At 27.9% G+C, this 62,172-nt stretch overlaps 1 protein-coding gene and 1 long non-coding RNA gene across 4 annotated transcripts; one reads left to right on the forward strand and one right to left on the reverse strand.

Moving 5' to 3' along the window:
- Positions 1 to 28,920: 28,920 nt before the first annotated feature.
- Positions 28,921 to 30,081, forward strand: LOC136079973 (uncharacterized). Of its 2 annotated transcripts, none has more exons than XR_010638347.1 (3): positions 28,921 to 29,068; positions 29,352 to 29,507; positions 29,869 to 30,081. It is a non-coding gene; the product is annotated as an uncharacterized LOC136079973 (long non-coding RNA). The 2 variants fall into 2 exon arrangements; XR_010638346.1 differs by having other exon boundaries at positions 28,921 to 29,059.
- A 16,595-nt stretch (positions 30,082 to 46,676) lies between these two features.
- Positions 46,677 to 60,616, reverse strand: LOC136071875 (uncharacterized). Of its 2 annotated transcripts, XM_065797430.1 has the most exons (10): positions 60,388 to 60,615; positions 60,047 to 60,305; positions 59,903 to 59,962; positions 59,406 to 59,512; positions 57,913 to 57,998; positions 48,285 to 48,392; positions 47,959 to 48,166; positions 47,412 to 47,443; positions 47,157 to 47,339; positions 46,677 to 46,986 (listed from the first exon to the last, which is right to left on the reverse strand). In XM_065797430.1, the coding sequence occupies exons 1-10, from the start codon at positions 60,533 to 60,535 to the stop codon at positions 46,933 to 46,935; spliced, it is 1,245 nt and encodes a 414-aa protein (XP_065653502.1). In that variant the 5' UTR covers positions 60,536 to 60,615; the 3' UTR covers positions 46,677 to 46,932. The 2 variants fall into 2 exon arrangements, with proteins under 2 accessions (XP_065653502.1, XP_065653503.1); XM_065797431.1 differs by lacking the exon at positions 46,677 to 46,986 and having other exon boundaries at positions 47,157 to 47,335; positions 60,388 to 60,616.
- Between the last annotated feature and the right edge of the window lie 1,556 nt (positions 60,617 to 62,172).

A 62,172-nucleotide genomic window follows, 5' to 3' on the forward strand; every position in this document is an offset into this window, starting at 1 on the left:
ATTTGTCTAGTTGAAAAGCTGTTGATGTTGGATAGCCTTTTCTTACTGCATCTGAAAAATAAAATGTGCAATAATAATAATTCTTAAAAAGATTATAACACAAATATTTATAATAAAATATTTACGATGATTATAACAATGATGATGATGATGATGATGATGATGATGATGATGATGATGATGATGATGATGATGATGATGATGATGATGATGATGATGATGATGATGATGATGATGATGATGATGATGATGATGACTACGATAATGATGATGATGAGAATATAAGTTTTATACATAACTTTTTTTGTAAAAAAATTTTATTTATAAGTTTGTTTACCATATATCACACTTTTCACCCCATCTAGACAACCAAACTCTAATTTTCCTTGTGTTCCTGTAAAGTTATAAAGCATTGATAGTTTAGCAGTTAAGATTTTCTTAGCAACTTTTCTCAAATAGTCATTAAGACCATTTCCTCCAATTTGAAACAAAAAAGTAACCTATAAGGAAGTAAACATTTATCATTAACTATTGTTTATGAAAATGACTTTACTAAAATATAAATGTTATTATATATGAAGTCAATTCGAAATGGAAAAAATATATAAATTTAAGTTCTTAACTTAAAAAAAAATGTACATTTTTATATTCTTTATATTATATAATAACGATATAAGACTTGATGCATTTGATCGGCATTCAGTATCTTCCAGAAAAATCCAATTCAAATCTAAGAGTTCATCTACTTCTTTTAATGGAAATATAAGGTTTTCTGAAAAATTTCCATTTGCATTATGATCAAGAGACACTTGTTTTAGGCGCTGCACACATAACTTTGACTTAATTTCCTCCAACTGTTTAATCACACTGTGAAAATATGGTCTAACAACATCAGTTAAACTTGTTTTGCTAAATAAGGAACTATCCAAAAAGAATAAGTTATATTTATAGGTTATACTACATAAGAATAAAATTTCAGGTGCTTTGTAGTTATAAAACCTATTATATATCATCTTAAAGTCGGTGAAGCCAGACAATGGGAATTCGGGTTCAAAATTTTCAATATACAATTTCTTGTTTACAACTTTACTGTTCTCAATTACATCTTAAGTTTCTTAATTACAATTTTACTGCTCTCGATTAAATCTTATGTTTTCTTAATTACATATTATGTTTCGTAAATACAACTTTACTGCCCTCAACTATATCTCATGTTTTCTTAATTTCAACTTTACTGTTCTCAATTACATATAGCGTTTCTAAATTACAAGTCATACAATCTTGTAACCATAAACGTTAAGCTGCAAAGTACAAAATAAAAAAAGCCCCTCCAACTTATTAGAGCACCAGGAACCATAAAAAAATTAGTATTTTGTAACTTTCAAAAAGGGTGAATTTTCAAACTCCACATTTGGTGTTAAAAAGAAAATCATTTTGCAAATATATTAGAACAACATATGTATGCCAAAACATTATTCTAAACGCAAAACTTACGAATTGCAGATGTGATGCTTGTGCTAGAACTAGCTGGCGAAGGTTTATCAATTTGATCTGTGGAAGTGGTGGATGCAGACTGTCGACTTGGGTTGGTTGAAGAAGTGGTACCAAATGTTCACTATGTGAAGATTCAGAACTAAAATTTTCTGATTGATTTATTGATGATTTTGTATTATTTTTGATTTTTGACCTTTCTTTTTCTTTTTTTTAATTGCTATGTCAGGACTCCTAAAATTGCAAACAAAATATTAATAAAATTGATTTCAAATGTAAAGACAGTAATAAAAAATACAAAATCTCAACTTAAGAACTCTAATATTGCGTTTAGAATTTAAACATTCTAAAAATATACAATAAATATGACATACGTTACCATTGTGATTGCTGTTTTTTCCTCTTTTTTAAATCTTGTTTTATTTCTGAACAACTTAAAAAAAAAAAAATTTAGCCTCTGCCTTTTTCATCTTTTCATAGTCTGGAAAATTATAATTTGCAGAAAAGCAATCTTATAATCAAAATTAGGGGCCATCCATAAAGTACGTACGCAGTAAAACCACTGATTTAGGACACCCCTATCCCCTCGTACGCACTTCAATGCTTTTAACAACCCCCCCTCTCTGCATACGTACACATTATTTATTACAAAATCAAGATTTCCTCCCCTCTTTCACCAACGCATGAATATTTTAAAACATTATCAACAAAAAAAAACTTTTTCTTTCTAATTATTTATAAAGAAATATAAAAAAGTTGTGAAATTCAAAGTTTTTATTAGAAATAAAAAATCAAGTTTAGGAGAACACCCCCTCCCTCCCTCGTATGTATTCATACATTTTTGGGTAACCCCTATCCCCCCATACCTCCGAACGTACTTTATGGATGGCCCCCTATACAAAAGCATATAGAAATTAAATATCTCCAATTTTCAATATTTGTATATAAGGGTAGAGAGGCCAGTCTTTGTGATTGAGAATTAGTAACTTTTTGTTTTTGCCCATTGTGTAGCACCAATTCCCTGAGGCCAGTAACATGTAGCTGATTCTTGTATTAACCAGCAATCAGGAACCACTGCCACTCCATCCTTAAATTCGAGTACATAATACATTACTATCTGAAATTAAAAGATCAACATAAAAATCAGTTTAAATAATAAATTAATTCATCATTACATAAATGTAATGATAATTAAATCAATTATAGGTTTTAACAGCATAGAGTACTTATATGAAAAAGTCGTAATAAAAGTACAAAAAAATGCATTTAAGTGTATTTAGTATATTATTAAATGCGCAGTTTTTTTAAATAATTTATCTAATTTTTTTATGTTTAACTTCAAAAAATTAAATAAAAAAAATTTATTTATAAGTTTCATTCTAGTAATAATAATAACAACAGTTACTATATTGTATAAAAACCACATCTCATCAAATACTAATATCAATATGCAAATAAGGACATAATACAAAAAGTCAGCAAAACAAAAAATACAGTTTATGATTTATGATTTACGTATTTATTGAGGCTTAATAGATAGAGGAATACAAACAAATTTGGACTTGTATGGTAGTATCACAAATTTTTTCTGAATTTCATCTGTTGTGGCAGATTTAAACTGACATGATAAATTAGACACCTTTACTATATCAAAACATTCAAAAGAATTTGCAGGATATCTAAAGAAAGGCTCAATAGTTAGAAATTTTTCTAAATAATAAAATGTCTATTATCGTCATGGAATTTTAGTATGTTACGAATCAAGCAATAGTTACTTTTTAATCTTATGCAATTGTTTCCTTTTGAGGTAGAGTAAAAAATTCCATTTAAAGTAATTTCTTTATACTGAGACACTCTGCTTGCGTTCTAAAAACAATAGGACCATATTCATGCAGCTTCCTGGGTATGCCTTCCTTCATAAATTTATCAGAGATTCTTATAATTGATCCATTTCTTTCAGATATACGCCAAATAACCTGTTAAAGTGATAAATGAGATTTACGTATTAAACGCTTTAAATGCCCCGGAATATTTTCAAATGGAAATGCAGAACAATTATAAACAGATCCAAATCTTTTAACATTGCTTGCAAGGTGTATTAGGCTGTGTACATTGTAGCTAATAAAACCTCTCCCATATATTTCTATAACATTTTCTACAAAGGCTCTTAAGATTCCGCATAATCAGCATGACTTTGAAATAGATCTAAACTAGCTAAACAGTGAATTCCAACAAAAAAAAAAATAAAGTTTATATATACCGACTTTGAAAGATGTCCTTTTAGTGCAACTATGCAACTGTATAATAAAAATTGACTGAATTCGACTGCTTTCCAACGCTTGATGTCACTTAAAGGCCGACATTATCTAGAAAACTCATCAGGAATAAATTGTTTAAATTCTATTAATCTCTCTGAAATGCCATTAATAGATGCCTTTCTCAATTTTAATCCATTGCTAGCAGGGCTTTTTATTAAAAATATCAAAATCCTTCTCGTTACTCTAAGACACACTAAGTACATAAAATCAAGAGGAAACTGAGTTACCATTCCAATAGACAATTTTTTAACAGGAGTATCTCCAATGTGGTGATTACCATCTGCCATATCGTTCAAAGATCGATCAGATCTAAGCGGAGCATCAGTATTAAGAAATGTAGCTTTATTGTGCCATCCCCCTTTTTGGATACATTTATCACAACCGTAATACCCCGTATGACCTTTACTTTGTTTTATATATACTCTCGCAGGAGTATCACATACAAAGCAGGATACACCAATGTTTACAGAGTATCTTTTACCATCTGCATAGATTTTAACAGGACCTTTTACTAATTCTAACATTTCTTCAATGAAGTCTTTTAAATATTCATTCAAGTTAACTGGTTTACTTTAGTCTATCAAAAATGGATTACTTGAGAATGGGATCGATACTCTTGCTAGAATTGGACAAAATTGTTGAGTACTTGACTTCTGTAAGGGCAATCCATCAATATTAATTTGTAAAGAAATCGATGGAGTTTCAGACCGAAGACTTGTGAAAAAGTGTGGCAAAAGATATATGTGTTGCAACAAATTAACAATGCCAAAGTGAAAACAGGAGCCACTTTCAATTTTTATGACAGTGCTTGCTTTAGGTGTTTTTAGTAAAATTTGTGGATCTTTTGGAAGTGATGGGTCCAACACTCTAAGTATATCTAAAAGTGAAGATACTGCAACCATGGGAATAGAAAATGATGCTGCTTACATTCCCGAATCAAATAATAGCTCTTTTCCTCTGTTTTCAATTTGGTATCATTCGACAATGAATCTACATCAATGGATTCAATTGTATCCTGCTTCATAAACATTTCCCAATTATTTGTTATAAATTCATCATAATAGTTTTTTTCATTCAACTTTTTTCTATCTATTGAATTTAAATCCAGCATATTTAACTCAGAATAGTTATCAGATTTGGAATTATCATAACTTGGAGAGAAATGATCCAATAAATGTTGATTACAAACACTATAATATCTTTTCGCTCCACAATGTCATTAAAAGGATAGCAGCCATGAGATATAACACTATTTATTTTTAAAGCTGTGTAATTTTTAGAGAAAGAAGATTCTGTATCAATATCGCACATCATTTTGTTGACAGATTTAATTATTTTTCTTCTCTTTGACCCATAAGATGGCACATCATTATCCATGATCTGTTAAAACTTTATGTAAGCTAAAATGCTAATTAACAAAAACTATGAAGAAAAAAAATGAATATATGTATATTTGAAATTGAATATGATATGAAATTGAATATTGATTTACAAAATACAGTTCTATAATAATTTTAACTTATTGGTGCAAAATGTTTGTGTTACCCGGAAATGTGTGCGATATTAGAAAATCCTGCATTTTTGAAGCTATTGGTTTAAAAATAATAATAATATTAGCCAATCTTGGCCCAATACATTCCCAATCAAGCCGGCCAGTATTTAAGGCTGTTCGATATCGGCTGCAAATACAAGCTAACAAACGCAAAGCCTCAGCAAATAAGGCAAAATGATGACATACAATGGCCTGTTATATTTGTTAAAATAAGTTATTGGAACAATAAAGGGCCATTATACGGTGTTTACAGGGTACACTTCAAGTTTTTTTAGAAGAATGTCGTGATTTAAGGTGTCAAAAGCTTTAGAAAGATTAATAAAAACTCCTAACGTAAAGCAATCATTTCTAAAAGCATTAGATATATGAGTAACTAGCTCAATTATAGCATGGTCGGTTGAGTGGTTTTTTTTTAAATTCAAACTGTTTACCGTATAAAAAATTGTTTTTCGTCAAATAATTGTCAAGTCTATTATACATGACGCGTTCTAGTAATTTTGAAAAATATGGTAAAATTGATATAGGTCTATAACTATTAGTATCGAAATCATTTTGGGTAACTCGGGCAATTTCTAGTTTACCTGGGACAATGCCTGATTTTAGTGAAAGATCGAAGATGTGATGCAATGATAGTTTAATGATATCAAATACTGATTTTACGACAAAGCTACTGATATTGTCAAAGCCCGCACCTTTTTTTTTTTAGAGTATTTAAAGCGGATCGCTATTCATTAGAATCTAGATTTGTTTTTTTCATAATCTTTTCAGAGGTAAGGTTCTAAATCAAGTAAAAATGAAAGGTCTGTCTTATACCTGTGAAAACATGGGAACTATTGGTTATTATATTATCGACTGAGGTAGAAGAATTTTTAGTTATTATAGTTGGCTTAGTGATTGTTGGCATGAAACTGTGCTCAAGTAGAGTATCAATAAAATGTTTAACAATATTATTAGAAGTATGCTTCAACAAATTAATATTTGTATCACCAACTGTATAAACATGCTTTTGTGTGTTTTTAATTTTGTTTAAGAATGAGCTAAGATGATATTTGAATATTTTAAATTTCCACCTGGTTGTCAATAAAACTACCACCTGGTTGTCTATAAATAGTATTTATGATTATGTTTTTAGAGTTTTTGTTATCTAATTCTATGCATAATGACTCACAATCTATTTCATTCACACTAAGATCCCTACGCAAAATAAATCAATTGAATGGTGGATATAAACACTTACGCCTCCTTCTGCATGAATTTTACGCAGTTGATGAATAGATGTATAATTTCAAATTGTGATGTATAATTTCATTAAGATGTATAATTTCAAAATTCAAATTGTGCATTTTTTCACATTTACACCAAGTCTCCATAAAACAAATAATGCCGAAATCACGTTTTATTTCGTCAAGTAAAAATTTAAAATTTTCAAAGTTTTCGGATGTTAATATTTAAAATTGAGACTTAGTTATCGTGAAAATATTTTGCAGTTTGGTAAATCGAGTAGTAGTTACTTTTAAATGTTATCTGATCAAAGTATTTTGTATAGGTATCTTTATCATTAAGACTTAAATTTTCAGGAAAATATTTTAATCACAAATTGCCCTCCATTTAAAAATTAATAACGATAATAAAAAAAAAACTAAATATGAAGAAAAGAAATAAAGTTACTATTTAGTGTACCAATAAGTCCTTCACAATCAGTTTATCGTATGCTAAAACAGCATATTTTCCGGAATTTCTTGCAATCTTCATTTTCTCAATAAGATCCCATCGTATTTTATTTGTTTCTTCCGAAAAGTCCTCGTTTATAAAGATCCCTTTTCCTTTTAGCTTCTTAGCATTTTTCAAGATTAGTTCTTTATCCTTATAATTTAACAGTTCAAGTATAACAGTTCTTGGGGTATCCATATTATTATAAACTTTTCCAATTCTGTGTGCTCTTTTTATTACTATATTTTTTAGCAGAACACAGCGGGCACACGACGTTGGAATAACGTTGAAATAACGTTGATTGACGTTGATCGACGTTGATCAACGTTATTTCAACTATATTCCAACGTCGTGTGCCCGCTAGGAAGCTGTTCATTAAAAATTGTTTGAAGTTTTTGTTCAGTATTTACCCAAGTTTCTCGTTCGTTTTCTCGTAATCCGTAAATTCTTATGTTATTTCTTCTATTTCTGTCTTCAAACTTTCTCATCTTTTCTCCTAGCTCGTGGCATAAGTTTTTTGCTTCGTCCAAATTTTCTTGTACGTAAACGATTTTATTTGAAAAGTTTGCGATTTCGCTATTCTTTATTAGGAGATATAATTTTTTCATCAATCAAAGTATCTTGAGTAAACTCAATACTTTTTCGTAGGTCTTCAACAGTTTATTGTAAAGTTTTTTGTTTTTCTTCTACTAATGACCAACATTTAGTTATTGACTCGATTGATTTTAAGATTTTATCCATTTTTTCATTTTGAATTGTTGCATTTCCAGAAATAATCTTTAGAATTGAATTTTCTTGTACTTTGAATTTTTCTTCCAACATACTTTCAATGTCTTTTTTGCTTGCCATTTTTAATTTAATGGTGTTTTATAGTTTAAATATATAAATGTATAGATCCACAAATATTTAATGTATTAGTTTATAAATTTTTAAGTTCACTACTAAGAAATATTTACGTCCGTTCACAATGAAAACTATTCATTTAAAATTATACTCAACAAAGTTTGCATTTATAATTTGAATGGATTCGTTAACTATTTACCCAGCCGGCACTTGGTCTTTTGAACGTTCAAAAGGCATTCTGAACGTCTTTTATAAATTTTGAACTTATATAAATTAAATATGTCATGGAAGACAGGCATGAACTCTGCTTCTAATCTTTCATTGGTAATCTCCTCACTGACTTTTTCACTTTCACTTAAATCACTCTCCATTTCAATCTTTATCTTTTGTTTTTTGTGTGCTTTCTTGTGCCGTTTCATTGCAGCCTCGCTCGGCCAGTATTTGTTGCATTCGTCGCAAATTCCGTTTAAAAGCTTTTTTTCCAATAAAGGACAATACAGATCAAATGGTATAATTTTGTACTTTAAGCCTTCTGTAGGTGTATCTTGTAGCAAAAGCCTAAGCGCTAGAGGTGCAAAGTTTGAATGGTTTGATACGTTTTTAAAATATCAAGACGGTTTCATCGCTTCGGAAATGGAACAAAACGTTGGGGGATGGTATTCAGCCAATTTGTTTCAAACGATGAACAACATAAATTGTCCTGGCATTTCACAATTTGTAGACAGTATTGCGATTGCTGGCAATGTTTCTCTACCCAAACAGGATCAGGATTCGGCGGTTTATATGCTTTCCCAACTGGTACTGCCCGGCAATTAACAAGGTAACCGTCGATGACAGTTTTCTCCCAAACTTGGGATAGAACGTCAGTCGCTTTTTGGAAGTTTTCTACCTCCAGTTCTTGGTTGATTTTCTTCCCAGACGAATCAAGGTGATTGCCAAAATAATCATGGGGAAGAACTATTCCTGTCAAATTACGAGAAAGAGGTGCCATTCTTCTTTCAATGAGATTGAAGGCAGAAAGCCCTTTTTATGATTGTTGATAAAAGTTCTGGTTGATCAATTTCGAGCCGTGGTCGTCCAGGATGGTTTTGCATAAACTGTTTCAAAGCACTTGATACTTCAGGGTTGTTTTGACAAACTGTTTTGATGCCCTCTTTAAGTTTTTGTCTCCGTTTTCTTTGTAGTGCCGATTCACAAATCAATCTGAAAACAAAATATTACACAAATCTTTGATTCCGTTATAAAACCTTCTATACTTAAGGTTTCCTGGATTCTGCAAACTTTGTAAATCCTCAATTAGAAATTCTTATTGACAATAAAAGTCTGAAAGTTTATGTCTGTTTAAAAGTTTGGTTTTTATGGCCAAGACATCTTTCTATATTCTTAAATAAGCTCTACTCGATATATCTCTTAACATTTACCTGTTCAAGTTTGTTTTTTCTCTTCTTATGCTTTCTTTCAAATTGTCTTATTGTTTCCTTGTTACAGTAAACAAACCAGAATCGCGTACAATTATAAAGGATGAACGCTGTGATTCAAGATCTGAGATTTTCTTCCGACTTTTAACTTGCGCCGGATTTGCTCCTTCCTTTTCGTTCGATGTTAAATCTAAATTAGGAAATACCCAAAAATGAACTATTATAAATTCTTGACAATTATAGAGATTTGATGTAGAGAAATAGGTCGAGTTGTCCAATTATGATGAATAAAACTATGCGATTGCGATATAGTGGTACAATGTAGTTTAATTACCAATTCAGTTGAATTCAATATATAGAAACTCACGAGAGAAAAAGTTTGTAAATTATTACAAAAAATGGCTTACTAAGTTCAATCCTTTCAGGTTCTGCGTAGTTGTGTTCTGAAAACTTTGTATTTTATTTGACGAAGACGGCACTGGATGGATATCTTTTTTCTTTTTGCTAGGCTGTGATAAAGCATTTCCCCAGAATGACATGATTGATCCTTTTGACTTTGTTGCTTTCACTTTTAATTATTTTACTTTTTTTTCATACAAAGACTGATCATATTTTACTATTTTCCACAACTCCTGTGCGTGACGAACTGCTTTTGTTTTTCAAGTGTTGAATATGCTTTCTTTCATAACTCAAGGAGTTGAAGATACTTTTTCTCGTTCCCAACAAATTCGTTCGACATCTTGGAAATAAAAAGTTTTTTTTTTGTTGCAAAGCATTCAGTTATTCGAATAGATAAAAGTTTTTGTTTGCTTGAAAATAAACGATTTAATAATAAGATTCAGTGTCGTTAAAGCGAAAAACGTAAAAAAAATAACCCGACTCAAATTAATTGCAGTCACATTTTGCAATGAAAAGTATTGGTCTCTATTAGCCTTAAAATAGTTGTTTTAAAGAAAAATTATTTTTTATAATTAGGAAAAATACATTTTAACTTTAATAATAATTCGAAGTAGTTTGTTTATTAAAAGTTAATAAAATATTTAAAATGATAAAAATAAATTTGTTGTAACGTTTTAATTGAAAAGATAAAAACCAGGTTGCGTAATTAAAAAAAAAACAATTCAGAAAAACATTTGCTTTTAATGTCCAATCGGCTTTCTTAATATAAAAAATAATTTGAACAGTGATCGCTCGCTTTCTATTTTCTTTCAGTGAAGTCAGAAAAAAACAAGATTTTTTACATTCAAGAAGTTCATTGCTTTTTGTTAATATACAGATCAAGTTTTAGGAATAATTCTTGAGAAAGATAGTCAAACCGCGTACGTACTCGCTGTCTTGAACACCCCACCCCCTCTTCCCTTGAACGCATTTGTACGTTTTTTGGTAACCCGTCTTCCCCCATATCTGCGTACGTACTTTATGGATGCCCCCTTTGGCAAATGATGAGGTAATATCCAGATATGAACGTCGAAGAGACATAGCTACGGGGAGCAGTTGGAGCAAATGCTCCAAACGCACAAATTATTTTGTGCACTTTTTTTGTACTTTTTTTAGATTACCAAATGACAATATCTTTCTAAAAAATCTACAAAGATCTTGTCATTTCACGCAGTCAGAATATCTGTTAGAAACCCCAATCCAAATTATGTAATGACTTAAATTGCATAAGTACTGTGCGAGAGATTGGATCCTCTACGCAGGAGAACATAGTTTTTAATGAAATAGCGCGTAAATATCTTAACTTAAAGTTATCCAATCACACTCCAATGATATATTTTTAAAAACATCATAAGTAATCAAAGCATTTTAAATAAAAGAAAAAAAGTCTAAAAAAATTAGTAAGCCTTATTTTTGTGAAATCATGTTTGGATAACTTTAAATTAAGTAAGGAAAACAGGTAGAGGGTCAGGGAAATATTAGGCTAAAATAAGGAAAACTCACCTTAAAATATTGGCAGAGACCCTGTTAATATTGAGGTATGCAAGAAATGACTATTTTAACTTAATCATGATTTTTGTTGTGATTACTTCTTGGGAGTTGAAACAGTTGTTCGAAATTAATCGAATCAACTTTTAAGAAAATAACTAATTAAACTACAACTTTTAAAAGCTTTCAAATTACATTTTAAAACTTCCTATATCCAAATCGCAGGGCCGCCATTTTAACTTACCTTTAGAATAATTATACTAGAAATACTGTAACACAATTTTAAACTATTTTTCGCTTCGTATTCGTTTTCCAGCTTGTCTAATATACCTCTCCAGTTTGTCAAACATACCTCTTTGAATAAATGGGAGTCCGTTACGCTTTTTGATTAGTTTACTGTTTGATTAGTTTAATTAATTACCATGCCCACTGTTCCAGTGGGCATAGTAATTAATCAAACTAATCAAAAAGTAAACTATCAAAACGTTCTAAGTTTTTTTTACCCACTGTTCCAGTGGGTTAAAAAAATTTAGAACGTTTAAAAGACGTTAAAAAACGTCTTTATTGTGTCCACCATTAATTAAATGAATAACATGTAAGTCCATTAAAAAAAGCGAATAACTTTTCAAAGTTGAGGTGTATTATGAAGAAATGGACATAATGATTAATCAATTAACCATTAGATTTGAACCCATCAGACAACTATGTACACTTTTTAATTGCTTATCACCTACATATCTTGTGGCGTCATCTGATCAAGATATTCTGGAAGAATTGGAAATGTTACAATCGGAATGCCCCTCCAATATTTCACCTAGCTTTTGGCCTCAACTGCTTCGATTTAAAGTTTGTTTCTATGATCAATTAAAAGAATTTGCTTCTATAAGCCAAATGAAAAGCTGAACTACTTTGAATTCAAACAGCAGCTGAAGTAGTTATGCCGACATTATTGAAGCATACCTCATTTTTTTTAACTTTACCGATGACGATCGTCATCGGTAAAGTTAAAAAAATGAGGTATGATCTGTCGACAGCTACAGGGAACGAAGTTTTCCAAAATTAAAATTAATAAAAATATATTTAAGAAGTAGCATGTCACAACACCATCTTAGCTCTTTGGCCACTATTCCAATTGAGAGAGCAATAGCTTGTCAACTTAATTTGAATAAAGTGATTGATCGATTTCCAAATGAAAAGGCAAGAAAAAAACAATTTTAAACTATGTGCTAGAAATTAAAAATGTCTCTAAATTTAGAATAAGTTTAATTTTAAAGAAATTGTTATGTCTATAAAAATATATTTTGGACAATAAAATATTTATTTTATTGTCAAAATTAGAAAAATGTAAACATATAAGGAAACACCAATAAGAAGACTAAACGCATGGCTTTTTCCAAAGAAAGACGTGAAATGTTGAATGATATTTTGAATCAAATTGCTAACCTAAATCTTTACTTTATTTCTACTGGATTATTAGCGTTAGGATTGCCAACTATATCCATATTCGTATCTTTAAATTGGACATTAGGAACATTTAAGGCTTTTCTATTTCATATCGAATATAATCCCTATGATTTAAACACAATTTTTTTTAAACTAACTTTGAGAAAAGAGAGGGCGCACCAATTTTAATTACTCCAAGCGCTAAATATGTAGTTACGCCTCTGGAAGGTTATATTGATTAATTAGTACATTTTGCTGTTAAACCTACTAGTAGAGAAATTTTTTCATTTAGTTTGCTTATAATATCATCTTTCTTTGCATTTTCGCTACGAAAACTTTCAACTTCAGATTTAAGTTCAACCACACACTGTATCAACTCAAACAACCATTCATCCAAAAATGGAAACATTTTAAATGTTTCTGGCTAGATTTTTTTTTGAAAACTTTGTTAGTATGCAGTTAAACATGTTTCATAAACATTGCCAAAGTTTCAGGTCAAAATGTTTGTTATTTTGGATTTTGTGGTACTTTTTGTAAGGCTTCTCCAAATTTCAATTTTAGTAGCTAAAAATCGTATTTTTGTGGTATATTTTTGCAACGAAAGGGTAATATATCTTAAAAACGTGGATTCTTAGTTAACCGAAGGTGCAAATTGCAAATTTTTTAATAGAACTTTTATATAATGCTTAGACTTTAGTCTATGGTTCAACAAATAGCGTCACAAATTTAACACCATTAATTTTTATTGTTTTTTTGTAGGGTCATATCTCCAGAACAAAAGGTTTTTAAGTATTGTTATTTTTTCTGGTGGTTCTACGTACTAATATAATAATATGGATAAAAAAAACAACTTAAATATTTAATAAAAATTGTTCATGTTGAGTTATTATGAAACCAATATGGCGACAAAAGTGAAATACTCTAAGATAACATGTATTTGAACTCCTAAAACTTAATGCGAACAAATTATTATTTTTTAATTGTATCATTGGAAAGAGCTTATTTCACATTTCTAGAACCACTGGAAACCATTTTGGAGAGATTTTTTCTATGAACTAAAACCATCTAGTTTTAATGAGCTAAGTTCTCTACAGTCTTTGATATTTTAAAAGCGATATTATGGTCCGGAAATTAATTTGTCGTGTAAAGTTAATTTTAATGAGTAAGTATATTTTTATTCTAGGGACAAATCTTTAATTAAATTCAAAAGTTTAAGTTTATCACTAACATCTGATAGAATTGTTAGAAGACAAAAGTTACAATTGAAAATAAAACAAGAGCTATTTTAAATATAGCTAATATTGGAAAATTTGTCAGAAGTTTATGTCATTTAAGTACTTATTCACAAAAAAAGGGTTTATTGGTTTTTGCTCAGAACTTTTGATCAAATAATAATGTCCTTCCATTAAGCAGTGTCAGTGTGGAGCGTGAGAATTGCATTGACTGTTCGGATTTGAAAATCAAATAAGTTTTGACAATTTTTTGACAAGGGGAAGGGGAAGGTACCTATGAAAGCAAACTAGAACCTCTCTATCGTAAATAGAAGCATGCTATACGAGTAATTAATTTTAAAAATAAAAAAGAACACACAAAGCCTCTTTTTGAACAGATGTCTTTACTAACATTGTTTGAATTAAATATATATAATGTTCTAAGTCTTATGTATAATAGTAAAATGCAAAAAACTCCTTCAATTTTCTATAGTCTTTATAAACAAAAGCCAGAGTATAAATACCTGTTGCGCACAAATAGTACCCTTTTAGAGCCTTCATGCAAAACTAAGCTTGAGCAATTTAAAATTACTTATCGTGCACCTCATATCTGGAATAAGTTTTTATTTCTTACTCAAAATATTATTAACCTTGAAAACTTAAATGGCTTTAAAAAAACTATTAAAAAGAGTATTTTAAAGTATAAAAATGTACTTACTGATTTTTTCTAAATTTGTTCACTGCTAGCTTCTTATATAAACTTTTATTTTTTAATATACTTTAATATATATTTCAAACATTGCGTTAGCAATAAACGTGGTAATATTAAGAAAAAGTAACGATACATGTTTGTATAATTGTTATCTTACACTTTAATACAATTATAATGTAACAATTTAACGTAAAAATTTTGTAAAATTTTTTGTTTTTCTATACGTATATATTTATATATATATATATATATATATATATATATATATATATATATATATATATATATATATATATATATATATATATATATATATATATATATATATATATATATATATATATATATATATATATATATATATATATATATATATATATATATATATGACAATGTAAAGCGGTTCTTGATGATAAGACCTTTTGGTCTTCTGCAAGTTTCCCGCGTTCTTCTTATAGTTCGTATTACAGAAGTTTGTTTATTATTGAAAAAAAAAAAAAAAAAAAGTCAGAAAAAGTTGACGTCAACAACGTTACGTTTTTTTAATAAATTTAGTTACTTAAAAATAAGGAAAATTAAGCAGCGATTGTAGTCTTGTGTTACACACTCACACAACCTTTAGTATTTTTATGACACAAATTATATTTTTACTTTTTTTAATCATTGTTGTGCTTTAAAAATAACACACATACAGAACTAAATAAGCAATCACAAGATGTTCACTCGTAACACTATTACTGTTTTTCAAAGTTTGTGTTTGTTGGTCTGCTGTGAAAACAAATAAAGATTTATGTAAGTACATAGTCTACATTATATTATTTTTTATACTACATTATATTATTAAGTTTATACTAGGGGTCAGCAACCTGCTACTCGCAAGCCAAATGTTAAAATTTCGTTGTTAAAATGCGGCTCTCTAGCTCCATGCACAAATACTACTATAATATTGAAAACAAGATGTTAGCAGCTATTTAAAAACTGGAAAATATTTATAAATTGTAAACTTTGGCTCTTCCGTCTTAAAAGATTGCTAACCCTGGTTTATACAAATTATCAAATGCGTTATTTTGTTATAATAACAAAATAACGCATTTGATAATTTGTTCTTTCGGTCGTAGAAGTCCTTACGGTCACAGATCACAGCGGGAGAGTGTTAAACAAGGAGCTCACGCCTCCTTAGGGGCCATCCATAAAGGACGTCATGCAAATAGGGGGGGGGAGGGGGTCCAGATTAAAAGGACAAAAAAGAACAAGGGGGAGTAGGGGGTTATCAGAAAAGGACGTCACTTTATATAATTTTTTTTATATAAACATGTGTTTTGATGGAGTTAACGTAAGGGAATGTTATACTTTTATCTATCGTACACACTAAAAAATAAAGGTAGAAATTACTTTATTTTCAAATAAATCATAACTATTATAACTATAAGCATATTAATCGTAATTAGTTATAAATTATTACTGGTTAGTTTTCTTAATATGAATTTAATGAGCTGAATATAATTTTTGCGAAATATTTCAAATTCTTCAGCTTAAACGAATTTAATATGGCACGAAATTTTGGAAATTGTGTGATCCGTTTTTTTTCATAGAATCTTTTGAATTCAATTTTTCGAAAAAAATCTTTTTCAAGATCAACTATTAATTAAAAATAACTGAAACAGTTTTTTTTTATTACTTTAATCAAAAGAGTAATTTTAAGTTTATTCATACTAATAAAAACCACTTTCAGTAATAAAAACTCAGCTTGAGATGGTTTTTACATTCTTATAATGGAAATTGCCAATACTAATCAACACTAATCAATAGGGATGGCCCTTTTACTTACTTTTTTTTTACTTACTCGAGTAAGTTAATTTTTATCAAAAAAGTAAATTACATAAGTAATTTGAAATATTTTATGTAAATTTACATTTCCGTATGAGTAATTTATTTTTTTGAAACGCCTTTTTTTTTTTAAAGTAAGTTTTTTTACTTTCAAAAAAAAGTTATGTAAAAGAAGATTACATCAAAAAGTAATTTACTTTTACGCGAAAAAGTCACGTGAAAAAGCTATTTTACTTTTACATTTAAAAGTTAATTACTTTTGAAAATTACATTACATAATATAAAAGTTCCTCAAACTCTAATTTACATTTACCTATAAAAGAAACTAATTTAAAAAAAATTATATTTATAAAGTAACTTGCATATGAAAGTAAATTACATAAAATTAATATGCTACCAAATGTAAATTAAATTTACAAATAAAATAATATTTTTTAAGTAGGAATTTTTTATTTTAAAAGTAATAACAAATCTTTTAGTAAAAATAAATGACATAAAATAAAATTTAAATTATTTAAGCTTACATTTTATATAAATTGTAAACTAAAAGTAACTTATATAAAGTAAGCAAATAAATTTACTTATATTTTAAGATAACTTTGACATGATCTTGTATAAAAGAAATGCAAAAAAGTAAAACTTTAAGGCACTAACATTTAGTTTGCCGCAACATTCGATTTGCGTGGTTTTAGGTATTTCTTTCCTGTAATGTTTGAAAATATCAATAATAGGTTTCTGCCCATGATTAAAAGCCTCTCTAATTCCGGTCCATGATAGTTTTAACTATTATAACTATTCTCTGAATCAAACCGTCTCAAAAATGTTCACTCTCTGGCCAACAATTCGAAAGGTCTGGAATTTAGACACATTATTTTTGTAAAAATTTTTCGCCACTTTGATACAAAAAAAGTCCACCTGCTCAAGAATATCGTTTGACTCTAAAGGTCTTGGTTTAAACAACTACGGTACTTTTATATGGACATTAAAATTTAGAACTTTTCACGTAAATATCTTTATCTGCGTGTAGTATCAGTGGCCTAGCTACCGCAGGGCCTGTATAAGCAAAACTTACGGTCCCACAAGCAACTAAACCAAGAGCCGTAAAATACACTTTGCTTGGCTGCTGTGTAATATACCTATAATAGAGCTGTAGCGTAAAAACGATTTATAAGTAGATAAAGAAATAAAAATTGTGGTGATTAGAGCCTGGATACAAAAATGCCCTAAAACATTTACCATCCCTACTCCAAATGTGAGGGCAACAAGTTAGTAATTTTTATTATTTTTGTTTTCTTACTCTAAGTTTACATCCTCGCCAAATAAAGTGGTTGTTTCAATCTTTTTCTAAACATTCTTATGTGATAAGCAAGAACACACTTAAGTTTGGTACTTAAGTATGTTTTTGTTTACACCACAACATAGCATAATTTAAAAAAAAATTTAATATGAAATATTATAAAAACTATTTTGACCAAAATTATTGCGTTAACATAATTATATTAATACTACATCTCATAATTTACGTACATAAATTTTGAGATGTAATATTGATGTAATTATTAAAGACATCATTGAGTTATTGGTTATTTGGTTATCCATAAAGTCTTTAAATGAGTTTAATGTGGTTTTTAACAACACATTAAAAGGTTTTTAGTAAACCTCATTTGTACGTAACTATATAATAATATTATTAGTTAAAGAAGAGGCTATTGATTAGTTAACTGTAATTGGCTTGTTGATAAAAGGAACCGTTGCATGTACAAATTGTAAAACTTTTTTACATTTTCCTAAACATTCTAATGTCATATAAACAAGAACATAATTGAGTTTGGCACTTAAGTATGTTTTATTTACCAAAAGTATATTTATTAACCAAAATCATTGGTTTTTCATAATCATAATGTTACATCTCAGAGTTTATGCAAGTAGACATCATTATATTATTGGTTACCATAAAGTCTTTAAATGAGTTTAATATGGCTTTTAACAACACATTTAAAGACCTCATTAGTACGTAGCTATTAATAATACTATTAGTTAAAGATGCTGTTGATTAAGTAATTTTAATAGGTTTGGTAATAAAAAAATACGTCGCATTTTTAAATTATGAAATTTTTTTACATCGCTTTTAATGTGGTATAATACCACGCAATACTTGTATTTAAATCCATTTAAAGTTAAATCTTGTATTTTGTTTAATTTAAATTTTCATGGATAAAATTTTTTTAAACCATTTTATTTATATGTTAAAAAAAAAAGAATTACTCAAAATTTCTGTTATTTACGCAATATTTCTTCTGTTTTAGTATGTTATTTTAGAAAAAGAATCACCATTTTCTAAAATAACATACTAAAACAGGAGAATTTGGTACTTTAGATACATATATTTTAATTTTTTAGAAATATTTTCAAAAAATACAAAACTATAATTGTTAACTAAAATAAGGTTATTAAACTCAAACTTCAGAAAAACATATGTTCGTCAATTTTTAATGACAAGTTTTGAAGTATTGTTGGCAAATATCAAATATTGAGGACCCTTTTTTTGTGTGCGTGTGAGTCTCTAGTTGGCAAAAAACACATACAAACCCCTCCTCAATCAGAGACTTCTTCGGGACGGCTCTGTCAACAACCACGCTGAATAAGAGAAGCGAAAAGCAGCAGCATAACTACAAATATGCCCGGCTCCTTTACGGTAAATTTTTATCACTAACTTATTTCCTCCCGAAAAAAAATTAATATTGAAACAAATAAATCAAAAAAATGTTTTCAAAGCTTTTATGCAAAAAAACTTTTTTTCTAAAAAGTTATAAACCCCAACTTTAAAGAAAAATAAAATATTAGAGAAAGAAAGTAAGGGTACGACCTCCTTCCCCAGGAAACAAATTTAACATGCACGTTCGTCGGTACTACACAAATGCTGTCAAGATAAAGTAAAATCAAAGTACAGCCGGAATGATAAAGTAAAATCAAAAAAAAAAAAAGATTCAAAAAAGTGGAGTTCTCTCCAGTGCTCTGAAAACAATTTCACCTTGTACTTTTATTAAGTTTACACAAATGCTGGAAGGTTTACACATGCATGAATTACCTATAGCTTAGAAATTATGTCCCCTTTCCCCCTTCTTCCCCCGACAAACTTTCATTATGGCCATTAACCTAATTTGCTAAACAAAAAAAAAAGAAATAAAAATCAATGATTACTTAGCAGTCCCTATAAGCAATCATGCGACAGGGAGTCCGTTTCAATACTACTAGTATAGCCGCGTGTTGGCTATATTTGCCAATATATATTATAATAGAAACTACCCTTTACAATATAAGTGAAAAAAAAAATCCTTTCCGATGCCCCACCACAAATATTGCTCACATACATCAGAGTATTAGCTGATGTATTAACCAGAAGTGCCCTCAAACAGGCAATAGATTTGAATACGCTACCTATTTCAAAATTTATTTTAAATCAATATGAGATGACCGTTCTTTGAGAAGGTAAATAATATAACTTACTTTTTACTTACTTACCAAGTAAAGTATGAAATTTCAAAGAAAAAAATTACTTTTATTTGTAAAAGTAAATAACAATTTTTTTCAAATTACTTTTATGTAAGCTGTTTTTGCTAATTACTTACTTTTACACGTAAAAGTAATTTGTTGTTACGATGTAGTTTTATTTTACTTTCTAAAGTAAGTGTTATGTCTTTTAATCATAATAAGTAGAAGTGCCATCCCTACTAATCAATACTATCAAATACTATCAAATGATGCGTCAATATTAGAATGGCAAGAAAAAGACCTTTATGAAACAACTGATGTTTGTAGGGATTAAATTAAAAGTTTAATGAAGCAAAAAAGCAACACGTTTCTTATACTGTTTTCACTTTACTTTTTAAATTAAGCTGAAATGCGCAATAAATTTGTTAAACAGATTTTTTCTTCGAGAATATCAAACAGCAAATATGTCAGACATAAAATTATGTCAAAATATGTCCGTAGAAAATATGTTTGACATATTTTATATCAGTAGAAAATAATTCAGACATAAAATTATGTCAAAATATGTCCATAAAAACATGTCTGACATATTTTATGTCCGAAGAAAATAATTTAGACATAAAATTATGTCAAAATATGTCCATAAAAAATATGTCTGACATATTTTATGTCAGCAGAAAATAATTCAGACATAAAATTATGTCAAAATATGTCCGTAGAAAATATGTCTGACATATTTTATGTCAGCAGAAAATAGTTCAGACATAAAATTATGTCAAAATATGTCGGTAGAAAATATTTGGGACATATTTTATGTCGGCAGAAAATGTCTCAGACATATTTGACAGATAACAACCCTGCTTATAAATATAACCTAATAAAGTATGATTGACGTTTGAGAATACTTTACTTTTCAACAGACCTTATTGCTAACTCAAATTTTAGTTCATCCAGGTTCGCGATTTTATATAAAACACAGGCCTAGAATGTTTTCATTTGCTATTGCGCATGCAAAACTTTTTAAAAAAAATTCAAACGAACTTTAAAAAAATATATATATTTAAACCTTGTGCGCACCTGTAATAAAATATCACACCCCCACAAAATATCACATCCCGCATCGAAAAAACGAAAACGTGAATGCGCTTTCGAGTTACTGTATTTAGAAGTGTTTCAAGTATGTCCGAAACATTCAAGTGCATAAAAAATACATAAAAAATGCAACGAAATTTATAAAAACGAATTAGGACGTGGCCAGAAATAGATTTGTTTACCCTACATTGTTTATGAACTTGAATGTTTCGCACGAAATTGATACGCTTTTAAGTGCAATAACTCGAAAGCGCATTCTCGTTTTCATATTTTCTACGGGGGATGTGATATTTTGGGCGGATGCACAGTGGGCCAAGATTAACATAAAATGGACAAAAAATTGTAACTCCTTTATTTTTAAAGTTGTAAATTAAAATTTTTATCAGTGGCTCTAGTCATTATGAAGATCATTTTTTTTTTTAATATTTTTTTTGCAGATACAGGCACCCTAAACACCCTAATAGAAAAGGGTGTATAGGGCGTTAGGGATTTTAGACATGTTTCTAAAAACAACTTTTAGTTGTTTTTAAAAACAATTTCTCCCAGATTCGAAACATTAATTAAAATGCTTGTCACGTGTTCGACCCTTTTTTATAAACAAAGAAGCATTTATTCATTAGATATTTTATCAGAAATCAGAGTAAAAAAATACAAAATTTAAAATTAAAAAAAAGTTACAATTAAAGTTTAATACAATCTTTGCAAAGTTCAAGTTCTTTAATACATCTCGAACCACTTCTTAGAGAGCTAATAATTGGATCTGAACTGCACAATAATATTCGCATAATATCTTAATTTGTGAGTTTTCTTGAATATTTTTTCGTATAGTGTTCTCTATAATTTTTAACGTCTTTATTTCGACATTCCTCAGAAGCAGGGTTGTGGAGTCGGAGTCGTGGAGTCGGAGCTCATTTTGGCTGGAGTGGGAGTCGCAGTCGGAAAAATTATACCAATTCCAACTCCAGCTTAAAAAAAAATCTTTTAAAGTTTCATAACTTTCATATGGTTTTTATATATGTTAGTCATTAAAATATTTTATGTTCTGTCAGTCTAAAGCTTAAGGTATCAAACTCTAGCCCTCAAATTGTTACAAAAATTTAAGTCCCAGCTTGCTCTGATAGTTGTAGGATATCCAGACATAATGGGAATAGTAGTAATAGTTTTTAACAATTGTAGGGCTAGGAGTTTGATATGTTAATTTAAGGCCTTTAAAACAATGATAAGCAACAGGGTGTTTTGCTGCTTATTACTGAGAATCATAAACCACCTCCCCTGTGCTCTCCTCCACCATCTTTTATACTAAATAACTTCATGTTAAACTTCAAAGTTAAACGTGTCAACATCTAGCAGAAAAAAGCTGTTTCACAGAACAGAATAACTGTACGTATTCCATTAACTTTGCATTATTCTTTTGTAAAGTGATAGTACATGAGAAATGACCACTATAGTACTTGTATTTGGCTTTGTTTTCTTTTTTACTTTGATTATTACTGCACTCACAGAAAGAGGATAAGCTCCTATATATATTTTCCTTATTCACAATAATATAGCCTGCGGATCAAGTAGAACATTGTAAAGAAGTGCTGCTTTTTATGGTTGTGAATTTAGCACATGTGCTCAGCTGTAAACCTCTTATGTAGATGTGCAAAAAGTGCATCGTACTTTTAAACGCCAAAGGGGTTATTTATCAAACTTGTGTAAAGTAGAAGTTGCCCAGTTACTCCAGGCAACTGGACTCCAGCTTTCATTTCACTTCACAGTTTATTTCGAAAATGAAATGTGTAATCTGATAGGTTGCTAGGGGCAACTAAGTCAATTGACTATGGCTCAGTTAGTTAAGCATAGGGGCAAGCTGGGCAACTAAAATATCTCACAAACTACGCTTCAAATTACAAAACATCTTATGGACGAAAGATATGTATATATAATGGTATTATAATGCGCATCAAATGGTTGTTGGATGGCGTTCAAGTGAAATGCGCAGGCACCTTTTTGATTTCGAACCAAAAAAGTAAAAAAAAATATTTTTACTATATTTCTCTCAGATGCTTAAAAAACCATTTATCTTGCAACACTTAAGTGTTTATAAATTATCCATTTAATTGACTTTTGATTATACATTGCTAAACATATTTAGGTAAACATTTTAAGGTTTATACACTCTTTTAAATCAATCATTCTAAAATTCCTAATTTTTTAAATCAATCATTCTTAAATTCTCAAAACAATTTAAGATTTCTTTAATTCTTTTTTTTTAGAACTATTTAATTTTTGCTTCTTTTAAAAATATTTTTACTTAAACATTACTAAGTCAATAAAATATATAAGTTAAAAAGCAAAAATTTTAATAAAAATTTTAATTTAGTTTTGAATTGCGTGTTACTTGTTTGCTACCCAGCTAACACATGCTTAATTGGCCCAACGTTGGGTTAACGTTGGATTGGATGACTGACGTTGGCCCAACGTAGTGCCAACGCAATGTAACTCGACGTAGATTTTCATCACATTGGCTCTACGTTGGGCCAACTTACTTTGAAAAACCTACGCTTGCGGCTTATCGAGCTATTCACGCAAAGCATTTATATATAGCATTACAATCTCCATTTTAAAATAGTTTGCTTTTTATAATGGCATCGTTGTAAATTAATAGAAAAAGCAAAGTATTTTTTGAGTGTTCTGCAAAGATATTAGAGCGTTGCGTGCAAGGAATTGTGCAGCTACGCTTACAAAGGATTCAATACAATATCTATAATATTATTAGTTTCGTCATAAATCTTAAATCTTAAACCAAGATTTCTGTTGTTTTTATCAAAAAATTTATTGTTAATTTTAGATAATATTATGATCTATATAGACTAATTTTTAGTATATTATATTTATATATATATATATATATATATATATATATATATATATATATATATACATATATATAGGTATATATATAATATATATATATATATTTTATAGAATACATTTATAATTGTTGTAATAAATATATATATATATATATATATATATATATATATATATATATATATATATATATATATATATATATATATATATATATATATATATATATATATATATATATATATATATACACACATAGGTATATATGTATATTATATAGTATATATTATTATGTAGGTATATTATATACTATAATATATTAGGTACGTGAGTAAAAAATTTCAAATTGTTTGAATACTATAATGTTATATATCATTAGAAAGAGGATTATTACAGTATTTTAAAGGTGAAAAAATTATCAAAATCGAACAATTGGTTCAAAAGTTATGATGGTTTAAGTAGCGATTTTTTCTATATATGGATTTGTTGAAGAAACTGTGGTCAAAATAATGCTTTTCTTCACTTAAATTGTCATAACTTTGCCAATTCTTATCGAAATACAAATATCTTGGTGTCAAAAGATAGGTGTAAGAGTGGGTTACAACTTTATGTTAAACTCTAACCACCGGGTGTATCGGATGGACAGAGGGGGCACCAAACCACCACCTCGCCCGTATAAAACTGGACACTTTTTTCAGAAATTTTTTTTTTTTAAATTACATAAGCAATATAAATACACAAAAAAAGTTATTTTAAATTTATAGTAAACCATTAAAATAAACGAGAGAGAGAGGTGAATGTTAGCAATAGAGGTGGGTGTGGTGGCGATTGGTGTATCACACCCTAGGATCAAAAACGACTTGATTTTATAAATATTTATATCTTTACTATAATGAGTAAAATTAGTACACAATATAAAATTATGTTATACAATCTTACGTATAAAAGTGGTGTTTCTATTACAAAGGGGCGTATGCCTACCACCTGCCCCCCCCCCCACTCTCCACCCAACCTAAAAAAAAAAATATTTTTTTCAAAATTTGAATAATAAATTTAAAAAACAAATTAAAAAATTGGAAATAAATTAAAAAATAAATTCATACCAGACAACCATCAAATATGGAAGGTTAATGTAAAACTCACAGTAGATATGTTGATGATGTTTTAGTACTATAATATCAAAAAATGTTTCAATTCTTGAAATATCTGTTTGAATATTTAAAGTACAACAACAAAGAAGTAAAAAACATATTCCACTAGATTAAAAGATACATTAGTGGTGCATCCATGGTCATAAGAGAGTGGAGTTTAAAAGAGGGCGTATCCAAATATGTCATAAGAAAGAGGCATTCTAATGCCCTTTCCACTTCTTACCAAAAATTATTATTTAATTGGATATATATTACAAAAAAAATTATACAACTACTAATGTGGGGCTATAAGTCAATTGGCTGTAAAAAACATGTCATCTTTCTAACCAAGTATAGCAAAAACCTATAATAAAGTCTTTCATGTGATTATTACATTAACAGAAGTAAGGACCATACAGTATAGTTAACGAGCTAGCCATTTTGTTTGGTTAACAAACAAATTTTCTGTTTCAAAATAAAAAATAAATAAAATATTAAAAAATAATAATAATAATATAAAACTGTTTTAAAGAAAATACAATATACTTTTGTCTTGGCTTTTAGTGAATGATTAAAATAATTAATTTCAAAAATGAAACTGTTTTAACCATTTTTAACGATAGACACCACGTGAAGGTAAGCCAGAGCCGTCTATCAAAAAATTTAACAAGTCACAACACTTGCTGTATTATTTAGGCAAGTCACAACACTTGCTGTATTATTTAGGCAAGTCACAACACTTGCTGTATTATTTAGGCAAGTCACAACACTTGCTATATAACTTAGGCAAGTCACAACACTTGCTATATTATTTAGGCAAGTCACAACACTTGCTATATAATTTATGCAAGTCACAACACTTGCTGTATTATTTAGGCAAGTCACAACACTTGCTGTATTATTTAGGCAAGTCACAACACTTGCTATATAATTTATACAAGTCACAACACTTGCTGTATTATTTATGCAAGTCACAACATTTGCAATACATTTTTGGCAAGTCACAACACTTGCAGTGTTATTAAATTAATTAAATTGTAACTCACCGGAAACAACATCAGCAGCAAGCTGGATCTTTTTCATGCAATAGTCAACAGCTTCATTATCAGTTTCATCATCTTTCCAGTAAGAAATGGTGTAAATGAAGTCATTTTTTCTTTTATTAACTTTTTTTACTCTGCCGCGATATAAAACACTTTTGCATGTCTTTGGATCGTACCATTCATGTTCTAGTTTCTTCCAACAATTCTATCTGACATGACATCTTCTAAATCAAATAGTTGGTCATTGGATAAGTGCTTATATGAATTAATAATCTCTTCAAAATTTAGTTTAGATAGGTCACGCTCTAACTTTCTTTTTTCTTTTTCATCCATTTTTTGGCGCTTGATTTTTTGTCTTTTGCAAATCTCATCTCCTACTTTGCATCGATAGAGTCGATTTGTAAATCTGTTTTTACGTGCTACATTAATTGACCATTTAACAATCTTTTCTCTTAAACTTAAATCTAGAGTGTCTAGATAGTCGACAGTCCTATTCTTTTTTGATCTAAGAACTGTATTTGATAAAGAACTGTATTTGATAACTAATAGTAAATGACTAAATACTAAATTAATTCATATAATAGGGATATAACTGACTGATCCTCTGTAAAGCAAGTTCATCTAAACAAATTAAATTAACTTTATTTTTACAAAGTAATATAAAAATTTGCATATAGTAAGTCATTTGTATATATATATATATATATATATATATATATATATATATATATATATATATATATATATATATATATATATATATATATATATATATATATATATATATATATATATATATATATATGTAAATGTACTCTTCCTGATGATCCAGCAATGATGAAACTTCAAGTCGAAGATAAAAGTTAGATAAGTGTTTTTTACTAATTTATATATATATATATATATATATATATATATATATATATATATATATATATATATATATATATATATATATATATATATATATAATAAAAATAACTACCGAGCTATTGAAAAAAGAAAGTAACTAACTGATGTTGTTGGCTGACGCCATTTCACAACTTAGAGCATCTAAAACAGCGAAAGAAATATTTAAGTTATACATAAAGGTTTAGATAGTGGCCAAATAATAATTTAAAATTAATTTAATAAATTTATATAAAAATAACTTATTTATTAGTTATAAATTATAATCTAAAGGCTTTCCTTGTTAAATAAAGACAACGTTCAAACTTCAAATTAGATATGATTCATAACTAATTTGATTCATATATAAACTATATTATGAATATGATACAAAATACTATGTGAAACCTTTATTTTCTTTCTCCATTTTGTTTCTAAATAAAATATAAAATTTAAGTCTTATTTTATTATTTACTAAAAATCCTTTTAATAAAACAATTTTGTTTAAATTTACATATTTTTAAATCATATTTTCACAATAAAGTATCTAGGTTTATAATATCAATTTATGAAATAAGTTAAATATTGCTAATAATATTATTAATATGAATGTTATATATAAAAAAAATATATATATACAAATAATCAATGGACCCCTCTGTCTCCCGCGCTAACAACAGGGAAAATGTAAATTAGGTAACAAAAGTGCAGCAAGAAATAGGGTGACTGCTACATAATATTTTTCAACGAAATTTGGCAGGTGCATAGATAATTGAATAACCTAAAAATAAAAATTGAATAGATAAAATATAGACTATATCCTGGACATTAATTTCACCACAGAAGTACAACTAAAACTTTGACATCAATAAACTCGGTAATTTATCAATTGAGTATAATTAAAACCAAATTAATAATAAGCTTCAACTATTCTTCTTTCTAAAAATACTCTATGTTGATAACGAATACTAAAAAGTTATTTCAGAAAGCCTTCCTCAAGCACGCTAACTTTGAAGAGACTGCGAAAATCGTGGAACAAAATTTTAGCACAAAGTTCGGTTCCGTAAAACGCAATTGTCACGTACCTAAATATATCTGTATATATAGATATAGATATATATATATATATATATATATATATATATATATATATATATATATATATATATATATATATTTATATATATATATATATATATATATATATATATATATATATTTATATATATATATATATATATATACATATATATATATATATATATATATATATATATATATATATATATATATATATATATATATATATATATATATATATTTATATAGTATATATTACTGTTACCCGCAGTATTAGGAATTTGCTAAATGCTAATATTTATATTTATTATTTGCTATTTATATTTTTTATATAATATTATTTGCCAAATAATATTATATATATATATAACAAATAATATTATAACTATTAGCATTTAGCTAATTCCTGATACTGCGGGTAAAAGTAATATATACTATATAGCTCTAGTTTATGTATTGAGCACTCTTTAAAATATACATAATTATACATGATAATATAAAGATACTATCTTTAATATTTACATATATAGACTTGCGTATATATATATGTATATATATATATATTTATATATATATATATATATATATATATATATATATATATATATATATATATATATATATATATATATATGTATATATATATATATATATATATATATATATGTATATATATATATATATATATATATATATATATATATATATATGTATATATATATATATATGTATATATATATATATATATATATATATATATATATATATATATATATATGTATATATATATATATATATGTATATATATATATATATATATATATATATATATATATATATATATATATATATATATATATATATATATATATATATATATACATATCGTCGCTGCAAAACAAGACTCATTCAAAGTTTTTAACGTTTGTTATATTTACTTTTAGTTAGTAATGTGAGTGAACAACAGAATAGCAATTTGCCTATGCGAAGAATGTCACCTGGTTTATCAACATTAATATGTCTCGACGTAAATAATGTATTTTTTGCTTTTAAATTTTAAATATTACATATTTTTTAGTAGTCATTATTACACTGTAGAGTATAAAAAAAGCCTCCAAAAAATACTAGATCCAGGCCTATAAAAGTATTAATCCACCGCTGCGCTCCTCAGATGTTGCTGTGGTATTAACTGACAATATATTTTTGCCATTGCATACCATCTTTATAACATCTTTAGCAGGTTCTACTTGAAAGAGCTTCAGTGTACTTTTAATAAAATATTTTATCTGATCTTATGGGTTTATTTTTAAACTTTTCAGATTATTTATCTTGTTTTGATTGATGGACGAGTTGTTGAAGAAACAGTGAGCAACATTTTCTGTTAATTGATGGTTACAGAAGTGGATCAACAAAGTAAACACTGAAGGTCGAGGAGGACAAAGCAAGGGATGAAAAACATGAATCTATTGTTTATGGTTAGTGATCAATAAATATTAAACATGATAATAGTTATGTTGTATAGGGCCATTCAGTTATAACATAAAACAATTTACTTATACACATGTAAGTTTTAACTTATACTTAAGTTATAACTGAATGTAACCCTATTTAAGGTTTTAACTTTTAGGAAACCCAAGTTGGCTTTACGAAAAATAGATAAAATTTGGTTTAAATGTAAATAGAATGTAATTGGTTTCATTTGTTGTCTTTTTAATGATTGCCCAACAAATTACTTTTAAACTGTAGTTAATCTATTTTTTAGGGCTACTAAAGTTTTTGAAATGTTTTAACACAAAGTTATTTAATAATATTTAAATGTATTTTTTTTACGACAAGGTGCAAAAGATGTTTCAAAAGCGGAAGTAAACGATCAAATGAAGTCGTGGGTTCGTAAATTGTACGACCGAAAAAAGACAGATGGTGCGAGGATTGATTATGCATGCCATTCGGAACTTTGGGACAAAGGCAGTGATGCAAATGGCGAAGATAATGTCTAGATTATTGTATAACAGTTTTAATATTATCTGATATACATTTCATTTTATTGAATATGTTTTGTTTTTCACCTTGAAAATAAATTTAGCTTGAATGAAATGACAAACACATTTCAGTTTGCATTTGATTAAAACAATTTAAATAGCTTTAATCATACGTCGATTGCAATTGCAATCTTTTTAATACATTAAAAATAAACAAATTTAAGAAATTTTATGTTAACAATGACCTAACTAACTGCGTGCTAGTTACAAGTAGCGTTTATAATTCACTGAACCTAATAAAATATATCGTCGGATAAATGCTGGCTAAACTGCATTGGGCCAATGTAATCGGGCCAATGTATGCCCGGCGGCCATCAAGGAATCGGCCCAACGCTGGATGCTAACGTTGGGCCAACGTTACAAGAAGCATTGGGCCAACGTTGGTTCAACGCTGGTGTGTTAGCTGGGTATGTTAGTATATGATGGTATTTCATATTTTATTTATATTTTGATTACATATATATATATATATATATATATATATGCATTTAATGTACGTAAACTAGAAAAGTAAAAAGTGCAACTACGAAACGCGCATAACTATTGCACAATTGCGCAACAGTTATAAAAAGCTGAAATGTTTGTAAATTAATTTCTTTGAATACTTCGAAGTTAAAATTTCTTTATTATCATTTTTTTTTAATGTCTTTTTTTTTTTTCAATTTATTCAAACTCGATAAGTTGCCATGATCTGTTAAAGATCGTGGTAACTTATCGAGTTTGAATAAATTGAAAATCCAAAACCGACTAAAGGAAAAGAAGCTCTGTTTGAAATACCTGTAAGAATAAACAAGTTGCAGAACTGTCAGGAACAAGAGGAATTGGGTCATACTGCCACATCTTCAACATCATCTGCTGATGAAGAATTTGATTTTGAGAAATATTTGGACCATAAAGACCGTGCAAAGCGTTCCCGCATGGAAATGTTATTTGTTCAGAAATTATTTTTCTAATAAATATTGTTTAAAGCACTAAGTGGTCGGATTATTTATATCATGATGATGAAATAGGTAATCTGAACATATTAACGCAGTAAATTTGTTGTTACAAATTAATGACTTATGAAGGAGTCGGAGTCGCGAGTCGGAGTCGGAGTCGGAGTCGGTCCATGATAAAGCTAAGGAGTCGGAGTCATAATTGCGGTTTTCCAACTCCACAGCCTTGCTCAGAAGGAAGACCTACTGGTACTGGTTTATCTCTTTCAACTTGAGAACTATGAACAATAATTTTTTGTATGATTTGAGGCATTGGGAACCATGGGTACAAAAAAATGTAGAGCTCTGCTGTTTCTTTGATATGTTTTTCAAGTTCATAAGCGTTAATTTGATTTTTGCCCTGTTAAAGACAAAGCATTACGTAGAAACGTGTCATAAGATTTTTTGTCTAAGCCAAGTATTTCAGCAGACACCTTATAGTTTTGGAATACTTTTCGTGCCATGTTTTCATCAATTTATTGTACCTGAATCGCTGTTTGCACATATACGACTAAACCTAAGTGATCTTTCATTTTTTGTTAAACAATTTTTTTATTTTTTATTGGTCCATAGTGAATCGCCAGATTCTTCAACATAAAATTTAGTTAGAACAATGCAGGATAGAAATAGAGATTGTTCCTCAAGATAACTCATTATTATCTCGTCTTCTGTACTTTGTTTGTTTAATGATTGGCCGGTTGAACCAAAATATCATATTTTATTTAAAAAGACAAGTATGGATTTTTTAGGAGTCTTTATAGATTCATTGAGTATTTTTAACAACCTGTATGTAGTATGGTCAATAAGGCTCTGTAAATCAACTGAAGCTGGATAATCAGTAGTTTGTTTTCCACAACGACGTATAAATCTTTTAAGTTGGATACAATTTTTTTCCTTTGGAAACTGCTCCAAAACGAATTGTTTGGTTATCGCCTTTACTAAGTCGGAGGTTCAAAATCAAAGCAAATGCTTTGTACAGCAATGTTTGTTTTTTTTGTCTGTTTACTTTATTCCATTTTTTGTTAAGTTGTTTAGAAAATAATTTGAAGTCTATGTCAACGATCCCTGTAGCTTTATGAAATTTGCTGAACAAATACACGTGGTAATGTTAGTTGACAAAAATTTACAGTGAGAAAATTGTATTTTAGATTGGAAAAGCCTACTACTAAAAGCCTAATGTGGTTTATTAAAGACAATTACTATCTTTAGGATATTGGATTATTTCTATAGAAGTCCTATAAATCTTGTAGGAATTATATGATTTATATAGGATTACACTATTAACACTATAGCAGTCTTATTCTTCCTATTAGAATCCTGTAAGATCAAAAGGATTGCAGTTGCATTTCTATATGTATTATATTGGTCCTATAGGAACCCTGTAGCAGCTATAGGATATATATATATATATATATATATATATATATATATATATATATATATATATATATATAATATATATATATATATATATATATATATATATATATATATATATATATATATATATATATATATATATATATATATATATATATATATATATATGAATCCTATAGAACCTATAGGAGAGCATTAGGAATGAAAAAGGTATGCCGTAAGTCTTACATAAATTTTATAGAACCTATAGGACACATATATGAATCCTATATTATTATACTATAGGACCTATGGAACTGCAATAGGATTTCTATAGAACCTATAGGAATTATATTAGTCCTATTGCAATCCTATAGCACCAATAAGATTACAATAGAATCCAAAATCTGTTGAAATAAAATAAAATAAAAAAGAAGTTTGAACCTTCTCCTGTAAAACTATCTGTAGTACGGATACGCGCTCCCTACCAGTAGTAGATTCGGGGGTTTGCACTATCCCCGACGATATTAATCCAACTTAAATTTTTTTTTTAATTTAGTATTTAAACTATTTTAGGTCGGCATCTGCGGCATGAAATTCAATCACTTTTGTTAGACACATCGAGTAACTAAGTTATAAATTGACCAGCTTTCGTTTTAAGTGTCTTAGAATGTAAAACAAATAGATCCCATTCTAAAAGTGTCCCAGGCGGTCAGTATAAATCTCTAAAGTTATCCTTTATTGTGTTTATCGTGTGCTTTCGATTTCATTCGGTTTCTTTTAAAACATTTTGCAGAACGTTTTAAACCGACACTTTATAAGAATTTTTGAGGTAGGAAACAGTTCTGTAAAATAAAAACCTAATATAAAAAATTAGTTAACAAATTTTCTTTAACCAAGTTAACCAAGTTAAATAAGTTAACCAAGTTAACCAAGTTAACCATGTTAACCAAGTTAACCAAGTTAACCAAGTTAACCAAGTTAACCAAGTTTAATAAGTTTTAACCAAGTTAAAGAAAATGAATGTATGTTTTATTTACTTTGATGGTTCTTTCTGACGATTTGATTTTAATTTAAAAAAAAAGATTGTTATCAATTAAACGTGCAAAAAAATTATAATTACTCTATCCTGGATATAAGCAACACACGGTTTGATTATTTATAGTTTTGTATATGTTCATCTTCATATAAGTGTTTCTCTTAATAAAATTTTTTCTCTTGAAGAAATTTTTCATATGCCAATATAATACAATATTTTTGAAAGAAAAAATATATTAAAAAATAGTTTGTCTGATTTGTCTTCAAAGTTAGTTAGTTATTATATAAAATTTAGAAAAAAGTATGCTATATAAATTAAAAGTTTTCAGGTAAAGTGTTAGAAAAAAAGAAGATATTATTAAAGCTTTAAGAGCAAAAGCTAGAGACCTAAAGCAAAAATTACAAACATATTATTATAATAAGCATATTTGCAATCTCATAATTACAAGAAAGGCAAGAAAAATTAAAGAGAGAGAAAATTTAAGACGAGTAATGCTCAAACATAACACTGTTTAATTTAACTAGAGAAAATAAAATTGCAATTGCTATGTTAGAAAATAATATGACAGAATAGGAGTAGGACAATTGTACAGTTGCATTTAGATCAGGTGATAATAAAACTTATACACTACTAACTAGGCTGTTATCTATAGCATGTTATTGCCTAATGTCCGCTGTTTTTAGAACTGATTTTTTTGGAAATCCTCTCATCCCAAATATTTTAGAATCTGTAACCAATTTATGCTCCATTGATAATTTCTTCATATCATGAACAAGACTTTTTTATCTTTTATTGCAGTAGAAGATGTTTTGAATTGACAGTATAAGAGTTATTTCTCGATAACAGTTAACAAGTTACTTAAAGAAAAGACAACAAGTACAAGGCTTCACAAAATATATAGTAATTACCCCAAATGGTGTGACTTGCAATTTTTGGTGCCTCAAGTGGCGTGACTTGCAAAAAGGCACCTACAAGTGGTGTGACTCGGAATATTTTGATAGACAACTTTAGCTTACATTCTCATTGGTTCTACCATTAACAATGAGTATTAAGTTTCTTTATTGGAGTTTAAATTTTTAATCATTTACTAAAAGTCAAGACAAATTAATTACAATTCTCGTTTCAAAACAATTTTTTTTTTTTTACGGATAAATTTTACTATAAATTTTATACTAATTTCTCTTATTTTTAATAATATCAATTTGAATTTATTTAAATCGCCTTTAAAAATTTTTTTTAGGTTGGAGAGGTGAGGGAAGAGAAGGGGCACATCGCCCTAAAGTCAATGTATAAACCACTAGTATATGTTGTAAAGTAGTGAAATATAATTTTTATATCATATTTTATATTTACTAATTTAATAAAGATAAAAATATTTATATTAATAGGTCATTTTATACTGTGTTATACTATCACAAAACCCTAAACTCAGAAGTACACCTCTCATATTTAACAGTGGTCAGGAAAAAAATTATAACAGTTTCTTGTATATAAAATTACAAATTTCGATAAAATAAGTATTAAAAAAATGAATTTTTTTGACAGTATGGATGGTGGTTCCTAGTGAAAAAGCGCACATGGGATACGGGTGGATTTTTTCCATATGTAACCCATGTGGGGATTATTATTTTGTCCCATGTGGATTTCATATGGTAAATCCCACATGGATTCCATATGGTAAATCACATATGGGATACGCGTGGGTTTTTACCATATGGGGATTATTTTTTAGTCCCATGTGGGTTTCATACGGTAAATCCCACATGGGTGTTATGTGGTAAATCCTACATGGGATATAGGTGGAAAATAGTACTTGTTATAGATCTTAAATGCCACATATTTTAATCCAAATGGTATAAAAGTAGTCAATACTAGACAAATGAAAGTCCGAATGCTTCTATGATAATTTTTAAGATTCTTTTAATTTAAAAATTACTTAAATAGTAATTTAAAATTAATCATCGAAGCTTTCAGAGAGGCTGAACTTAATCTGGTATTTGCTACTTTATCCCATTTGGTATTCAAAATGTGTAGCATTTTTGATCTTTTACATGTGAGGTTTTCCACCTATAACCTATGTGGGATTTACCTTAAACTATTATGACGAAATTTTATAAAATTAAAAAACGTGTTGCAAAATGAATTTATTTTAAAATAAATGCTATTAATCAATACATCCAAAATGAATATTAAAAATATTATTTTTTCTTTTGCGATTTACACGTTGTTTTTTGTCGATGGAATTAACTATATCGCTTCGGCTTGCATAATACCAAGGTTTTCAGTATCTTCTAACTTTCTACAAACATTTTCTAAGAAAAAAAATAGAAATATATATATATATATAATATATATATATATATATATATATATATAAATATATATATATATATATATATATATATATATATATATATATATATATATATATATATATATATATATATATATATATATATAGAAAGAGAGAGAAAGAGAGAGAGAGAGAGAGAGAGAGAGAGAGAGAGAGAGAGAGAGAGAGAGAGAGAGAGAGAGAGAGAGAGAGAGAGAGAGAGAGTAGAGAGAGAGCAATTTTAATAAGGAACCTTATTAGTCGAGCAATTTTAATTATTAGCCAGGTTAAAGTCATTAATGACTGCAATATTTCAGAAATAATTATTTCCTAATTTATTACTTATAATGACTAACGTATTATGGGTAATTGAACACATATTATGCGTAATGAGCTTGAACCCATGAGGAGAATCCTGAAAAAAAGTGATCAATTAGGATAAGCAGTTAAACAAAAAAACAAAAACAAAAATGTAAAAACCTACTTTTTCAATGACGTAGACGTTGGGTGCAATAGCCACTGGATGCAAAAGTATCTTTACTTTTTCGTCACACACACGGCCTTCTATAATAACAGGCCTTGACATGCAACTACTGTTTCTTCGCAAAAAACAGACAAACAAAACTTTACAGATTGTCTCTCTATTGGTTTTGAATAAACTGATTTAGCTGTAAGTTTAGAGAGTTTAAAAAGACTATTGCACTCAGTTTTATATAAAGTTTCTAAATCACTCCACTTAGCTTAAGCCAGTTCTTTATTGTTCAAAAATTGAAGTTCGTCAGTCTTTTCTGTCAACCAATTGTTTTGTATAGATTTTAAGAGATGCACATAATCATACAAAAAATATATACCTGATGTTGTTAACCATGGTTTACTATCAACTGTTTTAAACATTTCAAAAAATCTTTGATTTACACGGTTACCATCAGTAATTATTACCTAAATAAATAATATGGAAAATAGTAATGTCTTACTATTTTCAATATTATTTATCGTATCAACAATTTGTTGACATTGAGCAAACTGAAATTCAGAGGAAAGATTTGCAACAGGTTGAGCTCTACATATAAATTCTGGACCTCCAAAAAGACATTTAATCATAAATGATAAAATTGTTTTAGCTAACTTTTCAGGGTAGTTTACTGCTTGACCAAACAAAGCACCTTTTTGGTAAAGTAATGAAGCTTTGACATAGACCTCATCAATTAGTAGTATGGAAGTTCTTTTCAATGGATTTAAATTCATAAAAATACTATCTATGAAACTTAGGTCCTCCATTGAGCTTATTTTTGAAAAATCTAACTGCTTCAAATAAAGCTGATTTTGTTTTTATTAACTTTAATTTGTTTACAGCTAAAGATGAAATATTACAAGTTGTGCCATTATGGTTAGCTACAAATAAATAATCATTGAAAATTACTAAAATAAATAATGGAATACCAAGTTTGTACATTTTTGATTGTATGTGTAAACTTTTTTCATTAGGCTGGAAAACAATAACATCGTTATTATCACTTAACAAAGATTGAATATCGTCAAATATAAGTTCATCCTCTTATAGAAAATCATTTAACTCATCTGGTAAAATGCTTCGAAAACCGCTTGGAGTTACAGTTTTTCTAACTTTACTTGCTGGTGTGGCTAAACAACCAGTTGAGTATTGATATTGTAGTTGTAGTTGTATAAATTGATATTTTTGTTGTAGTTGAGATAGTTCGACTTGCAAAGAGATACACAGCATTTTAAAGGCATTTTACTTATTAAAAAAACTTATCATTAGTTTGACAATATTATTACCTTGCAATGTAACACCTTGAACCTTACAACGTTATCGTCTTGAAGTTGCGCTATCTAATTTATAAACCAATCAAATTTTAAAGATTTACTAAAAAAGCGTGAACACAAACTTTCGTCTAATGTTAAAAGATGAAAATGTAAACAATTTGTTGCACAATGTCAAGGCCTGTTATTATAGAAGGCCGTGGTCACACATAATATAATATTCTGAAACTAATAAACAAACATCTAAATTTCTATAAGTAAATTTATTCTTTGATCAATGCCTTCATATCCAATCTTATTTTCATATCATAATCTATTATGGTATTATTTATACAACATATCACAACAATACTATTAAATTTGTGATGTTCAAATATCATATGAACATTCTCTAACATGTTCATATGATATTTGAATATAGTTTTTGAGTATATTATCGGCAAACAATTGACTGATGCAAGTTCAAATGCTGTCAAAAACCAAGCATGCATGCATGGGACACTGCAGTGTCCCACAAAGAAATGCTGGTTTAAAAGTCAAATTTTATCCAAAAAAAAATAATAAAATAGGGGGGAGATAGGGAGGTTTCTGTAACTTTTTTAAGGCTCCAAAACTTTTAACTTTATATATAAAAAGGTTCATAAAACTTAAGGGACTTACGAAGTACATTGAGGAACAAAAACAGGATACTTACAGAAACTTTTCAATTTTTAATTTGGAGTACCACAGTGTAATTGGGAATAAAGTCTCTGGGTCCAGTATTCAAAGTAATATGATCTAAAGTAATATATAAATTAAATAAAATGCTTTAAAATGCATGCAGTTATACATATAACTCCTGATAGTTAACTATATGTATAACTAGTTATACATAAAATTTATTATATAAACTTATTTTTTAAGGTTATGCTTGATTAAATTAGTACCAATTAATTCAAATTCAAGATTTAGTTCAAGTTTAAGTTCTTATTTGTTCATTGTTTTTTCACTATTTTATATTTATTTGTTCAAATTTGTTAACTAGTACTAATTCTTACTACAGTAAGAATATTTATCATTGTTGAACGTGATTTTATTAGTAACTTAATTTTACTTTCAACATATTTTGACAACACCCTTTACATTTTAAATGATGACAGCTTTACTTTTCTATTGATGTTAAATTTATTACATTTCAATAACTCAGATTGATATTTAACTGAATTATTGTAAGCTTTGTAAGGTTTTGTTGTATATCAAATGGTGTTGTAAATAAAGTAAAAATAATATATATATATATATATATATATATAAATATATATATATACATATATATATATATATACATATATATATATATATATATATATATATATATATATATATATATATATATATATATATACATATATATATATATAAATATATATATATATATACACATATATATATATAAATATATATACATACATATATATATATATTTTTGAATATAAAGCATAAAAAACAGCTGCGTACAAACTAAATTTATTCTTCGTAATATTTCGATCTGCTTTTGCACAGATCGTCATCAGACGTAAAATATAATACAAAAAAAAAAAAAAAGTTTTTTTGTATTATATTTTACGTCTGATGACGATCTGTGCAAAAGCAGATCGAAATATTACGAAGAATAAATTTAGTTTGTACGCAGCTGTTTTTTATGCTTTATATTCAAATATATATATATATATATATTCACGTACAACAAGATATGACATTGAAACAATATATACATATATATATATATATATACATATATATATATATATACATATATATATATATATACATATATATATATATATATATATATATATATATATATATATATATATATATATATATATATATATATATATATATATATATATATATATATATATATATATATATATATATATACTAGTTTCCTAATGCTATTATCATCACAATGTTAATGGTCACAATGTTAATGGTATTAAAGTGAAATTTTGTATCAATTTTATTGTTTTAATGTTATATATATATATATATATATATATATATATATATATATATATATATATATATATATATATATATATATATATATATTATTTTTACTTTATTTACAACACCATTTGATATACAACAAAACCTTACAAAGCTTACAATAATTCAGTTAAGATTCGATCTGAGATATTGAAACATAATAAATTTAACATCAATAGAAAAGTAAAGCTGTCATCATTTAAAATATAAAGGGTGTTGTCAAAATATGTTGAAAATAAAATTAAGTTACTAATAAAATCACGTTCAACAATGATAAACATTCTTACTGAAGTAAAAAATAGTACTAACTGATAAATTTGAACAAATAAATATAAAATTAACAGAAACAATGAATAAATAAGAACTTTAACTTGAACTTTAAATAAATCTTGAATTTGAATTAATTGGTACTAATTTGTTCATCCATAACCTTAAAAAATAAGTTTTTATAACAAATTATATGTATAACTAGTTATACATATAGTTAACTATCAGGAGTTTTATGTATAACTATATGCATTTTAAAGCATATTATTTTATTTAAACATTACTTTAGATCATATTACTTTAAAAACTGGACCCAGAGACTTTATTCCCAATAACACTGTGGTACTCCAGATAAAAAATTGAAAAGTTTCTATAATTATCCTGTTTTTGTTCCTCAATGTAGTTCGTAAGTCTCCTAAGTCTTAAGGACCTTATTATATCTAAAGTTAAAAGTTTTGGAGCATAAAAAAAGTTACAGAAAAATATCTCCATCCTATTTTGTTCTTTTTTTAATAAAGAAAATTGGGAAATCTTTGACTTTCAAACCTGCATTTCTTTGTGGGACACTGCAGTGTCCCATGCATGCAAGATTGGTTTTTGACAACATTTCAACTTGCATCAGTTAATTGTTAGCAAATAATTTACTCAAGATCTATATTCAAATAACTATTATATTATCCTAATAATACGTCTATTTTCACAAATCTTAATCTTATTTCTATAAAGAAAGATAAACATTATTCGTGGTACTTACATACTTGCTTGCCATTCTCTATATTAATATAAAATATTTTCACACAATATAAACGTAACGCAATGCAATGTCGATTTAAATATTTTTTTTTAGCTTTTTTTTAAAAAATTTTTTTTAATTTCCAGCCTTCAAATTAATTCCCATGCAAATCCCACAGGAAATCCACGTGGGATTTCCCATGTGTGTAAATACCATATGCTTCCCACATGTAACCCATGTGGGATTGCCCACATGGGTTTAAGGTGACAGATTTCCATACGGATACCACATGGGAAAATCCGTCCCACGTAAATCCCATCAATCCCACACGGAACCCACGCGGAACCCATGTGGGACGCGGTTTTATTTTTCACTGGGTTGGGTCCCCCCCCCCCCACACCTTTCATCCCGCTGAATTGTGCCCTATTGCTCAAAACTCTTTTAAATTTGTAGCCTACTCCTACAACTTTCTTTTGAAATCAAATTGTTGGCGTTTTAATTAGAGTTGTAACAGTTTAAATTCAGAAAAACTTAATCTTGACCAGAGTTTCTTCAACAAATCAATATATCAAAAATTTTGTTACTTATAACCATATAAACTTTTGTAGATTTGTTCGATTTTCATAGTTTTTCTCGCCTTTGAAGTACTTTATTAGAGCTCTTTTCAATGATGTCTGGAAATTGGCGTGGAAATTCCACAAAAAGGTGTTCCTGCAATAAAGTTGGTGTAACTTGCATAGATCTTTGCAAATGCAATAGTTTCAACAATCATGGTCATAACCATCCCGAGGAAGGTAGTGACAAATTACCAAATAAAAATTAGAGCCCGATTCATACAACGATAGTAATATGGAACAGATTTTTACATTTTACTGTATAAATATCACTTGCTATTTTTATATTTTCTCATATTGAAGTGTGAGATAAACATTGACAGAAGAAATAAAAATAAAAAATTTGGATAAAAATAGTATCTGCGTTTTAAATAGAATCCTCTTTTAAAGCAGAGCATAAAAATGGTAAATAATAATATAAATAATAAAAAGAGATAAAAAAACAAAGATCTAAAAGCCAGGTTACACATATCACAAAGCATAAAAATTTTGAGACATTATTGGCATGTTACTGAAGAATACACTAACAAAATTTGAAAATCACAAGTATGAATTATTGTGGGGGTAATAAAAGAAAAAGACAATTTGATTTTTATTTAGTCAGTAGAAACTGTCCTGATTAAAATCACAGGATGGTTTGCATGTATAGAAAAAATTTGACCTCGTTAATCCGGTTATTGGGACTCTTAAAATCTGGAATCTTTTGGGGATTAAATCAGTTTGTTTAGATCTTTAAAATAACTTATTCATAAATTAGGTTCTAAATGTGTCTAACGAAAGTCTTTTTTGCTAACAGTCGCCGGTGTAGGAGGTACAAAGTACTTAACCGGTACGGATCACTGTACAGCAATGATATATTATATAACTAGATGTAACTAGCGGGATTTTATTGGACAAGAAATGAAGCTGCCTTTTTTTTGTTTATAACAATAGTCCCCCATTTGTAAAAAGGGTAAAATCTGAAGCCGAAGTGTAAAATAAAAGTTAAAAATGCAACTCAAAAGTTCCCATTAAATTAAAGATAATTCAAAAACAAATTTTAATAATTATAAAATACCTATAAAAGTTTTTTTTTATGAGCCTATGTTTATTTAAAAGTATTTTAATTCATAAAAATGTTTCAAAAGCGTCTGTCGTTTTACTTTCCTTTTCAAAACTTTAATCCCTTTTTAATCGAAAATAAATTAAGGAACCATAAATTATTTTACAAGTATTATAATTTCCGCTTAACACTTTTACGTAAATAGAATTTTAATCTAAAATATATTTACTTCATTTAAGAAAAGAAAAGTTACAAATATTTGTTTACAAATTTAATCCGCCATTTGTAAAAAGGGCAAAAAGCAGCTTCACTTTTCGGATCGAAGTTAGACATCTAGTTATATAATATATCATTGCTGTACAGTAACTCCTAACTGACGGTACCGATCACTTGACAAGTGATTTCTACCTAGGTGCCGAACACTGTACTTGGGTACCGAACACTTGACGTATTCTTTTCGCCGTGTAAATGTCATAAAAAAAAGTAAAAAAAACGTGGAAAAAGGTACAAAAAGCATATGTTCACATGCATATGTTTCATATGCATGAATTATTTTATAATACATATTATTTTCGCCGTGTAAATGTCATAAAAAAAAGTAACAAACGTGGAAAAAGATACGAATAAATTAAATAAATAATTATGGGGGCATTTTAAATAATTTCATTCAATATTGTTTACCTTTTATTCAATATTTATCATAATTATATTTTATACTGTATGTGTTATGGACATGGATATGTTATGGACATGTATGTGCTATAAACATGGATATGTTATAGACATGTATGTGCTATGAACACTTCTTTTACTATTATATATATTTAAGTATAAAATGGAAGAAAAAATTCAGCAGAGATCGATGACTCAAAATTATCTGAAAAAATAATTAAAGAACCAAACTTTTGTGACATTGAGAATTATTTATTATCAGGAATTTTTTCTGAGCATTTACAAGGAAGAGAAAACATAGGTAGTAAAACAAACTTTAAAAAACAAATCGACAGGTTTGTAATTGTTAATGGTATGTAACATTACAAATATAGAAAAATCATGAAAGTTACTTCTGGTCCATAGATTTTATCTGTCGTCAAAGATTAAATATCTCGTGATTAGTACAAAAAAGCAGCACATGATGGGTTAGACACATCAACTGAATTGAAGGCTATATGTGGACATGTAGGGAAGGATAAAAAAAGATGGAAACTGATTGATTCGGGATATTGGTGGCCTAATATGAATAAAGATGTAAAAAATTATATTGCCGCTTGTATACCTTGTCAAAAATCAAGTTCAAAAATGAAAAGTTCAAAAAAAAAAAGAAAGTCTCTCCAGAGTTGCATCCAATACCAGTTCCAACAAAAGTATGGCATCAAGTTGGTTTTGATCCCTGAAGTCTTCCTAAAAATCCAGAAAGTTACATTGGCATTTGTGTAGTTGTTGAATACTTCTCAAAATGGATCAAAGCAAAGCCTATTTATAATAAAAGTGCTGAAGAGATATCCAGATTTCTTTATGAACTCATTTGACGTCATGATTGTGCATCGATTCAAATTAATGGTCAAGGTCAAGAATTTTGTAAAAAAGTTTCTGAAAATTTGTTAAACCTTACTGGAACCTGTCAAAATATTACTTCTGCTTACCATCCTCAAGCAAATGGTCTGGTTGAAAGAGCTAATAGAACTATACAGGGTTCTATACTTAAAGTCTTGAACGGAGAGCAAGAAAAATGGCGTCGTTCATTATATGGCATACTGTTTGCATTTCGAACAATTCGCCTTAAGTCAACAGGTGTCACTCCCTTTCAAATTATGTATGCAAGGGAGCCTGTCTTGATCAGTCTTGATTGAAAAAATGATCAAAACTTAATTTATGATGTACCAGTTGATTTAGAAAGAGAAGAAGGTATTTATTATAATAATGAATGAAATTAGTTTATTAAATTTTACTTAACTCATTTAGTTTTTATTTTAAGATATTTTAGAAAATGTTGACTCAGTGTATAATTTATAATGAAGTTTTAAAAAATATAAAGAAATCTCAATTGCGACAAAAGAAGGACTATGAAAAACGTCAAAAAACCAAATCCAATTCAATATAGGCGATAAAGTTTTTGTTTATCATCTTAGAAGGGCTGATAGAAAAGGTGATAAAGGAAAATCTGTTTGGGATGGCCCATACGAAGTTATAAAAATATTTATTATTTATATAAAATATTTATTGATAAAGGACTTTATCAGTTAAAACAAAAGAATGGTGAAACACTTCGTACCAAGCATCATGATTCAAACATGAAACTGTTCAAAAAAAAAGATCTGAAATTGAAATGATTCAAAAAACATGTGATGAGGTATCTAATATATCTGAACCTTTAAAAATTGTCCAAGTTCTTGGTATCAAAACAAACTCTTTTATACCCACTAATAGTAAATGGAGAACAAGGAAATGCTATTTGTTGAAGATTCTTTCAACTAATAAAATATCTTTTAAGAAAGCCTTTGCGGTACGAAAAAAAAGTTGCAATTGGGCAAAGCGATCAAAGTTGATAAGATTGAAGGTGATGGAAATTGTCTATTTTGGACAAGGTGCAAAAATGATCTAACGAAAAAGATCTACGAAATTTTAGGGGCCAATAGCGTGTCTAGGAACCTATAATTTTACTAAATGAAAAAATAAAATGCAGATAAATTTTGTGCGTCAATTAAAGTAATGTTTTATATAAAAAATTTTACGCTCATGGATTCTCATAAAAGTATATTCATAAAAACAGTCACACAGAAAGCAATTATTAAAGCAAAAAAAAAAAAAATTAAAGAGAGGCTAACAAAACTTACAACTCCAGGGGTCAAGAAGAGTGAAAATTAGTCTTTTCAAAAATATATTTTATTTGTAAAGGTTTATACCAACATTGCGGTTATAAAGAGCAATAAGACATTCGAATTGATTTAGCTACTCAGGTCAGGTCACCCTCTCCTACTGGAAACATGTAATCTGATACAAATTGCTTTATGAGGCAAGTGAGACTCCTTAACCGTAATGAATTCAACTTAAGAAAAGGAAAACTGAAATAAAACCCCGAAATTACGTCGGCAAGGGTAGTAGGACTACGTAAACCTTCAAAGGTAATCTTTTTAGTCAAATCCATGAAGGACATCCTTTTATAAAAACTCTATTAGAGTATAATTATCATATTATCTTATAAAAGTCATGAAAAATTAATAAGTTTAAACAATAAGTATCTTCCTTTGTTTTTTTGCCGTTAGTACATAATAGCTGAGTTTTGAGCCGTAAGTGAGATTACTGTATAGTGATTTGTACCTAGGTAGCGAGCACTGAATAGTGTTTGTTACCTTCCGGTACGGCTTACTATACAGTGCGCGCTACCGTTAATTCAATCCTGCCTACTACACCGGCCTATTTCAATCTTTAACACTAATTTAAAAAAAATAAAAAACTCTGGTAGCCGCACAACTTCGTTTAATTCACATTTTAAGTTATTGCTGAAAAAGAGAATATTTTTTTATGTTTTAGGTATGGTACTTGAACACATTATCTGAACCTTAAATTTAGATGTTTGAACCACCAGAGAATTGGGTCTCGAGAACCATAATAAATTGTCAAACAGCGATTAAAATTTTATTTAGGTATGTAACGAGAATAACGATAAAAACGCGATTTAATCGTAAGGTGCGATTTTTTGTGTTGCTAAATCACTAAATCGCATTTCAATTAGCGGTTAATTGCAATCGCAAAAAATCGTAACTAATTGTCTGCAATTCTGCATCTAAAAATCGCTATTAAAATTTACTAGTGCTTATGCCTTACGGATGACTTCGCGCCAAACGAGTCTATAAAACGAGAGTTAAAATAAGATAATTTAAATTTTTGACAAAAGCAAAATTTGACACCAGTGCACTTAAAAATTTTAAGTATAATATATTGTTGAATGCAAAGAAATGTTAAATCATTTTCAGAAACAAAGAAATACTAAAATCATTTTTTAATACAAAATTTTTAGTACTAAGTCATTTTTTTTTAAATTTTGTTGTTTAGACTGGTTTGGTACAACAATCAATGTCTTAGTATTAACTTAGATTAAAATCGATTTTTAAATGAGCTAAATATTTATTTTCATTTACACAACATCTTTATAAATACAAAATTGTTATAAATACAACTTATAACATCATCAATATAATATAAATATATTATAGTAAATTGAAAAAGATTTACAAACTTTAATTACTGTCTAGCTACAATAATAGAATTCTATCAAAAAATTCAAGAAAAAAATTATGATTTACAAGACTAATTTTAATATTCATGTAATAAAGAAAAATAATTAAATATAAGAAAATTCAAGAAAATATGAAAATGTATTTTAATGTAAAAAAATAATAAAATTAAAGAAAATATACAGATCCAATTTGGTATAAGAAATTCTTATTTTAAATTAACATAAAAAATTGAAAACAAAAAGAAAATGGATTTAAATAAAAAAAAAATTTTTTACATTCTAAAAAATTTTCAAGTTAAATATTTATAATTTATAATAAATAACGATGCTATTAACTGTACAAAATATATTAAGAATCTTCAATGCGAAAGTAAAAAGAAATAACAATAATTTATAAATAAGAATTTTCAGATTAATGAAGTAATTTCATTAAGAATCATATTAAAAAATATTAATGATTTATCAACGGGGTGTGCTCGTTGTTTTCGTCATCGTATTCCTTTTTCTGCAGACAAAAGTTAAAAAGTTAAAAGTTAAATGCTGAAATTATTTTCAGCAAAACATTAAATGTAAAACTTTCCTTAAAATCCAAGAAGTTAACCATGTGTGACCAACAGCAACAATTGTTAATAGAATCAACAACAACAATAACAACAATAACAACAAACAACTCACCTGACGATAAGGTGCAATAATATTTTTACTAGAAGTTAAGGATTTAGACGAAGAATGACTGAGAATCTTGCAAGCAACTTTAATGCGATTTTTCATATTAATACATAAGTCTGTTTCATCAAAAATTTCTTCTTGTAATATTTCTTCTAGGATATCTTCTAAAGTTATAATGCCAACTACTTCCTAAGCAAAAATGAAAATTTATTTAGGCGGACCTCAACGTAATCATAAAAATGCGGAGAGACTATTACTTACCAGATTCGAATCAGTCACAAGACACAAGTGACCTAATAAAAATTGAAAAGTATATTATACAAAAAAATAAAGAGATGTTTACATAAGTTTATTTTTTTAAAATATATTCAAGTTTTAGTATTTGATTACTGAGCGAGTCAAAGAATAAAAATGCGCTAAAAAAAAAGAAGAGTGTTGACAAGTTTGTATATTTAAAATGTCAGCCTGTAGGATATCTTTGTGAACTATTAATATAGTAATTAGAATAGTAATTAACATAGTAATTCTGTTCAGGGTCACGAGAGTAGGACTTACACTCATAAACAAGTTTTCATTATATATACGCAAGTTTTAGTATTTAATGATTACCAATCGAATAGAACAAAAGAACAAAAGGTCGCTAGAATATATTTATTATTTATTATTTAATTATTTATTTATTACCATTATTTATTAGAATATATTTATTATTTGTTAGAATAAAATAAATGTTATAACAAGTTGAACGGTTTAAAAATTCTTATATATAATATAAAGTAAATTAACTACTAAAAAACAAATTTCCTACTCCTTCCTGTTTGGCATGCCTTAAGAACGCTGTAAAGAGGTGCATTTTCAGGGAATCTAGGTATTAGTTTTTGAGAGCGCATAACATCGATAACTGGTACATTATCATACGGATGAAGCGTAATTATTGATTTTACAAGTAAAATTCCAATGATATTTTTCCTATTTTTCTCGTAAACAGGGATTCGTGAATGTCCAAAATCGATAATCTAAAAAATTAAAGCTTATTAAATGTTTCAAAATATTTATATTTACTATGCTTATTTTGTAGATATTTATATGCTAGTATACCTAGCATATAAATATCTATTTATATAGATAGTATACCTCAGACATTGTTTGGTAATCAAGAGATGTATCTGCGCTAAGCATGTGTACAGAATCTAATGGAACCAAAGCATCTTTACATGTTTTCATCGTTAAATCTAATGCACCCTTTTAAAAATAAAAAACAAATAAACAACACCCTTTTAAAAGTAATAAGCAAGTTTGTACGTGTATTTATTTGATTTTTCTTGATTACTTTAATTTAAGGTGCGCAAAATAATAAGTAATGTATATTTTAAAATAAATTATTTATATTAGTTATTAATTTATTTAGTTAAAAGATTAATTTTATTAAGAGTTACTATGAAATTTGTTGAATTAAAATAAAAATATTAATTTCTTTAGGAAAAATGAGGCGTAACGTACGTTGTTCGGAAGATAAAAGAAATTTAGTTAAAAATTTACGAAACCTAGGTAAAAATTTGAAAGAAATTTCAAATTTAATGGACTGTTCAATTAATATGGTATGCAATGTAATTAAAAAATAAAATACACCCGAAACACGTGATCGAAAGAGGAAAACGTATAGAAGAGATGACAATTTTGCTTTAAATTTTAAGCAAGTGGGCCAGCCCACGTGCTCCCTTCCCTATCTTCAAAATGGTAAAATATTCTCTGGTCAGATGAGACCAAAATTATCTTGTTTGGGTCAGATACACTGAAAAAATGACAAAAGATGAAAAGAAAAAATATATGATCCTAGATATACCATAAAAACGGTTAATGGAATAGAAATAAATGTTCTATGAGAATATGTTCTGTGGTGGTGGAAATAATAAAATATGGGGTTGCTTTAAAATGATTAGATCAGCAAAACTTAAAACATTTTTCTGAAACATTAAACAAGATGCAAATAAAAACAGTTAATTTGAAATAGAGAAATCAAAAATCTTAAAGCTTTTACAATCAATTCAGAAATTCATTCTTTTGGTCTTAAAAATTATAATTCTAAAATTTTTTCATTGACATATTCTAAAATATATTAAAGTAATGATTTATATTTGCGAACGAAAGGGGCACACCAACCAATTTTCGGAAATCCGTTTTCTTTAACCATTTTTTACTTTAGTCTGTCATCTACAATATAACACAAAATCAACGTGTCAGTGGGCCTCTTTCTGACTGAAAATCCCTTGTTATTTACACGTGATAAAATCTGAAGAAACGCACTTTGTAAAGAGTAAAACGTTCCTCCGAAAGAGGGGTCTGAAAAAACCCACTAACTACCACAGAGGGAGGGGGTGTAAACTCTTCTACCACGTAGTGGGAAAAAGTGTAATTTCGCGCGCTTACTCAAAACTTGATTTTGGTTGGTGTGCCCTTTTCGTTCGCAACGCCTCAATTAGCCAATAATATTACAAGTTTTTCTACTGTCACTTGTCACTAGATGAAACGCTGAAAAGCAAGACTACAATAAAATTAAAAACCCTCCATTTATGTAGACTGTATAACTACTATATCAGATGTATGTACAATTGGCATGGAAATAAAAATAAAGAAACATGGAAAATAAAATTACAAATATAAAAAAACAAAATCAACCAACAAATATAAAAAAATAGTCATTATAAATTAAATGTTTCATAATTCTCATTTATTATGATATTTGTAATCAATATTTTGATATCACACAGCTTGACATACATGACTTTTATATTTTCTGACACAAGAATCAGACACAAGTTGAATATTATTAAAATTGTTTTGAACAAAATTTTTAAAAAGTTATACAGCAGTTCCGATAACATAAAAGCCACTTGGTACTTGTCCTAAGTATAAAAGTAAACTTGTTTGTGACTTTGCTTTGAATTGAAACCATTATGAATAACAATACTAGGAATGTTCAAGTAATAGGATAAAATTACTTCTGTAATTTTTTTTAAATTAACAGTTTGGCTGATAAGTCAAAACAAAAACTTGACTTTACAAATATTATCTGGACTTTGATTCATTGAAAACAACCTTTGTTGATGGTTTGCTGCTTTCAAACAGTCGTGTGAGCACAAATGATGCTGAACGCAGTGGACGCCCAAAAGAGGTTGTTACCAACGAAAACATTAAAAAAATCCACAAATTTAAATTTAATTTTTAATGACCATAAAGTGTAGTTGATCGAGAGAGCTGAGACTCTGCAGATATCGTAAGAGCATGTTGGACACATTTTGCATGAATATTTGGACATGCAAAAGCAGTGAGCAAAATGGGTGCTGCACAAGCTCACAATCAATCAAAAACAAACTTGATGATTCTGAGCAGTGTTTGAAGCTGTTCAACCATTATAGACAAATTTTTCTACCAGTATGTGACAATCAATCAAACTTAGCTCCATACTACACTCCAGAATCAAATCAACTGAGTGGACTGCACATGTGAAACCCAATCCAAAGCGTGGAAAGAACAGTCGGCTGGGTCATGACATCAATATTTTGGGATGCACATTGGAATAATTTTAATTGACTATCTCCAGAAGAGGCAGACCATCAACAGCGACTATTACATTACAATGTTAGAGCGTTTGAAGGAAGAATTACTGAAAAATATATTAATTTTGTAACCATTTATCTTTTCGCTTTTGTATATAAAAAATCTTTCTGTTGTATGTTTTTGAATGATACACATCTCTTCACATTCTGATTTCTTATACCATTTAAGCCTCTCAGTGTATTTTCTAAGTAAGGCAGACACACATATATACATAGTTTTAAAGCTTCAAATATGTTATGTTGTCTACGCATTTTTCAGATAGCCTTAATTGTTTCATATTACCTTTCTATTTCGTACATTTTTTATTCTCAACTTTTTAGCACTTAGTAATTTTGAATACCTGTTGCTTTTTAACATTAGGCTCAGAGGCTCAGTGCACTTAGATCTATCTTTAATAAACCTTTAAATTACCTTTAATAAACGAAAATAAAAGCAGTACACAAATTATTTAAATTATTAAATTTTTCATTTTTTTAATTTAATATAATATAATAATATATAATAGAAAGCTGTAGTAGTTTAAAAACTACAAGTGAAATTAATAGTAATTAATTTCACTTTGACAGCATACTCATTGTGTAGTTATTCTAGGTAAATAAATTAAATTATGAATTACAAATCCTATAGCTTTAGATATTTATCAATGCAAGTTTTGAATAAGTTTAAGCTTTCACTTTTGATGATAACATCTGGTAATTTATTCCACATTGATGAGACTCTATTAGTTAAAAATTGATGACGAATATTGCAGTTTTTAACTATTTCTCTTCTGATTTTGAAGTTATGGTCCCTTGTGTTGGGCTGATATGAGGCAAAAATATTACAATCTAGTTCTACAATATTTATTTTTTTAAATAGTTTGTACATTTAAATTAAGTCATCTCTTTTATGTCTTTTTTCCAGTGTGCTCAAGCCTATTTTAATTCTTGTTTCATAACTTTTCCAGTGTGCTCCAAGTATTTTAATTCTTGTTTCATAACTTTGTTTTTGAATCAGTATCCATGTAGTGGCATAAAGTTGAACTTTTTCAAGTGCAATAATATCACTTTTAATGTATGGGCACCGTGCTTGTATCGCAAACTCAAGATAGGGTCTTATAAATCTTACATATAGTACCTTAAACATTTTATTGTTGATGTAATGAAATTTTTTTTTCAAAAATCCATGTGACTTTTTCATTTAAGATTTGATGACATTGTAATTCCAAGATCTTTTTGGTATCAGAGACTGCTAATATTTTGTCACATAGTCTATAAATATAGCGAAGGTTATTTTTTCTAAAGTGCATAATACAACTTTTTTCACTATTAAATTGTAATTGCCAGATCTCTGACCATTCACAGACTTGCTTAATTTTATTCTCAAGCAATTGACAATTCTCAGAGCTAGCTACTTTCCTGATTAACTTGGTGTCATCTGCAAATTAACTGATTAACTTGGTGTCATCTTGCAGAAGTGTTTTCCGGAGCTGTCGTCTATACTCTTAAAACTATTCAACAAGCGCTTATCAGAGTCTTGTTTTCCAGCCTGCTAGAAAGCGACATCTGTTAGCCCTATCTTCAAAAATTCTGGAGAGCGATCTGATTTGTCTAACTGCCATTAGTCTTCTTCCTATCATAAGCAAGGTTTTTGAATCTTTAATTAACAAACACTTAATTTCTCACCTTGAATCTAATCTAATCTAAAACTTACTTTCTGACCATCAATATGGATTTCGATCTTCTCGTTCTACAGCTGATTTGCTAACAGTAATAACCAATAGGTTTTATTGTGCATTTGATAAAGGTGGAGAGGTTAAGGCCATTGCTCTTGACATTTTAAAAGCTTTTGATAAAGTTTGGCATGCGGGTCTTCTCCATAAACTTTCTTCTTATAGTGTATCTAGCAACATCTTTAAGATTATTGAATCCTTCCTTTCCAATCGTAGTCTAAAAGTTGTCCTCGATGGACAGCACTCTTCTTCTTATTCTGTAACTTCAGGGGTTCCTCAAGGTTCTATCCTTGGCCCTACACTCTTTTTAATTTACATTAACGATCTTCCAGATATTTTCACATCTAAGGTGGCATTGTTTGCTGATGATACTATCATTTATTCTTGTCGTGATAAGAAACAAACACTCGAGCTTGAAAAGGATCCAAAATCCAACACATTGAGCTTGAAAAGGATCTCACTTCTGCTACAGCATGGGGCTCACAGTGGCTGGTGAACTTTAATACAGATAAAACCCAACTTTTTTCAGCCAATCATTATCGCAATAATTTAGATCTTCCTATATTTATGAACGGTGATGTACTCGATGAGTCATCAACCCTTCATCTTCTAGGATTAACTCTTACTTCCAATCTTTCTTGAAAACCATATATCAAATCAGCTGCAAAATACGCATCTGCTAAGGTTGCATCTCTTTATCGAGCTCGACACTTTCTTACTTCGGATTCTATTCTCTATCACTATAAATCTCTAATCCGGCTTTGTATGGAATACTGTTCCCATATCTGGGGCGGATCTTCTAATAATGCCCTTTCTCTTTTAGACAAGGTGCAAAAGCGCATTGTAAACATAGTTGGAGCTGCTCTTGCAGCCAACCTCCAACCATTATCACATCGTCGTAATGTTGCTTCTCTTTCTCTTTTTTTCTACAAATACTATAATGGACACTGCTCTTAAGAGTTAGCGCCTCTTGTGCCATCTACTAAAGTTCATTCTCGTGTTACTCGTCATTCAATTAAGTCTAATCTTTTTTCTATATCTGTACCTAACTGCTCCAAAAATGCTTATTCGTCTAGTTTTTTTCCTCAAACATCAGTTCTTTGAAATTCACTTCCTTCATCTTGCTTTCCTGATTCATATAATTTGCAATCCTTTAAGTCGTCCGTCAATCGTTATCTTGCTCTACTTTTCTCTTCCAGTAACTTAATACTTTAATTAATGGTTGCTTGCAGCCTTGTTGGAAGCAAAGATGTTTAAAAAAAATAATAATAACTTTAAATGTTCTAAAATCTCTGTTAAATTGTAGATATATAAAATGAATAAGATTGGAGAAAATACCGACCCTTGGGTAATACAGCTAGTTATCAATTCCAAGTTTGATGCTTTAATGCCTTGTATCACTCTTTGGTGACAATTAGTTAAAAAGTCTCTAATCTTGTTGCATATGACATTTGATATTCTATATGACTTAAGTTTGATTAAAAATCGTTTGTGAGGTACCATGTCAAAGGCTTCAGTAAAGTCAAGATAACAAATATCTACTGGAATGTTTTTTTTTTATGCTAGCGATTTACCCAAAAGGTCCATTGTTTCAATTAAATTTGTTAAACAAGATTTCCCTTTTACAAATCCATGTTTATGTTTCTTTAATAAACCATTATTTGACATATGTTAATATATTGTGTCAGATATAATACTTGAGTACTTATCTTTTATTAAGACTATCGAGGTTAATGAAACTGGTCTGTAGTTGCTAGCAATTAACCTGTTCCCTTTTTTGAATATTGGAGTTATGTCTGCCAATTTCCATTCAATTGGTACTCTTCAAGTTTTGAGCGATTTTTCAAAAATCATTGCAAGCGGTAAAGCAAAGGCAGATGCACATCATTTTAGTACTACTGATTTTACATGTCTGGTGCAGGAGATTTATATTAATTTAACTGAAGAAGTTTTTCTTTAATTAATATAACAGTTATTATATTATTTATTATTGCCTCAAAAGGGTAAGACAAAATATAAATTTTTAGAATCTGTAAATTCTTGGTATTCTCCCTGGTAAAGACTGATTTAAAGTGATCATTCATAATGTTAACTATTTGGTTAGGTTCTTTAATTAGTTCATTACTGGATGTTAAAGCTCAGATGGTATTTTTTAAATTGTTTTTGCTGGTAATATATTTGAATAAGTTCTAGTTCGTTGTGGTATAAAAGAAAGATTTAAATTTATTTTAATTTCCTATTTTGTTAGATTTGCTTTCTTTGTTTTTGAAACTTAGTTTTTTTCTGCAGAGTATTGACACGCTTAATGTGACAACGTTTCTAAATAAAAAACTTTTTCGTGGACAAACGAAACAAAAAAATGCACACATCAAGGCTTGATAGTACTATATAAGTATAAAAAAAAACATAAGAATAAACTAAACTTTCTAGTTAGAATGCAAAAATACATGTGTCAACCATTTTATCACTAAATGATGCTCTCAACTTAGTAATATAAAGTCCAGCACCACTAAAACACCTTTCTTCCTCAACTGATGATGGAGGTAAAAAATTAAAAACACAGTGCAATTTTATAAGCATTTTTGGACAGTCATTTGATACTTCAAATACAACCATTTTGATGCAATCACAACATTTAAGAAACCCTTGTTTATTATTAAATTGGAAGTTTGACTGTAGCTTTAGGATCATAAAAAAAATTAATTCAGCAAAATCCATAAAGGTTGGCAAATATGGTAAAACAAAACTGCGATATCATCAAATTATAATAAAAAAAAAACTGTAATAACTTACTTTGGGTAACTGTATAAAAACTAGAAAATCGAACTATTTTTATACAATTTTTTTTATAAAATACCAATTTTCTGTTAAAATCTGACAAAAAAATACTTGATTTAAATTAAGTAATATAAATTTACTTTAGTACTAGAGATGTTTAATTAATTTTTTATTAATAGAAATGAGGCAATTTTTATTAATAGAAATAAGGCGATTGCTTAGGCTATTAAACAGTGTACTGAGTACTATCAATGCTTTGAGTCAAATTCTTTAACAAATTTAAAAATTAATCAGGTACCAAAAACTATATAACATAAAAAACCATCATCACTAAGTTTTCTAAACCTATCATTCACTAATATTTGTAAACTTCGAAGTAACTTTTCTTCTGTTGTGTCTTATCTCTTGCAAAGTTCACCAGACCTACTTGCTCTTTGTGAGACTAATTTGGGTTCAGCTGTCTGATCTTGTGGTCTTAGTGTTGATGGTTATCTTCCTTTGATTCGTAAAGACTCCAATAGTCACATGCTTGGCCTGGGCATTAACATTCATAAGAATTCACCCATTTGTCAGGAAACTAGGTTTGAGCCCAGACTATTCTTTTATGTGCTTTCATCTAGCACCACTTCACTCTATCGCCTTTATGTTTGTTCTATATCGCTCTTCTTTATCTCAAGACTGCACTCTTTTTAATGTTATTTCTGATCATATTGACCAAGTCCTCTCTCTTTATCCATCAGCCAATGCTGCTGTTGTTGGTGACTTTAATGCTCACCACACTGAATGGCTTGGCTCTAGTGTCAGTGACAATGCAGGCATTAAAGCCCACAACTTTTGTCTTTCTCAATCCTTAACTACAATACTCAATTACTACTTCTAATTTGTCTGTATGCAATACTGTTGTTATATTTGGACATGGTTTTATAATGCGTTTCTTTCTTTAAAAAGGCCAAAAAACAGATAGAAAATATAGCTTCTAATGACCTGCTCAAACTGCAAAGCTTGAGTCTTTGTCTAGATTTCTTTCTCTTTCCTACAAGTACTAGTATGGTTGTTGCTAAAGCAAACTATCATCTCTTATACCATCATCAAAAAACCAATTTGCATTATATAATTTTAATAATTGCAACTTTACTGTTAAAAATGAAGTAATTGCCAGGATATTTCCAGGACTTTTCAAGGAAAATCTTTGATTTTTCAAGGATATATTGATCCTTTCTCGACAAGAAAAAATCAAAATATGTTGAGAATGAAAAATAACTAAATTGTAGATGTTAATAATACTGAAAGTAATATTAAACAAATTTTTTTTTTTGCATTACAGTAAATACATAACTATCAAATTCAGTATCAACCTACACAAAGTTAATTATAACTTTGCATAAGTAAAACATGATAATAAAATATTGAAGTATTTCAGAAAAAAAATTCCGAATTTCCAGAAGTTATTGTTAAAAAAAGAGAGATGTTTTTCCAGGACTTTTCCATTCCCTGTTAAATTCCAGGTTATAGAAGACTGCTGGTCCTCGTAATTGGTTAAATAATCGGCTAATTGGTTCTGGTATCAGGAATGCAATAACTTTTATCCTTCGCCATATAATTGTAGGCAGAGTATAATTTGCAGTCAAAAGCCTAATAAAGTCTAAGACCTAATACACAGTCTAAGGCCTCTTGATCAATAGTTTGATTGTCAGAAAACTTTTGCAAGTTTTAATTATACTTTCCTGTTTAGATTAAAAATGAGAGCATGAAACCAGGCTGTTGTAAGTTCTAATTTTTTAGTTATCACTGAAGATCAAGACAAACCACCTCAAAAGATTTAAAATATTTTTATTGCAATATTAAATATTACAAGATACTTGAAGATCTCTCAATGAGGTCTAGACATTATCTTCAAAGAACTTGCAACTTGTTGCAAATACGTTATCTTTAATTGTTATTATTCATTATGTTATTGTTAATTGTTATTCTTATTGGGCTGATTAGGTTTATTTACATTCTATATTTAACAAAATCTCATGATTTATAAATCTACCTTTATTTATCCTTTGTTTACCATTATTATTCCATATCTTTAATTAAATTTTGAATAACTTTTCAAAAAACTTAATGTGATTGTATTTTGGATAACACTGATGAATCAATGTATTAACTTCAACTTACATTTTTTTATCAATTTTGATTTAATTATTATACATTTATTTGAAGATTTATGAACATAACTAAGGAATTTATTAGTTCAAAACATAATAAAGGTTTTGTTTTAAAATATCAAAAACGTGAAGTGAAACAAAACCTTTAAAACCTTTAAGATGTGCAAAAAATATTTCAACAAAGTGAAAAAGTTGTTTATCATAAGCAATAAAAATATTTTGGATGCTTTTTGAAAAATATTTTAGTCTAAAATATATTAAATGTAATGAAATTTAGTATTTTCAAAATACATCCTGGTTGTTTGTGAAATTTTTTTTTAAACAAAAAGATTTTTTTAACTGATCAACCTTGACTGGAAATAATTCATTTTGTAAGGCCAAAACAGAAACTTTGATCATTTCTGGTGATCATAGACTGCACATTATTTTGTAAAATCTGTGATATATGAAATAAAGAAAATACAAACTTAATGAGATATTAAAAAAAAGGCTAAGTTATTACCTTTATAATAAGAGCCTCATTTGTACTCAATGGCTCTTCATTGTCATCATCAATACTTTGATGCATACTCACTAACACCTTTAGTTCTTAAAAAAAATTTGTAAATATTTATAAATTTAAAAAAAATAAAAAAAAATAAAAAAATTTTAACTTTTTCTTAAGTTTTAAATTAAATTTTATTTTATATAGAGTTTATTTGTAAATTCTAAGAATTCTTAAGAGTTTATTGGTTTATTTGTATTATTTTGCATAACATCATTGGCTTAAGTGCGCTTGAGAGTTATTAAGTTCAATTCTATAATGAATTAAAATAATTGACTTTTTGAATAAAATTTAACATTTGACTTTCTGCATTGAGTGTTTTTTACAATATATTAAATACTTATATTACTGACTGGCCCCCAGCTTAATATGTAACCTTTTACAGATCAGATTCTAATTAATAATAATAATAATAATAATAATAATAATAATAATAATAATATATATATATATATATATATATATATATATATATATAATATAAATATATATATAAATATAATATAAATATATATATAAAGATTTAAAACAACTATAACTATATATATATATATATATATATATATATATATATATATATATATATATATATATATATATATATATATATATAATATAAATATATATATAAATATAATATAAATATATATATAAAGATTTACAACAACTATAACTATATATATTATATATATATATATATATATATATATATATATATATATATATATAACTATAACTATATATATATATACAACTATAACTATAACTATAACTATATATATATATATATATATATATATATATATATATATATATATATATATATATATATATATACCAGGGGCTATTCTAGACCATTTTTGATAGCGCCGACTGTACTTGGGCACTGCCCAAATTAAAAATTGAGGACTTTTTTTTTAACATTTTTTACGGCAAATACAGTTTTTTTCATGAAAAAATGCCAAGATTCAGCAATATTTCTGCTAAATTTCTTTCCTAGAATAGCCCCTGTATATAAAACCCTCGGAATAAGTAAAAAATGAGGTTGGCAATAAATTGCTGACATCAAACTGTTAGAGGTTGGCATCAGGTTGGCAAAAAAACATTGACACAAAGGGGTTACCATAAAACAAAGAAACGAGGTTAGCAATTTTTTGTTGGCCTCAAACACTTTAAGGTTGGCAGTTATATATTGGCAGTTAACTTTTTATTTAATGAAAAAATAAAAATAGGAGTGGCCTCCTTGAGTTTAGTGAAGGTGTATTTAAGAAAAAATAAACAAGCATTATTATTACTATTATTATTGTTATTAATAATTAGAACCTGATCTGTGAAAGATTACATATTAAGCTGGGGGCCAGTCAGTAATATAAATATTTAATATAGTCAGATCTACATATTAAACAACAATAAACCACACAAACAATTAAATATCAGTTAAAAATCATTACCAGCTCGTCTGAAATACATAGTATGCGCAGTTCCAAGAACACAGTCAAGAAATTTTGAAATAGGCCATACAATTACAAACAAGAAAACAAAAAGTAACTTGACCAATCTATAAATAATAAACTCAGTATTAAACAAGACAAAAAAACCTGCATAGGTATGCTTTAGTTTACATATGTATCGAAAATAAAACAAAACAATTTTAAAACTCTTAGTTTCATGCTACTTGCAATCATCAGATAAAATATATGTATTTTACCTTATGATTATGAATAGCATGAAACTAATAGTAGTAAAAATTATGTTGTTTTATTTTCAATACATCTATACTATGGCTCTGATTTAATACATCAAGCATTTTTGTAAAAGTTCATGCAAAACAACATAAATACAGATATATATATATATAGAAAGTACGTGCAAAACAACATATACATATATATAGCATATAAATAAAAACATTGTATAAATATAATTTTATCTGACGGTGATAACTTACGGAGACAAATAGTATCCAATTGCCAAACCATACCGTGTACAAATTGCTTGAGGTACTATCCTAGTATTTTAAAAAAACCTTAAAAATTCTTTAAGAACTTGAGAGTTATATTTACAAGTAAACTTAAAACAATTTAAAACTTACTCTCCAAAAACCAACACAGCGGTGACTGAAACTAATATTGCAACGATAGGATTACTTATTTTGTCCATAAAGATAGGCATACTCTCCACACAAATGGAATTAGCTAATAGTAGTGTAACCAATAAAATATGTGGCTTTTTTACCAGAGGAAATATTGCATTTGCATACTTCTTCTCTTGTGGTTTTCCTGCAACACATAGTATTTCCAACTGCGTTAGATCCAAAGATAATAGCCCAATAGTCAAACCAGACATAATTCCTGAAACATTACCACTCTTCTAATTTAGAATGTTAAACATAACATAAGAAAACCGAATTATTTTTCTCTTTAAGATTCGAACCTGCAAATAATACCAGGAAGATATAAACCCCCAAAAAAATCCAAAACATGTTGTCATCAGGCGTAAATCGTTTGCTGATCAATGAATAGTAAGATCCATTGCACAAGACTTCATCAAAGCTTAAATTATCACAAACCACTTTCATCATATCAGAATATATATAGATACAATAAGTTAAGTATATTTTTCTACATTAAAAACAAAGACTATATTTGTGTGCCTATATATATATATATATATATAATTTTACAGTGTTTTTATCAATAATAAAAAAAATACATTTTTTTCCTTTTCTTTTTTTCATTTATCCTGCTTTTTTACTTTTATTTTTTCTGCTTATTTTTATTTATACATATTCAAATTCAATATTTCAATATAAAAATGTATTTCACCATTTATTTTTGTTATTTTTAGTAAATTTATATATATAATTTTATTCATTTATTTACAAAAGTGAATATTTATAGAAATATAACAATACTTAACCCTAACCCGACCCTCAACCCTGCCATGACCCAAAGCCTTAGTCAATGTAGCAAGACTTTTTTGCATGTTTCATCTATTTGTCAGTTGATGCATGTACTTTTCACTTTTCATAAATGTTGCTTATTAAAGATGCCTGCCAAAGTATACATTTTTTTAAAACTTGTTCTTGTAAGATACTATAAGCATATATATGTATGTCTGTGTGTAAATATATACATTTAAAATATATACTAAATCTGTGATTTTTTATATATAAAATATATTTAAAACTACTTTTAAAATAAGACTGTTTTAAGACTCTCCTCCACCTTTGTAAATATTTAACATCCCCATCCCTCTGCAAACACAAAATAAACACCCCCTACCCTAAATCATTACCTTTTCAAAACATTAATAACTAAAAAACTTTCAGTTAATTTAACATATTACTGTTACATAATATGATATTGTTTTTTTAATCTCATGAAATTCAATGCTTTTGTAAAAAAAATTATCAGATTTTAGGAGAGAGAGAGCGAGAGATTGTTAAATGGTGTACATACTTGCTGTCTTTAAATATCCTCCTAGTACACATTCATATATTTTTGGGTAAACACCCCCTCCTCCCATACCTATGCATAGACTTTATAGAAGACCACTAGTTTTGTCTACTAAAACCAAATAAATAATATTTTTAAAGAAATTCTCATTTCACCAATATTTTTGAATTGCTTGATTAATTTTGATTACTGGAAAATTTTGTTTCTACTCTCTACTTTTGGTCTTCATCTTTGGTTATAATTTTACACAGTGTTGCATTAGTTTGACAACAGATTTCAATAAACGCTCAAACATCTTTTATGTTGTGTTACCATTCTTAAAACTTTCAGGATTTCCCAGCCATCATCTTTGCCTGAATACCTATATAAATTTCGAATTATACTTAATTTTGGCTCAACTCAATCAGTCAACAAGTAATGGGTTTCAGAAAAAGAAATACCTTTTCTGAACTCTTTATCTAAATTGTGACTCAATACACTTCAGCTAAAGTTAAAATGATTCTTGCTCCTTCACTGTTGGATAGATCAAACTATTATCAATTAATAAATTTTAGGTTTTTCTAATATTTTTACTTTGGTCCAGAAATAGTACTTCTTCATCATCAGATACTGACAGTACTTTGGACAGTACTTTTTTTGTGTGTGTCTTTCACTACATTATATATTAACATTATAACATTTGTTTTATAGACCCATATAATTATAGCAATTATAACTTCTATAATTAATGCTGTTATGCTGATGTCAGTCTTTTAAATTA

This window comes from Hydra vulgaris, chromosome 05 (genome assembly GCF_038396675.1).
Source record: "Hydra vulgaris chromosome 05, alternate assembly HydraT2T_AEP".
Classification (NCBI taxonomy): domain Eukaryota; kingdom Metazoa; phylum Cnidaria; class Hydrozoa; order Anthoathecata; family Hydridae; genus Hydra; species Hydra vulgaris.

Coding starts and splice junctions, on each gene's coding strand:
- LOC136071875 (XM_065797430.1), bottom strand. CDS start 60,535: ATGATGAAAGTGGTTTGTGATAATTTAAGCTTTGATGAAGTCTTGTGC. Junction 48,167..48,284: donor ATTACCAAACAATGTCTGAG/GTATACTATCTA, acceptor TTAATTTTTTAG/ATTATCGATTTTGGACATTC. Junction 47,444..47,958: donor GGCATGCCAAACAGGAAGGA/GTAGGAAATTTG, acceptor AATTTTTATTAG/GTCACTTGTGTCTTGTGACT.